Genomic DNA, 72,089 nt, shown 5'->3' with positions numbered 1-72,089 from the left:
CTGAGCATCTGCCTGGAAGAAGACCCAGCAGAACTTGTGATAACAGAGCTTTTGGCAGTATGCATGCCAGTAATTAGGTAAAATTATTTTCTGCTTCTAAACCATGATGTTTGTGGCAATGAAGTCTTCCCAGAAGGTTTGGAAGTATTTGGAGCATGGGGGAAGAAGTTAGAGAACTTCTGAGAAATGTGATACTTTTGGGATAACATGCTAAACATGTCCAATGGAGATGCATCCTCAGTAGCTACATTTCCAGGTTTATCCTGTCCAGAGCTTGTTGTCACAAAGTTTGACGTTCCACTGTAATGACAAAAAAGTGGTACACACCCTCATGGAGCCTTGCTCATCCACAGTTTGCAGACTCACCCCACTGATGATTTTTGACCTTCAGAAAAAATCCTGAAGGTAAACCGCAGGAGCCCAAACAAAAAATTCTGCTTGCTGGGCTAATAGCATTTTGCTATCAAGACTGATGTTCCACCAGAACAAATCTGAGTTTATGGAGCCCTTTTCATAAGACATTTTAATTCCACAAAAGTGGCAAAGATTCAGGGTGAATCTTTTAACTGGGAAGAACTGCAAACTCTTGTAAAGCTTCTCACTGTCATCAGTCAGCCTCAAAGGGTACGTATGACCCGGTCTTTCATAGTTGTTGACCGATATAAATCAAAAGCATGCATTTGAACTTGCTCTAGGACGTGATGAAACTGTATTCCATTCACCTACAGCCTCAAAGGGTACATATGACCCAGTCTTTCATAGTTGTTGACCAATATGAATCAAAAGCTTGCATTTGAACTTGCTCTAGGATTTGATCAAACTGTGTTGCATTCACTTACACTGGATTTTTATTTGATATATTTCTCTCTGGAAAAGGTTTTGAATTTATAAATCTTTATCCCTTTAAACATTTTAAATAATTTTAATGTCCTTAAATCCATATCATCTTTTTCTTTTGATATATTGGTTTGGCATTTTTAAAAAGAAGCATTTCTTAACTCTGGTAGAATTTCAGATGTTCATGTTTCACATACACATTTCCCTTGCGACCATGTAGCTTTTGCTAAGCTTCCAAGATTAGAACGTTTAAATTTATCTGAGCTCAGCCACATCCCACAGACAAATAAAAGTCTCCATTTCCAACAGTTTTAACAATCTGGTTTTCTACAACATAGTTCAGAGTGAAGTGTTGAGGTCCTTTCCAGAAATTTCACAATCATTTTATATTGCCAAACCAGGGTTTTGAACTATCTGTAATGCAATGACAAAGAGATAATAACTTCAGAAACATTCACTGGATTGAATACTTTTCTGAAAAAAAACATACTACAAAAACATCACAAATATAGACTATGGGGCCGATTCTGATCTGGGTCGGAAGGGCACCGAACATGATCCGGCCTGAAAAAATACGAGCCGTACGCGTGTTTTCCGGTCGACTCGTACAGCTGTACGAGCGAGCAAGTACAATGCAAGCTACATGAAATTCACCGACCGAGTCGTTTCCGGGTCCGAACCCCTCCGTACGTCTCGGTCGTAAGCTAACCGTGGCGTGCAATGGATGCGATTCTTGACCGAGCCAGTACGATGCAGGCATCGGACAGCCTGTGTGAGCCGAAGTGTCCAACTCACAAATTGTCCGGGTGGGTGCATATGGGGGTCCGCGTCGGACCCCTGTCACCCGCAGCACTACGACTCGGACACAGGGGGAGACCCATGGGTCTCCCCAACTTAGGCATGTACAGTGTGGATGGCACCGATGTGTACCCACTGTAGGGGGCGCACTTGTCCGCGACATAACCATTCAGTCAATGGGAGCCCATGTATGCGTCGTATGACCGGCTCCCATTGACTTCTATGGGAGTCCGACCGAAACGAGTCCGGCAGCATACGGCCGCATCGTACTCGCTCGATCGGACTGCAGGACTCCGGCTCGGTCGGAAAATAGTCAGGATTCGGCTTGGTGGGAGTGCGTTCCGACCCGGATCGGAATCGGCCCCTATGTTGTTGGATAGGCAGCAGAAAAATCTTGTATTAAAGCTACATGCAAGTTACCATGGTTAGGGAACTATCTGTCATTTCACTATATCAGGTATATATTCCCATAGGATGTATGACGATACAACGCGATCATTTAGATCGCCGTACATTACATTGCTGTTTTTACAACTCAAGATGTTACAACGACTTGCGCTGGAGGGCGCTGGACCTAGGAATAGTATGATTTACTATTCCAGCTCCAGCCTACGTAACAGTAGGGAAGGTGTTGGAATAGTAAATCACACTATTCCTTAGTCTAGAGTGCCATCCAGAGCAAGTTGTTGTAACGACTTGCGTTGTAAAAACAGCGATGTAAATGTATTGCGGTGTTTTGACCGTGTTGTAAAGGTCGTTTTCCATTCCCATAGGGTCGAGTTCAGAAAGAACAAGAATTTTGGTACACAAACATATTTCTAAGCCTGAGTGTAAATCTCTGCCTAAGTTCAATTCACTAACTTTAGTCAGATATTGTCAACTAATATATTACATGCTTCCTTCCCCTTAAACGAGGGTTTCAGACACATAAAATTCAAATTATTCTGTTAAATTACTGTTAATAACTTATTTGGGAGCATTTTAGGCTACATTTAGTTCCACATACAATGGGTGAAGATCTCTGCTTAAGGAAATCTCTGTGGAATGTAAAACTATGAATTGTCAAGTATTGCAAAGCAGGCATAGCCCAAGGAAGATAAAACACACTCGATAAACATCATTCCTGGGAGCACATAGATACAGCCCATACACTGGTAGTTACCCTCTTCCCCATGTGCTGCAAGATGTTGTGGAGACAGACAGTTACAACTTTTTTGCCTGTCGTTCTTTGTATGTATGTCTTTGACATGCAATATGTGAACAATTAATCTATGCATGTACAGTAGAGTAAGACAGAAATGTCAGGTGATTTCTTTCGAATTCATTAATAATTTACATATTTGCTATATTTTGTGTATGTGCATCTGTTATGTTTACATGTTTATAATGTGATTGGTATATGTGTTTGCAATTACAACGTCTATATAACAGTGTTTTACAATATCTTTATTTTCCTCGTAAATATATATATTGTGTTACATTTGGACAATGTGATGCAACGTTTAAAATTATATGGCCATCTTTTCTTTTTTTAGTATTTGCCCTCGGTTGTTAGTGATGTTCGTCACCAATATTGATTTCTGTATGATTCCCTTGCAGTACCTGTAAGAGGTCATGCGTGGTAGATTACTTACTCTACAGCTTTCCTAGAGTAGGTATTGGGCTGTAGTACTACTGGGTTAGATGTGGGTATAGCTTTAATGAAATGCAAGTAAATTATCTTTTGGTTAGTGTGTTTTTGCATTTGCACATATCTCCTTGTACCCCTCCTTCTTTTTAAATTTTTTCCTCACAATTTGTAGAGATATTCTCTACCTTCAAGCCAGTACCACTTGCCACTCCCATATATACACTTAAAAAGTAGGACATCATTTGATATACATGGGAGACATCCTTTACAACGCAGGCATTACAACACAATGCATTTACAATGCAACTATTACATATTAATATTTATTTATAAAAGATAATTTATTTATAGTTTATTATTTTTAGGTATTTATATTGTTATTACAGAGTCAATATGTTAGTTAAAAATAATAAATATGTTATGCAATAGTTATACATTTTACGTAAATTAATACTCAGGTATGAATTAATACTATTGTTTAAAATATTATGGAAACATTTATAGAAGATATATTTTCAATTTTAAGGTAAGGTGTTAGTAAATATTTAATCTTGATGATAACAATTATTCACTTTATTTTATGGTTTAGGTTAGATTTGGTGTAAATTAATACTCAGGTATTAATAATGTTTATATGTATCTATTTGTGATGTTAAAAGTTATGGAAATATTATTATAAATAATTAAATATTTATAAATATGTAATATAAAAAAATATATTGATAAAAAGATATGTAATGTTATGTTTAGATATTATTATTGTTAAGAATAAATGGTGAGCAATAATATATATATTTGAATGTAAAGTATATGTCAATTATTATAAATACATGTTAAAAACATAGTACATATATAGATTTTAATGTGTAAATTAAAACATAACTAATTTGCATTTTTAAATTTTAATAAACATAAAGAAATATGGATAAAGAAATACAAAACAGGTAATGTATTTTTAATAATTTTATTGATATTTTTACATATTTAGAATTATTGCAATGAATTCAGAAAAAAAATATAATAAATAGAGTATACATTAACATATTTTATACAATATTATTGTATTTTAATATATAGAGTAACATTTTATAATACATTTTTTAATAAGTTTCTCACGCTTTTTCATTGTTTACAATGTGAGAAAATGTCCTTTTTTCATTTTTACTAAAACATATGACGTTGCCGCGTAGACTTAAGTTTCATCATCACAGAGATCGTCGCTGGAGAGAACAGAAGCAAGGGAGAACTGCATTAAGGTAAGATAAATGTACGTTATTAAAATACATAGGGGTGTATTCACAAGAACGTGTGATAACTACTGCAAGAGTAGCCTAACACAACTCTCAACACCGCAGCCTATCGTGGGAAAATTTTGCCATGCCAACCAAGGGGCCGATTAGGATGGCGGACGGACTTTGGTCCGCCTGCCACCCTAGTGGTGCCGGAACCGGTCGTCAGTGGTGCAGCAGTCTTGCACTTACAATTAGGATGCCACTGCCACCGTGGAAGTGGCATCCTCTATTCCCAGCATTGTGGTGGGTGGGGCTCCCAGCACCGCCCGCCACAATGCTGGGAATGCAAGTAGTGCATTGTCATGAACAAGGTGGCAGGCACCGTCTGGTGCCTGCCACCTTGTCCATGACAATGTAGGGGGGTACCATGGGTACCCCCAATGTGCACTCCCCACCCCCGGCTCCCAAAACCGAAATCCGCCTGGCTTTCAATGGCGGCGTCTCCACCATGCAAAGCCCTGAACCGCTGCTCATTCTAATATGGAGGGCGGTGTCTAGCAGTCACCGCCACCATATCCAAACCCGTTTCAGCCCGGTCAATTGGTCGACCGTCAGAAAACCAGCAGACGGTCTTTCCATCCGCCGGGGTCCCCCCGCCATGCTAATATGGTGGGGGAAATGGGTGGTGGGCGGAGGGAAATGTCGGGCGGATCACCACTGCCATGCAGGTGGTGGCGATCTGCCCGACATCATAATCAGCCCCCAAGTATTCACAACACGGCTGTAGCATGCCATCGTCACCAGATAAAGCGTCAAATGTCAGCGTAAAAATCAACGCCACGCGGAAAAAATGTGAAACGCGAACGCAAAAAATCATGCGATGAGGTCAATCGTGGTACAAAAAGTAGCGAAAACCTGCCACTGGCTTGCAAATCCCACGTGTCTGGCGGGAGAATGCAGCATATAAACCACAGAAACAACACACCAGAAACAAGCCAAAGCATGTAGCAACATGGATGCACCCTGACCCAGCGCACAGGCCAACGCGAACCCCACAACCCCCACAGACCACCAGCAGAGAAGAGGGAGAGGAAGACGGGGTGCAGTCTGCAGCAAAACCAGATCAGCGTCACGGAGGTGACAGAATACTCTCAGCAACTGACCCACAAGTCGACCACCTGGAATGCAGTCGGAGTGCCAAGGAGGCCAATCGAGGAGGCTAAGAGGCGCTGGCATGATGTGACAACCTAAACCAGGCACAAACCCGCTGCCAACAGGAAGGCTGCAACAGCAACAGGAGGTGGCAGTCCTGCACCACAGGAGGAGCTGGAGGAAACAGAGGCCACAGTCATCAGTGTGGAGACAGTGCAAGGAGTTTGGAGTACGCACACAGCTCAAGAGGACCTGACACAACATCAACAGGGTGAGTAACGACCTGGGACTGGGGGGACAGGGGGAGATGGGCACAATGGCACACATGAAAAATGAGGTGTAGCACACTGCACACCCACAATTACCCTGGATCATGTCCCTCATCCCTTTGGCACACTGCTGCACACACACATAGCAAGAACAGCACACCCACATTGACGACAACATGGTACAGTGCGCAAAGCCGACACTGCAGAACAGACGACACAACTGGCTCCGCATATGCACAGAAACGTGCCTACTACATCTGACAGAGCAGGAAACCGTGAAATGGAAATGTACGCGTACGACCTCACATCTGTCATGTAGTCCAAATGTACAGTGTTCCGCAGCAGCAGTCAGCACCTCCGAAACAGTCCCAATGTACATTGTCATACAGTCTGCATGTAGCCCAGAACAATGCGCCAACATACAGGTCAACACAATGTCAACGTGCATCTCCCCTTCACATTGCAGAGGAGCACACAACACCTCCAGCAGAGCAAAGAAGACAACATATCTGTGATGCCAGAGAGGACGACCACACCTTCGACACCGACACCCTACAACAGCCCATGGACATCCCACGCAACCCACGACCAGGACCCGGGCAGCCAAACTACTTAGAGGAGAACACAGAGCCTGCAACAGACCACACAGCAGGAAGCACCCACAAGCACAGCTGGGTTACGACACTTCACCCACCCACACATGGCACCCCAATGCCATGTGTTAGCACGCCAAAAGGAGGTGGCCCAACAGGTGTGGGTGGGGTCCGAACCCATGGAAGGTGAACTAGATCACATACGTTGATGTCAATTACCCTACAGGGCCACCTACACCCCACAAAGGTGACCCACACTGCCATAGAGACAACTGCAGATGCACATTCATAGTACACAACCACGCCCAGGGGCATGCACATATCAGTCACACACCCACGTTGGCCCTCTGTATGACAGCCCAGGCCACTCCCCTTACGAATTGAGTGGGTAACAACAAAGCTACATGTTCAATGTCAAACCAGATGCCTGCGGTGACATGCCTGCATCCGCTGTTCACAGTACACGGTAATGTCACAGGGCCCTGGGCCCCCATGCATACAAGCAGACCACAGGGACACACGCAGGCATGATGTTGAACTGGCTATGGAAACGTGCGCCCAGCCCCTTTATTGGCAGAGCCACATGTACATTGACGCCTGTGCTGGATGTGTGTGGGGTGGGTGCAAGCCATCCCTCAGGGAGTTGTTGGTGCTGGCAACAAATACAACAGTTAACACAATGAATACGGAAACAGACAACACCAGCATCACAGGGACAACTGCAGAGCATCATGGAGGTAGCCTGAGCAAGTCCAGAGGGCACACAATGAGCAAACAGAAGTGTCCGAAAGTTGCAGCGCACTGAGGTCTGGACACTACAGTTGAGCGCGCCCATGTGAAGAAAAAGTCTCGGATTGTGTTCCTTCAAGATATTCCTGATGCAGATGCAGTGGGGTGTGTTACACCTGTATCATCTTCCTCATCAATGTCCCAGGACTCCCACACTGCCTGTGGTGACAGAGCTGCGCAACCTCTCCACAGCACAAAACTCAATCAGTAACGGACAATGGCTTGCGGTGCACTGAGTCAGTGGCACCTGGAGTGTCGAACAGGTTATCAGTCTGATGATGGCATCCACCACAGGTTTGAGCAACTCCGTAAGTCTGTCAGGACCACCGTTTCGACTCTGGCAGATGGCGGTTGGAAATGGTCCTGCCGGTGGTGGCGTGTGCCTCTTGCGGTGAAGCGACGTCTGGGCCGGTCTGGACTCGATTTGGTGTGTGAGTCCTGGTGGACCGCAGTTGAGGCCGGAGGCAGCGGACAGTGCAGGGCCACAGACACATGGCGTTGATGACCCTAAGGCCATCGCCTCAGAGGCCATCCAATATCTCAGAAGGAGGGGTCCTGCACCTGACCAGCACAGAGTTAGTGGCCCCAGATGCACAGCAGCTGGCACAGGCACCCTGCCATGGGACGGCGACTTCCGGTGCACTGAGGTAGGTCCACCAGCAGTGAGCGGCTCCTTATCAATGTCGAAGGTGAATGTGGCGGAGTCTTGCAGTGGACAGAGGGAGGTGTTCTCCAGGGCATGATGCGGAAGGTCTGATGTTATCCGGAAGCAGCAAATCGTGGAGTGGAATGCGACAGCCTAGTTTTCACCACCAATTCGGTATCAGCTACATGAGGATGAGAACTAGCCCCTAGTCCATAGACTCAGACACCACAAATGTATGACCAGAGAGTGTCCATGAATGTCGGGGCACGGACTTAGTGGAGGGTATGCAGTCTGCGATGATGCCGGTACACTGAGATGAGCTCTGCCATCGCTAAATCAAGACTCTGTGACCTACTGGACCGCAGTGTAGGCCGGAGGCAGCGGTCAGAAGTGGCCCACACCCACCTGTCTTTAGCTCATGATGCACAGAGTTGGTGACACCAGGGCAGTTGTCAGTAGTGTTCGATCACCTCCCTAACAATGATCCTACTCCCTCCAGACTGCAACGCGTCATCCACTTATGCCTCGCCTTGCGTGCGCTGATATGTTTCTGCCTTTGAATAATCGATGTTCATTTCCAATTCTGTGGCCTACTCTTGCGCAGCATTGGCTGAGGGCAGTAGTCGGCGTAGACCCACAGACACCTGTGGTTGTAATGCTATGCACAGACTTGGCACCACTTCGAAGGGATAATAGTGAAATGAACTCTGCCTTAAATAATTTTCACTGCCATGGTGTAATGAAGACAAATGTGTGACCTACTTGACCGTTGTGTAGGCCGGAGGTGGCAGTAGAGTACGTCAATGAGAAAGGTCTAAAGCGGGCCTGTGATTCGCGGAGGCTGTGATGGTCTGAGAGGCTGCCAAGGTCACGGCCCTCAGGCTTGGAGCTTGCACAGGCACGTGGTGGGCCATCCTTGACAAACACCTGTGTCGGAAGGTGATCATTGTGGCCTGGCTGTGCAGGGGCGGGCCTGACGGGTTCGGGGTCCAGCGGGCTGGGGTATGGCAGGCGCACAGGATCGCAGGCAACTCTGTTCACGAGGACGGCGTCGGCCTCGTGGCGTGGTGAGAGGCACTGCCCTGGCAGAGACATTGGGCTTTCTGGAAGAGGACCACGCCCAGGGCTATGTGCTTTTATTTCACATCCCTATGCTGGCCTGGCGTACGCCGGGCCATCCCACTCCGCTCATGCTTACGGGGGGGGAAATAACAGGCAACATTTCCACGAACTCCCCCACTGGCCAGGGTGACACGATTGCGTCCACTGTCCACTACACTCCATACACCAGAGGTATATGTCACCATGGATATGTGTGTTTTCGGCATACTGTCCAGCACATCTCTGCCACTCTTGGCATTGTGTGCTTTCCCAGTCATGGTTCTCCTGCATCCTTTACACATGCCTGGTTGCCACCTCTCCCCACATTCCACTACTGTGTGGCTGAGGTGCCATGCTGTCGAGGGCTCATGTCACTGCTTACCCAAGTTACCATTGTGAGTTGTTCTGTCGTGTCTGGTGGGTGGGCATGTTGTTGGGCATGTTGATTTTGATTTTGTGATTTGTGCATTGCCAGAGTTGTGAGTTGCATGGTTGTGGAGTTGAGGTGAGTGGGGTGTTCATTTGGAACTTGCCAAGGGGCTGTGCATTTCCCTTGGTGCCATCCTGGGGATGCTGGTTGCTGTTGGACAGTTGGAGGATGTATGAATCGTGCACAGTGGCTGGGTATTTGGAGGCAACATTGGTGGAGGTTCCACGGTGTTTGGTTGTTGCCTGCACATTGATGTGAGATGTGTGCTTTCTGTTGCGGTTATTGTGTGCTGTGTCGGTACGGGGCACAAGTATGACATGGGTGCTGTGGATTGCGTCTGACATGTGCGTGCATCCAGCTATGGCGTGTGGGCCTTGCTTGGTGTCCAGTGGATCCTCCGCATTGTGTTGGGCGTATAGGGACTGGGTTACCAGGCTGATGGTGATTTCCAGGTCAGGTGTGAGGGACTGGGATGTGGCTGGCTGTGTGTCTCCTCCTATGGCAAGTGTTGGTTGAGAGGTACCAGGGGCCAACAGGTGCCGCACGGCAAGCAGCTTTGTGTGGGGCGGGATGTTGGTTGTCTGCTGTGTTAGTGCCATAGGCCTGTTGGGCGTTGTTGGTCAGGATGCGTAGGATGGTTGTCCTTTTGAGCCTGTAGTGGGCAATGACATTGTCATGTGTTGGGTCAGTGTGGCTGATACGTGTCCTGGGGTTTTGCTGTCTTTGTCTGCGCTGACTGTGTGTTTTGGGTGGGGGTGTTCCAGGGGTGCTGTTGTGGTCCTGGGGTGGTGGTGTGAGTGTTGTGGCCCTCTTTGGTGTCCGGCCCACATGACCATTGGCTCTAGGGCTTCCGATGTGGCTGTGGGCTGTGCTCCCTTTTGTGGTGTAGGCTGTGGTCCGACTTTGCACCATGTCAGAGCAGGTGTTTTTTTCCTGCTGCTAACGCGCCTTATCGCCTGTTTTGTGTTCTTATCACAGTTCTGGCTGGTCGTTGTGAATGTTGTGGAGTGGTGTTGTAGCGGCTTTGGGCACGAGAACGCCTACTCTGCATCTCATTAGCGATAGTTGCGGGGGTCTTCTGTGGCGATGTTGTTTGCGGCTGCTATTGCGGGTAAACTGGTGCTGTGGGCTGTTAACACCAGCTTGTGAATGGGGCAACTTTGGCTGCAATAAAGTGCCGTTAACTCACTGTTAGCTCCTTGTGAATATCCCCCATAGTGTAGTGGTAATGTTTATTGTAAGGAGAGATGAGAGAGGTATATCGATTTGGTAAATGAGTTTTACGTATCTTTGATGTGTTTTTATCAACTCATTTCCGCTATTACATGTTGCAGTTGTAGTCCCACGTTGAGGCTCTTTTTTTTCACAAACTACTTTTGGTTTGTTAAGTGGTTAATGGTATATATATTAAACACTTAATTAAACAAAAGAGTTTGGAAAGGTGTACTTTTTTGGTTTAGCGGTACGTTGTGTAATAAATAAAAAAAATAAAAAATCTTCGCTGTAAGATGTTTTTAAACTTTGTTTAAACAGTAATACACTTAGGATGTGGTAATTATAATTTTTTTTACAGGATTTTGGGCCTATATGGATTGAATCTTTGAAATTTGTTGAGTTTTTTCTAGGTAAAAAAAACTTACATTTTCTGGATTTTTTTTTCTTGGGTTTCCTCATTTTGCATTTCGAGCCATTTCTAAATGATGTTGTTTTTCAATCTGAATTGGATTGCAACTTTGGAAGTGGTTTCGTTTTTTTCTCCATTTATTTTATTTTTTCGGGATTTTTTTATTGGGTGTGTATTTTGACATATGCACTGTTTTTAGTGTGCATATTAATATCTTTTTCATCAGGTGATGGATTTTTCAAATGGATTCTATGTTATTTACTATGTATTTTTTTAAAAAGGACTCTTGGTGAAGTAATGGATGGAATGTAAGTCCAAGAGTTGAAGAAAGAAAACTTCTGAAGGGAAGAAGACCCGACTTTTATTATTAATTTAATTATTTTTTTAAAATGATCAATTGAATTAGTAGGAGTTGTTTTAGAGTAAAACAGACAAGTAAAAAAATGTGTTTTAAAAGTGTATAATGTGTGCAAGATTATCAAGGTAGTCTGAAGCCACTGTCAACGAAAATTGTTGAATTACACCCAATGGTCTTACTGACATTTCCTTAATTCTGATAGAAATACGTGGGGTCAGACTACCTGTTAATGATTGTGCCATTCTCATTTCTTGGAAACTTTGCTCCTTCTTCTAAATTTCCCAAAAATGATAGAAATTAGGATGAGGTTTGCCAATTGATTTGTTGAAGGAGTTGTGCCATCCCTCTATGGCATTGTTTGTTTTTGCTCCTCCTTCTAAGCAGGTCGAGTAACAGTTCCACCAGTCCACATGGAAACGCTGTCTCCTTCTGTGATCAAACCTGCTTAGATGGCCAATCCATGTGTCTTCAAAATAATTTAGTATAGGTGCCAAGTTATCTTTATTTGCTGTAAAATATTCTGATTCAGTAATTGAAGTGTAGTATTTGTCTACACTGTCAGGAGGAACAAAGCAAAGGGCAGTTCGTTTTTTTAGTTCAAACTGTAGTTTGCTGTCTGATATATAATCCTCAATTAAGGATGTTTTTTGAAGTTTTCGCCAATATGTCTGAGAAAAGTGAAAGAAACATCCTTGAATTTGGGTTTCTGGATACGTTTTTGTTATTGTATTAATCATAGTTAATTCAAAGTCAATTATTACTTTTCTCGAACTTTTGTTGGATGTGTTAGATTTTATCACTGATAAAAATTCAGTGTATGTTGAGGCTTGTTTATCAGGGAGTAAACTGTATACTAAGGAAACTACTGTATTGATAATGTGTGCGTGAATAGTGTATATTTGGGTGAATGGATGGGGTGTGCTTTTAAACGTTCCATCCATCATCAAAATAATATTGTTTTCTAACCTTATTAGATTATGGGGTGTGCTGAAGATAAGGATTCTCTTTTGAGGGTTTTTGTTATCATGTAATAGGAAAGGTTCATTAGCAGTAGTAACAGAGAGTTCAGGTGGAATTATTATGTCAGAGTATGTTTGGGGTGTTACTCTTTGTGGGTTACTTGTCTGTTTTTGATATTGGATAATTCTTCTCAAATTAGGTATTGTGGGCATACTACTTGCAACATGTGGGGGAATTTGTTGTGATACCTCCCTTAAAAGTGAACCATAGGGTTCATTGGAGGTGGATGCAATATCTTTGATTTCATTTATTTTTTCACAAACTTTAATCTCCATTGCAGAGGCACAGGTTATGATCTGTGGTTCTTAAAACAGGGTCACCAAGAGTAACCACTCTGCCTGTGCAATGGGTTGAGTAATATTGTACACATCTCCAATGACACCTGGATTCAGAGAGTCTCCCCATACAATAAACATACCCACTATGGTTTAGCAGTCTGTTCCCTCTTTTGGATTGGATGTACTTTCATTCTTTGGATGGTGTTGACATTTTTTTTCTGAAAAGAGAAGAAATACATTTGAAAAAAACATATTTGAAATGTAATGATATATAACTGTTTAGAGGGAAGATGACAGTATGTTTCATATAAGTATTTTCACAATTTACAGTGTATGCATTTTTAACATCTGCTTATTGTTTTCATTTTGATGTATCTCTATTTTTGTTGTATTTCACCATAAGCAATCATGTTTTATTTTGAGGAAAACGTATTTATTAGTTGTATAGAAAAAAGAAATCAGTTTGTCTTACCTTTGAATTAGATGTTGCAATGTTCTTTTGGATTGGAAAATGTATTGTAGTTTTCTGTGTTTCTGAAAGTAAAAATATGTTTTGAGTTTTATTAGATATATATAGTTTATTGGTGAAGCTTCCTAGGGAGAGAAATATAGTTATTTATTTTGGTTTGTTTTTGATTTTGGAATCTTACCTTTATAAAATTGTATAGGTAGTTTCTTCTTTTTATTTATGATTTTTAGTTGTTTTGCTGTCTGAAAAAGATTAAAGAACATTATTGTTAGTATATTAATAATATCTTACATAATTTCTCTGAAATATAATAGCATACTTTTGGTTAAGGAACAATACATTAATGTTTTATAATTCTATACAATTTATTTTTGTAATTCCTACAGATACATTTGTGTTTATTTCTTAACATTTATTATTCAAGTATAAGCAATTTATTTACCTGTTATATGTCTTTTTCTGTGGGAGAAAAAAAATTGAGAATAATTTAATTACAATTTAAAATGTAAAAAATTATTGATGTGGAAATTACCTTGCTTTTGTTTGTTTTTTTCTGATTGTTTGAAGGTTTGAAATCTGAAAGAAAAAAAATTGAGCATTGTTAATAATTTGTATTGATGATGTTTATAATATTGTGTCTTTTGTGTTTGTATGTCTTCTCATTTATGTGCTTGTTTTTGGTATTTAAGAGAATTACCTTGGTATATGATTTTGCTGATGTCAAGTGGATCTTGAGATTTCGTTATCTAAATGTTGTTTCTTTTTGATGTTGTATTTTGTAGTAATCTGTGGATAAAAAAAAAAATAGAGTAGGAATAGCAATTTGAACGTTTTACTATTATGCACGTTTATTGAAAGAAGCAACTTTTGGAGTATGAATATTTATTTTAATCCCATCACTATCTAGCATTTTCTCTGAGGTAAGCACATTTTGGAGTAGGAATAGTAATTTTAACATACTACTATCCTGCATATTGTCAGAATAAAGCACCTTTTGGAGTTGGAATGGTTATTCTAAGCTAAACACTATCTAGCATGTTCTGTGAGGCAAACAACCTTTGGAGTAGGAATAGTAATTTTAACATACTACTATCCTGCACATTTTCTGAATCAAGCACCTGTTGGATTTCGACTAGTTATTTTATCCATTCACTATCCAGCATTTTCTTTTAGAGTTGGAATAGTAATTTTAACCTAAACACTATCCAGCAGTTTCTCTCAGGTAACCATCTTTTGGAGTTGGAATAGTTATTTTAACCTAAACACTATCCAGCATGTTCTCAGAGGCCAGCACATTTTGGAGTAGGAATAGTAATTTTAACATACTACTATTCTGCACACTTACAAAATCAATCAAATTTTGGAGTTGGAATAGGAATTGTAACCTAAATACTAATCAGCATTTATTCTCAGGCCAGCATCTTTTGGAGTTGGAATAGTTATTTTAACTTAAACACTATCCAGTGTTTTCTCTGAGGCAATCGTCCTTTGGAGTAGGAATAGTAATTTTAACAAATTAGTATTCTGCACATGTAGAAAATCAACCACCTTTTGGAGTTGGAAATGTAATTTTAAGCTAAACAGTATCCAGCATTTTCTTTGAGGCAAGCATGTTTTAGAGTTGGAATAGTACTTTTAATCTAAGCACTATCCAGCATCTTTTGTCAAGTAAGCATATTTTGAATTTAGAATAGTCATTTTAACATAAAAACGATCCCGCATTTTCTCAGAGGAGGCACCTTTTGGAGTCTGAAGAGAAATTTTTAAATATCGCTATATTGGGGGAACGCTAGGTGGCGCACTGGTGAATGGCGGCTGCCGAGTAGGGCTCCCGCTGAACGGCGCCAATTATCCGCCTATTTATCCTTAATTGTGTCGCCCGGGGGTCGCAACTCAGCGAGGGGCAGCAGCGAGGTGTCCATTGAATGCTGGCCAAGTTTGACGATAAACGGACAGCAGGCGCCGGAGAACGACGCGCCGTTAGCGGAGGCGAGCGGACGGCGTGGCAGAGCTGGGACGCCCTGCCGGATCACGCTGGTAGGCAACGCCGCGGCTGAATTAACGGCTGCAGGCCGTGGACGCTGGGACCGGGCCTGGCCAACTGCGGGACGTGGCGGCTAAGCAAGGGCTGCGGAGCAAGGCAGATTTACCAGCTGAAATCATCGCTGGGGGTGCACTCCCCCCCCCCCTCTGAAGGTTTGGACGAGCGCTGACTTCGGTGTCCCCGGCTGGGGATTGGAGACGAGGCACTGCGAGGGAGCCAAGTGACATCGGGGCTCACTCGGGGTGAGAGGTGGTGGTTCCCCTGCCCCCCCCCCCTCCTGCCCCCTCTGCCTGTGGAATATCGACTGATCTGGAAAGGAGGCACCCCCCCCCGGACACCGCGTATATCCGGACCGGCTTGCGAGTGCAGGAGTGAGGAGGCACTGAGCTGGGACACTGGCACTGGGGGACCTGGATGAGCCGTGAGTACAGCTGTGAACCCAGAAGGAGCTGCGAGGGGCGAACTGCTTCGCCGGGGGCTGAAGAGGAGGTCGAGGGTGTAGCGCTGGACGGAGGCCTAGTCCCCACGTGGCTGGCGGCTCCGGTATGATGCCGGATGGTCGTGACGATTGATAGGAGTGAGAGGCCGGTGTAACGGGTGTCTGCTGGACTGCCATAAGGCGCTTGAATATAAGGTCAGCCTGGCAGCGTGGAGCGCAGGGAGCCAGCAGCTTCTGGGAAGTGCGCAGAGAGTGTGGACGCTGCTGCTGGCCCTAGGGGGTTGTCTGCTGCTGCGGCCAGGTAGGACGGTCCGGAGGCCAGCATGGGCAGGACAGATGCGAAACAGCCCAAACTTTCGTTTGAGGCTAGCAAGAAGCCGCCCAAGGCAGTGGAGGGGACACGTGAACCGCCGGCGACGGCAGGAGGGTCAGCAGATGCGGCGCCCAATCTACACGATGTCTTGCGCGAAATGCGTCAAGGGTTTGCAACGATTGCTGACAAAGTGGACAGAATGTCGTCCCGAATGGATGCGGTGGTACAAAAATTGGACGCCCAAGAAGAACGGATCACGGGGGCGGAACAGCGTATATCGGACACTGAAGATACTGTGACACGGCACACCTCGCAGCTTTCCAGGATGGACAATCTGCTGCGCCTCATTGCCGCTAAGAATGAGGATTTGGAAGCGAGGAGTAGGCGTAACAACGTACGCATTGTAGGTATTCCTGAATCGACGAATGTGGGCAAAATGGAGGAATACGTGGAGAAGATGCTGGTGGCGGCGATCGGTTCGGAGACTTTTTCCCCCCAGTTTATTGTGGAGAGGGCACACCGGGCCCTGGGCCCCAGACCTAAGCCGGGAACGGCGCCCAGGCCGATCATCGCCAGGATACTCAATTATCGCGATCGTGACGCCGCTTTGAGAGCCGCACGCGGCACACGTACATTATCCTACGAGGGCAACTCCTTCACGCTGTACCCGGACTTCACACCAATGGTGCAAGAGGAACGACGAAAATTTGTGGCAGTCAAAGCGAAACTACGAGACTTACAACTGGACTATGCACTGCTTTACCCGGCGCGCCTGCGGATCACATATCAGGGGAGGCAGAAGTTCTTCACAAATCCTCAGATGGTGGAGGATTTCATCAAACAGTACAAGCGTTCCCGCAGGTCGGAGGATGGAGCTGAGAACGCTGAGAACCCTGTGCGCGAGGAGCTGGTGGACGGCGAACCGTGAGTGGGGTGCCTATAGATGGTATATTGGACTACATGTGCGGATGGGGGAGTACCCTGTGAACTGATGCTGGGGTAGCATGCTCTGAGACACTGCGATAGGGGATGGTTGGGCCATATAGATGCAAGCATGGAGGGATGTTGTTGGGGGTGTGGGGCGCTCACACTGCAGGAGACTCCGCCACAGATTACACACGTTGGGACACAGTACTGGCTGCTTTTAAAGGAGGCAGGGGTCAGTTTGTTGTGAGATCCGGGTGACATAAGTACTAGCGCCGGACACCTCCTCGTCTCGTTGTGCTGGACTGCACGTTGTGTGGTCGGGCTGGCGTTTCTGGGGGAGGAACTGGTGGAGCCACCTGGACTTGTTTCCTAACGGGAAATACCCTAGTATATGTTGGGAGTTTGGGGAATGTACTTGCCTTGCTGTTTGGGGCAATTGTGGGTGGGCAGGGGAGGGTACAGGACTGGCAGGTTGGGGTTTGCTTCAGTGGGAGGGGGGTGGGCGAGAGGGGTGTTGCGATGGTTTGTATGTTGGAAGTTCCAAAACGGGTGAGAGCGCGCAGGACCAGGAGAGGGTGGGTGGTGCATGGGGGAGTGAATAGGCTGGTTTCCAATACACTGTGGAACGGGTCACTTTTAAATATTCGACCTGCGGGGGTGGAGAGGGTGCTGACATTGGGTGGCACATACCAGGGGTGTGAATGGTGGAAGGATCCTGAGGATTGCTTTGGTAATTGGGAAATTGACGACGCATGGCGGGTAGGCTGAGTAAGTCACGTGTCACTGTCGCCTCCTGGAATGTTCGGGGGTTAAATGACGCCAGGAAATGTAGGAGGGTGGTGGCTTATTTGGAACAACATAAGGTGCAAATTGCATTACTACAGGAAACGCATCTTAGTCCCCGGGCCACGTACACCTTTGCAGGTAAATGGGCGGCGGTCCGGAGTTTCTCCTCGTATTCAGGATATGCCAGGGGTACGGCGACACTGATCAAGAAGACGGTGCCGTTTGTGCTGCTGGGCGATCTTACGGATAAGGAAGGGAGGTTTGTTTTGGTGTGGGGCAGACTTGGGACGGATACAGTCACAATTGCGAATTGCTATGGGCCGAATGTGGATTCGCCTGCCTTCTTTACCATGCTCTGGGGTAAAATACTGAACATTGGTTCCATGCATGTCATATGGGGGGGGGATTTCAATCTCACAATGTCCTCAGGGCTCGACAGATCGGATGGCAGCCCGCAATACCATAAGGGTGCGAGGGATGTCATGGAAGGTATAGTTGTAGAAGGAGGACTTGTGGACAGTTGGAGGTTTGCGCATCCTGGGGTCCGGGAAGGAACACATTTCACGACATACGCTAACTCTTGGGCCAGGCTGGATTACTGCTTTCTGTCTACAGGCTTGGCGGTTGATTTAGGTCGAGTGGCTCACTTACCACGGACGTACTCGGATCACTGTCCGGTAACTGTGGAGGTGGCGATCCCGGGGTTCAGTGGGTCAGCACCTAGGTGGCGTATGCAACCCACGGCATTATTGGATCCGGTGTTCCAGGCGGAATTAGGAGACGAGATAGCGGAGTATTTTCCCCGCAATAAGGGGTCAGTGGACAGTGTCGAGACCATTTGGGAGTCGTTTAAGGTGACGGTCCGGGGGTACTACATCTCTAAAAGTTTCGGTGTCCTGAAAACACTACGCGGTTCGCTCTCCAAGATAGAGGCTGAACTAGCGGAGCTGGAAGCCAGGATGGCCCAGGAACCAATGGGTCCGGTCCATAAGGAATTCCGAGAACGGCTTACTCAGTACGAGCAGGAAGCGGATAGGGAGTCCAAATTTAGGGGTAAATATTGGCAGGCCCGTTGTTACTGTGAAGGAGAAAGACCAGGGCGTGCCTTAGCGGAAATTACTAGACATGCCCGGGGACCCACGCACGTTTTAGAGATCAGAGGGCAGGGTGGGACCCTACAACAAGATACGAAGGGCATATTAGCTCAATTTACTGCGCATTATGAGGAATTATATGAAGCCCGCAGCGGAGGGGAGGTTGTATTTGGGGACTTTCTGGATGATGTGGCGTTATGTTGGTTAAGTGATGACCATCGGGAATTCCCTGGGGCCCCATTTGAACTTGATGAAATACGGGAAGCGATTATGTCCCTGAGTAATGGTAAGGCGGCGGGGATTGATGGCCTACCGGCGGAATTCTATAAAAGTTATATAGATGTCATGGCGCCGGTGCTGCGGGAGGTGTACGAGGAGTCACTGGAGGTAGGTGTGCTGCCTGGGACAATGCGGGAGGTACTGATCACCTCGCTGTTAAAACCCGGCAAAGACCCGGTAGAGTGTGATTCATATAGGCCGCTATCCCTAATTAATTGTGATGCGAAGATACTGGCAAAGGTACTGGCCACTAGACTTTCCCTGCTTATGACCAAAATTGCACTCCCAGATCAATCTGGGTTTGTCCCGGGTCGCTCAACTGCTTGTAACTTACGTACGCTCTTCTCCTTGATAAACACGATAGCGCCGGAACTACCTGTGGCGGCGGTGTTTCTGGATGCCACCAAGGCATTTGATTCGGTTGAGTGGAATTACTTGTTTGCCATCTTGTACAGGATGGGCTTTCCCAAAATATTCGTCGCCTGGATCAAATTGCTCTATACGGCTCCGAAAGCGAGAGTGCTCATCAATGGTGAAGTGTCCGAGTCGTTTCTGCTCACTAGAGGTACCAGGCAGGGGTGCCCGCTCTCCCCGTTGCTCTTCGCTATCGCGATTGAGCCTCTGGCATGCCGTATCCGGCAATTGCATAAACAAAGTGCTTTCAAATGTTACCAGCGGCAGATAGATGTCTCTCTCTATGCTGACGACTTAACGTTGTACGTGGTAGATCCACAGGTTAACCTTAATCCATTACTCCGAGAATTTTTAGTGTTTGGACGTCTGTCGGGCATTCAAATAAACTGGAAGAAGTCGCAATTTTTTCCCCTGACGCCTGCAGTGGGGCGCTTTCCTCTGGACTACCCGCTGGAATGGTGTGACTCGGATCTTAGATATTTGGGGGTCCAGATCTCCAAGGATCGAGAGGAGACGTTGAGGTTGAATTATGGTACGGCCATGACTCGGCTGACAGAGGATGTGACTCGTTGGGTGTCTCTCCCACTCTCCATGGCGGGCAGGGCTTCGCTTATCAAGATGGTGGTATTACCCCGTTTTTTATATTTTTTCCAGAATATCCCGTATTATCCGGGGGCGTACTTCTTTCGCGCATTGCGTACAGAATTACTGCGGCTGTTCTGGGCTGGTAAGCAGCCTAGATTGGCGTGGTCGGTTATCACTCGGCCATACGAATCTGGAGGGTTTGATGTTCCCGATTTTCTAACGTATTATCTGAGCGCGCAGGCTCAATTTGCATACCATTGGTTTGCACCTGCGCCATTCCTACCACAGCTGGCGGTAGAGGACTGGTTATCACGGCCTCTGCCACTGGCGGGTGTCCTTCAGGGCTCCAGTCGCGCCTTTGATACACTATACACCACGGTGCCGTGCACGGTGGATGCATGGCAGCGTATACTACGTCGCCTGGCGCTCAGTTTCATGTATGCTCCGACGCTGCCACTGGTTTATCACCCGGACTTGTCGTTACTGCAGGAAGGAGGGTTTCAGGGGATGTGTGCCAGAATAAAAATACGGCACTGGGGTGATCTCTTCGCTAATGGACGGCTCAAAACGAAAGAACAATTATTTGGGGGCTATCAGCCTACCCCGTTGGATGTTTTTTACTATATCCGGCTGCGGCGGGGGCTGCGGAAGATACTGCCAGGTTTTCCGGGGGAACCGGAAGTAGTGCGGCCTTTACAATTGCTGCTTACGTCTTCGGATGGTAGGCACTTAGTCTCCCAATTATACGGCAGTATTCGGGCACACAGTGGCAGCACGGATTGTAGGGCACTCCAGCAATGGAGACTTGAGCTAGGCAGAGATATCACAGATAAGCAATGGACGTATTGTTGCGAGCTCACCTCCCAGATCTCCTCCAGTAGCAGACTGCGTATTATCCATTACAAGTTTTTACAACGTATGTATTATACGCCAGCTAAGAAGTTTAAATTTCGTCTATCAGACAGTGACAGATGTGAGAGGTGTCAGGCGGAAGGGGCTGACTTCATGCACTTGGCATGGCTGTGTCCGAGAGTGGCGGATTTCTGGCTGCAGGTACATTCGGCACTGAAGGTCATGTTGGGAGATGTAGTGGAACTAGATCCGCTGGTGATGCTGCTGGGCTACACGGTATCAATACCTAAGTTAACGCGCAAACTGGGGAACGTTGCACTATTGTTAGCGAAGCGGAGAATTGCGTGTCGCTGGGGCAGGGGGAGAGCACCGAAATTCAAGGAATGGATAGGGGATCTTTTACACTGTCAGGAGCAGAGTGCTGTCTACGCTGAGACGCAACCATTAACTAGCAGAGCCAGTGACATTTGGGACCCGTTCAAGGAGTATTTGGCGGCGTATACCGCCTCCACGGAGGGAGAGCACCAGGAATCAGCTGAGGGTGGCCCTGGAGCTGGTGAGTTTACCTAGTAGGGGGCTGCATGATTGTCCTTACTGAATGTCATGCTGGTGGAGTGAGTTGGGGAGTTGTGCTCCGGGACGTCTGCACCTAGGAATTCCAGGTAGCGCACCTAGGAGACACGCCAGAAGGTTGAGTTGCTCCGTAGCTTACCCGGGGTCCATGGTACAGTGTATAACACTACTGATGTATTGGAACAACAGTGATTTGCCGCCGGACCTCCGGGTTGTCGGCCTCAAGGCTGTGTACAGGGTGATGAAACGTAATGAGAAATGTCATCTGGAGCCGGCCCGTGCGGTTGTAGGCGCGTAATGTATACCTGTGTCAAATGCTAATAAAGGTTTTGGAACTTTAAAAAAAAAAATAAAAAAATAAAAAAATAAAAAAATAAAAAAATATCGCTATATTGTATTTTTACTGAAAATATTAACTTTTGGAGGAACAATAGTGATTTAAACGGTAAAAAAATATTTTTTATTTTCTTAGAGGAAAGTAGTCTAATTATTAGTAATAGTTTTTTAAACATACCACTATTCAGAATTTTTTTTAAAAACAAGCAAGCTTTGGAGTTGTAATATTATTTTAAATAAAACGATTATCCAGTATTTGAAAGGATGAGAATACATTTAGGTGTAAGAATAGTAATTTTAATTTTGCACTATCCTGCAGCTTCTTGTGGAAACCATGTTTTTGAATTAATATCTTTTTTTAAAGTTGTACTCTATAAATTTTTTTAGACGGCAACACTATTTTAATTAGGAATATGTTTTGTAAAGTGAATAATAATTATTATTTTTGTTGGTGAAGTCTCGTTTCTTTTAGAATTATTTAGTATGAAACAACTATTATACATTTGTTTTGAAAGTAGAAAAAAATATGTTGTCACTTACTTTAGATATATATTGTCCCAAATAGAGTATTTAGCAAACTTTGTTGGAGGATGTAAAGTTTTGTAATAAACTGTAAAAAATAATAATATGTTTTATTTTAGTTTATTTCCGTCTCTACAAATTATTAAGTAGCTATACATTTCTACAGTTTGTACTTACTTCGAGTTTTAGATGGCTTTCTTCGACGATTAGATTTTGAAGTGCGTGCAGTCTCTAGTTATCAGGTAACTACAGTTTTTAAAATGGTGGACAGCTCTTTTTATATGTTTTCTTGTCTTGAATGATATTTGAAGGTAAAATATGTTTTGTGTTTGATTTTTCTTTGTATTTTTAATGGTGTGTGAGAATGTAAATAATTATTTTGTAATGTTAGCTTTCGTAACTTCTTATTTTTGTATGTTATAGCATCCGTTTTGGTTATTTTCGGGTCAAAGTAAATTCATTGAAAGAGTTGTAGGACTTTTCTTTTCCGGATTTTAAAAACAGAAGTTTTCTTTCTTGTGTTGATATTAGTTGTGTGTTATACTGTTTTTGTTATGTGCAACTTTACGATTTTTAACCCCTTGCATGCCTGCCCCTTTCCCCGCCCAGTGCCGCGCTTTGCATTTGCGGGCGGAGTTCATGACGAGCTGGACTCGTCATGGGCACAGCGCCACCGCAGCCCATGACGAGTCCAGCTCGTCATGGGCACTGAAGGGGTTAATAGTAGTTTAAATTGTGTAAATAAGTGTATTTGTTTTGTGTTTACATAATACATTTTTCAAAATGTTGGTTAAATGTATGTTATGTTAAAATGTCATAAATAAATGAGTTCATTTTAATTTAATTTAAATTTTCAATTTATATGTGTTTTATACATTTTGGTAATGTTTACTACAATTATAAAGAAAAAAAATAATTTCTGAAAAAAGTACTTGAGTATTAATTTTGTTACGCGAGAAGTTTTATTTCCCGTTGGGTACTTTTATTCAATATTGTGTTATAAAATAGTATCTGTTGTAGAAATATTTTTAATACATTTATATATATTTTGTTTTATTAATATTATACAATAATTTTAGCACTCAAGTATTCATTTTAATGCTTATGTATTCATTTTCAATAACCACGTTTTAATACACTTCCCGACCAAAACTCCTATTCTCCCTGCATCCCACTCCAGGGGTTTATTATACAATAAATATATATATATTGTGTTGTAAAAGTGTGCGTTGTTGTAGTATGCGTTGTAATGGATCATTCCATTTATTATACTGCGTTTGCATTGTAATGGTATGCGTTGTAAAAACTTGGGTCTGAATTTGTTTATATTTCAAGAGAAAGTGATGATTTACTTCTGTCGTAGGAATACATTGTTTGAGATCAAGGGGGGGAAAAAATCCTAATTTTAAGACTTTCGGTATTCACAGAAGGCATTTAAGAGTCCTAAAGTTAGGAGTCCTAAACTTAGGACTACTAAATTGAGAAAAATCCTAATTGTAGGACTTTCGGTATTCACAGAAGGCATTTAGGAGTCCTAAAGTTAGGACTCCTAACTTTACAACTACTAAACTGAGAAAAATCCTAATTTTAAGGCTTTCGGTATTCACAGAAGTCATTTAGGAGTCCTAAAGTTAGGAGTCCTAAAGTTAGGAGTCCTAAATTTAGGACTACTAAATTGAGAAAAATCCTAGTTTTAAGACTTTCGGTACTCACAGAAGGCATTTAGGAGTCCTAAAGTTAGGAGTCCTAACTATACTACTACTAAACTGAGAAAAATCCTAATTTTAAGACTTTCGGTATTCACAGAAGGCATTTAAGAGTCCTAAAGTTAGGAGTCCTAAATTTAGGACTACTAAATTGAGAAAAATCCTAATTGTAAGACTTTCGGTATTCACAGAAGGCATTTAGGAGTCCTAAAGTTAGGAGTCCTACCTATACTACTACTAAACTGAGAAAATTCCTAATTTTAAGACTTTCGGTATTCACAGAAGGCATTTAGGAGTCCTAAAGTTAGGACTCCTAACTTCTGTGAATACCAAAATGAGTAAGTGCCTTCTGTGAATACCAAAATGGTAGTAAGTTTAGGATTTTGTCTTAAGTCAGTTCTGTGAATCGGGCCCACAGCCTTTTGGTAAGTTCCAAAAGAACACCCCACTCACCTCAACTCCACAACCATGCAACTCACAACTCTGTCTATGCACATGTCACAAAATCACAACCAACATGCAAAACAACAAGCCCACACACAAGACACGACAGAACTACTCACAATGGTAACCTGGGCAAGCCGGGAACATAAGCCATCAACGGCAAGGCACCTCAGCCACACACTAGCTGAATGTGGGGAGAGGTGGCAACCAGGCATGTGTGAAGGATGCAGGAGAACCATGATTGGGAAAGTACACAATGCCAAGAGTGGCGGAGATGTGCTGGACAGACCGCAGCATGCCGAACACACCCATATCCATGGCGACATACACCGCTGGTGCATGGAGTGTAGTGGACAGTGGACGCAACCATGTCACCCCAGCCAGCCGGGGAGTTCGCAGAAATGTTGCCTGTTATGTCCCCCCCCTAAGCGTTAGCGGAGTGGGATGGCCCGGCATACACCAGGCCAGCATCTCTGCCAAGGCGGCGCCTCTCGCCACGCCATGAGGCCGACGCCATCTTCATGAGCAGAGTTGCCTGCGATCCTGTGTGCCTGCTGTACCCCGACCCGCTGGACCCCAAACTCGAACCTGTGCAGCCAGGCCACACTGATCACCTTCCGACACCGGCGTGTGTCAAGGAGGGCCCACCACGTGCCTGTGTAAGTTCCAAGCCCGTGGGCTGCGAACTTGGCAGCCTCTCAGACCATCACGGCCTCCACGACACAGGCCCACTTTACTCCTTTCTCGTTGACGTATTCTACTGCCCCCTCTGGCCTACACCATGGTCAAGTAGGTCACACATTAGGAACTGAGTCTTGATCATGCATTGTCCGTGTACGCAAAAAAAGGAAGATTCTACTTCACTGTACTCCCTTGGGTCAGGTGGCAGCAACCATGTGCATTGCATCCCAACGACACATGGCTGTGGGCCCTTGCTGAAGGCTGCCCCGGCCTACACTGCGGTCGAATAGGGCACACACAACATTGAATTCAACCTTGGTATAGTTATGGCAGACTTGATGTCATTGTACAGGCCTCATCGCAGACTGCTCCCCTTTCAGCCCCGGTGCCACTATGTCTATTCCCCGAGACCCATGGACACTTTCTGGTTGGTCTTTGTGGCGACTAAGTCCATGGACTTCGGGTTGTCGTTGCCATCATGGTGGTGATACTGACTTTGTGGTTAAAACGAGGCTGTGGCATTCCACCCCTCAATTTGCTGCTTCCGGACAGCTTCCACCCTCTGCATCATGCCCTGGAGGACACCTTCCACTGTCCCCCGCAACCCTCCGCAACATACACCTCGGACATTAATGAGGACCCGCTCAGGTCGCATGGCCCATCTTACTGCACCGCAAGTCACCGTCCCGTGGCTGGGTGCCTGTGCCGACCACAGTGCGTCCGGGGCCACTAACTCTGTGCTGGTCATGTCCGGGACCCCTTCTTCTGAGATATTGGATGGCCTCTGAGGCGATGGCCTTAGGGTCATCAACGCCATGTGTCTGTGGCCCTGCGCTGTCCAATGCCTCCAGCCTCAACTGCGGTCCACCAGGGCTCACACATCAAATCGAGTCCTGACCCGCCCGGATGTCGCATCACCGCAGGAGGCACATGCCACCACCGCCAGGACCACCTCACAACTACCATCTGCCACAGTCGAAACGGTGGTCCTGACAGACTTACAGAGTTGCTCACACCTGTTGTGGATTCCTTCATCAAACTGATACCCTTTTCAGCACTCCAGGTGCCACTGACTCAGTACACCGCAAGCCATCGTCCGTTACTGATTGAGGTTTGTGTTGTGGAGAGTTTGTGCAGCAATGTCTCCTCAAGCAGTGTGGGAGACCTGGGATGTTGATGAGGTAGATGATGCAGGTGTAACACACCCCACTGAATCTGCATCAGGAATATCTTGAAGGGACACAATCCGAGACTTTTTCTTCACATGGGCGCGCTCAGCTGTAGGTCCCCCACCTCAGTGCACTGCAATTCACGTACACTTCTGTTTGCTCATTGTGTGCCCTCTGGATTTGCTCAGGCTACCTCCATGATGCTCCGCAGTTGTCCCTGTGATGCTGGTGTTGTCTGTTTATGTATTCATTGTGTTAACTGTTGTATTTGTTGCCAGCACCAACAATTCCCTGAGGTCTGGCTTGCACCCACCCCACACACATCCAGCACAGGCGTCACTGCACATGTGGCCCTGCTAATAAAGGCAAAAATAACAATTGATGGACAGAATGCAGAACAATGGCATACATCCACCCCAGTACAGAGATCTGGGCCAAAATCCATCATTTTTTTGCTCACCATGCCATTCCAGTTTGGACCCAGGCATATGCAAATCAGTCTTGACCCAGTGCCCCATGGGAACAGTCCAGCCCGAACTGCCAGGCCAGGTCCTCCCTGGACTGGAAACAAGCATCCTAGGACCGGTTTCGGGGTTTCCCCCCTCTTCAGCCAGGATAGCTTGACTCCAGTGGCATGGAGAGCACGGGACTCACGTCTGAGCATACGCGTCCCACTCGGGGTGACAAATGCAAAAACAACAATTGATGGACAGAATGCAGAACAATGTCATACATTCACCCCAGTACAGAGATCTGGGCCTAAATCCATTGTTTTTTGGGGGGGGTTTGTTCACCATGCCATTCCAGTTTGGACCCAGCCATATGCAAATCAGTCTTGACCCTGTGCCCCATGGGAACAGTCCAGCCCGAACTGCCAGGCCAGGTCCTCCCTGGACTGGAAACAAGCATCCTAGGACCGGTTTCGGGGTTTCCCCCCTCTTCAGCCAGGATAGCTTGACTCCAGTGGCATGGAGAGCACGGGACTCACGTCTGAGCATACGCGTCCCACTCGGGGTGACAAATGCAAAAACAACAATTGATGGACAGAATGCAGAACAATGTCATACATTCACCCCAGTACAGAGATCTGGGCCTAAATCCATTGTTTTTTTGGGGGGTTTTGTTCACCATGCCATTCCAGTTTGGACCCAGCCATATGCAAATCAGTCTTGACCCTGTGCCCCATGGGAACAGTCCAGCCCGAACTGCCATGCCAGGTCCTCCCTGGACTGGAAACAAGCATCCTAGGACCGGTTTCAGGGTTTCACTCCTCTTCAGCCAGGATAGCTTGACTCTAGTGGAATGGGGAGCACGGGACTGGGGTGGCATGGTGAGCAAAATAACGATGGATTAAACCCAGATCTGTGACTGGGGGTGAATGTTTTGCCAATGTACAACCTTCCGTCCATCATCTTGTGTGTTTTGCTGTTCGCTGTATGTGGGAAGGGTATGCCCAGATGTGGGTCCCGTGCTCTCTACGCAACTGGAGTCAAGCTACCCTGGCTGAAGAGGGGTGAAACCCCGAAACCGGTCCTAGGATGCTTGATTCCGGTCCAGGGAAGACATGGCTTGGCAGTTCGGGCTGGACTGTTCCCATGAGGCACACGGTCAAGACTGATTTGCATATGGCCATGTCTGAACTGGGGTGGTGTGGTGAGCAAAATAACGATGGATTAAACCCAGATCTGTGACTGGGGGTGAATGTTTTGCCAATGTGCAACATTCCGTCCATCATCTTGTGTGTTTTGCTGTTCGCCCTATGTGGGAAGGGTATGCCCAGACGTGGGTTCCGTGCTCACTATGCCACTGGAGTCAAGCTATCCTGGCTGAAGAGGGGTGAAACCCCGAAACCGGTACTAGGATGCTTGATTCCGGTCCAGGGAAGACATGGCTTGGCAGTTCGGGCTGGACTGTTCCCATGAGTCACAGGGTCAAGGCTGATTTGCATATGGCCATGTCTGAACTGGGGTGGCGTGGTGAGCAAAATAACGATGGATTAAACCCAGATCTGTGACTGGGGGTGAATGTTTTGCCAATGTGCCACATTCCATCCATCATCTTGTGTGTTTTGCTGTTCGCCCTATGTGGGAAGGGTATGCCCAGACGTGGGTCCCGTGCTCACTACGCCACTGGAGTCAAGCTAGCCTGGCTGAAGAGGGGTTAAACCCCGAAACCGGTCCTAGGATGCTTGATTCTGGTCCAGGGAAGACATGGCTTGGCAGTTCGGGCTGGACTGTTCCCATGAGGCACAGGGTCAAGACTGATTTGCATATGGTCATGTCTGAACTGGGGTGGTGTGGTGAACAAAATAATAATGGCTTAAACCCAGATCTGTGACTGGGGGTGAATGTTTTGCCAATGTGCAACATTACGTCCTTCATCTTGTGTGTTTTCCTGCTAATAAAGGGGCCGTAGGCAGTTCAACATAATATCTGTGTGTGTCCCTGTGGTATTGTTGTATGCATGAGGGCCCAGGGCCCTACAACATTACATTGTGCTGTGTACAGCGGATGCAGGCATGTCATCGCAGGCATTGGGTTTGAGCTTGGAGATGTAGCTTTGTCGTCACCCACTCAATTTATAAGGGGTGTGGCATGGGCCATCGTACGCAGGGCCAATGTGGGTGTGTGACTGATATGTGACAGCCCCTGGGCGTGGTTGTGTACTGGGAATGTGCATCTGCATGCGTCTCTATGGCAGTGTGGGCCTCCTTTGTGGTGTATAGGTGGTCCCTGAAGGGTAATATACACCTATGTATGTGATCTAGTTCGCCTTCCATGGGTTCGGACCCCACCCACACCTGTTCAGCCACCTCCTTTTGGCATGCTGACACATGGTATTGGAGTGCCAAGTGTGGGTGGGTGAAGTGTCGTGAGCCAGCTGTGCTTGCGGGCGCTTCCTGCTATGTGGTTTCTTGCAGGCTCTTTGTTCTCCTCTAAGTAGCTTGGCTGCCCGGGTCCTGGTGGTGGGTTGCATGGAATGTCCATGGGCTGTTGTAGGGCATCGGGGTCGAAGGTGTGGTGGTCATCTCCGGCATCGCAGATGTGTTTTCTTCTGTGCTCTGCTGGAGGTGTTGTGTGCCCCTCTGCAATGTGAAGTGGAGATGCATGTTGACATTGTGTTGACATGTATGTTGGCGCATTGTTCTGGTGTACATGCAGACTGTATGACAATGTGTATTGTGACTGTTTGGGTGGTGCTGAATACTGCTGCGGGACAGTGTACATTTGGACTACTTGATGGATGTCAGGTCGTATGCGTACATTTCCATTTCACAGTTTCCTGCACTGTCAGATGTAGTAGGCATGTTTCTGTTCATGTGCGGAACCAGTTGTGTTCTCTGTTCTGAAGTGTCGGCTTTGCGCATTGTACCACGTTGTCGTCCATGTGGGTGTGCTGTTCTTGCTATGTGTGTGTGCTGCAGTGTGCCAAGGAGATGAGGGACATGATCCAGGGTAATTGTGGGTGTGCAGTGTGCTACACCTCATTGTGCATATGTGCCATTGTGCACATCTAACCTCGTCCCCCCAGTCCCTTGTCCTTACTCCCCCTGTTGTTGTTGTGTCAGGTCCACTCGAGCTGTGTCCGTACTCCCTACTCCTTGCACCGTCTCCACACTGATTACTGTGGCCTCGGTTTCCTCCAGATCCTCCTGTGGCACAGGACTGCCACCTCCTGTCGACATTGCAGCCTTCCTGTTAGCAGCTAGTTTGTGCCTGGTTTAGGTTGTCACATCATGCCAGTTCCTCTTGGCGTCCTTGATTGGCTTCCTCGGCCCTCCGACTGCATTCCGGGTGGTCGACTTGTGGGTCAGTTGATGGTAGTGTTCCGTGACGCTGATCTGGTTTTGCTGCGGACTGCACCCCGTCTTCCTCTCCCTCTTCTCCTCGGCCGTCCCCGTCCCTGATGTTCCTTGCTGGTGGTCTGTGGGGGTTGTGTTGTTTGCGCTGGGTCATGGTGCATCCATGTTGCTAAGTGCTTTGGCTTGTTTCTGATGTGTTGTTTCTGTGGTTTTTATGGTGCATTTTCCCACCAGATGCCTGGGACTTGCAGGCCTGTGGTTGGTTTTCGCTACTTTTTGTACCGCGATTGGCCTCATCGCAGGATTTTTTGCATTAGCGTTTCACATTTTTGTGGCGTGGTGTTGATTTTTGCGCACCCATTTGATGTGTTATCTGGTGACTATCGCATGCTACCGCCACGTTGTGAATACTTGGTTGGCACAACGTAATTTTCCCACGAGAAGCTGCGATGTTGAGAGTTGAATTAAGTTACTCCTGCGGTAGTTATCACAAGTTCTTGTGAATATACCCCTATGTATTTAAAAAAGAAATACATCAGCTGTTGTTCATCCTCCAAGAGGGTCTGAATGTTTTGAGAATAGTCATTTCTGTAAATAGGCTTGTTATAGTTTTACCAAAAATTCTTGAATCTCTGGCAGAGAATTTTCATCAAAGTTGTAACTTTTGGTAAAAATTCAACACTAGGGTCTTCATCATGTTATGGCATTGATTTGTATTTAGAAAAAAACTCCATTCAGAGTCAAATACCTCCAATAACATAAAACGAATGTCTCAGTTGCATGGGATTTTTATTTCACAATGGAGATGTTTAAGCATTTTTCATGTTTGTGATTCTCGTGACTTCCAAGACACTCACAAGCAGGTAAAAACATTGTTGGAAGTTCCACCAAATAGGGAGGACCTTCTGATGCTGTTTAGCAAGTGTTCTGTACACTGGAGCTATCATCATCAAAGTATTCCAACTGTGGAGTCAGCTAATACTGTGGGATCATAAACACAGCGATTCCTTCAACTCTAACTTAGGCAGGGTAAGGCAATATGGGCAGAATGTGACTCCAACAATTCGCAGTTTCTGTCCTGTTAAAGCCACCTTTAGAATGACTAGTTATATTTTTGTTAATGCAATTAGGTTTTTTTAATGCAAAAGGGGCAATGGGCTATGTATAACTCAACAGTACACCTTTTGCAGAGTTCCAATCCTAGAGAATGGAGACTTTAATGAGAAGTAGATAATGACAATGGCCTATTTATGAACTTGAAGGCATGCCATTTACCTCAAAATATTAGGCATACTTCCTTCTACAGTTTTATTATCAAAGTTACCAGCAAGGGCCCCTCTGACAGGGCAGCCTTCAAGACCTCCCTCTACCTGCCTGCTGAGGGCAACAAAGAAAATAGCCATTGCTGCACGCATTGTAACCAGCGCCAACAACACCAAGGTACTTTTCAACACTGTCTAACCCGGCTGCCAGTAAAAATAAGATCACATCATCACAGGAGCTGTGCAACAACCTCATACACTTCTTCCATGACAAGATTGGAACCATATACTGAAACTCTGAACCCCAACCCACGCCAACTACCTTTCTCGACAGATACGCCAGCACCGTAAGTGACACAGACCACATACTGACCACCTGAAACATCCTCCCCACCCATGACACCAACTGCACCATAAAATCCATCCACTCAGGAGCTGCCACAGACCCATGTCCGCACCACAGCTTTAACCTCAGAAACAAAAGAATCAGCCAGAAACTCACCACCCTACTCAAAACCTTCATTGCCACGGCAACATATCTCGATGCTTGGAAACACGCCAAAGTCAGACCACTACTCAGAAAACCCTTCGCTGAACACAGAAAATGCAAAAACTACCAGGCAATCTCCTTGCTCCTATTCCCAGTAAAGTTACTGGAAAAGACCATCAACAATCAACTCATGACACACCTGGAGCAGAACCAGCTACTCGAGGCATCCCAATCCGGCTTCCGCAGCAATCACAGTACCAAAGCTGCCCTGATCGCAGCTGCCAACGACATCCGAACCCTTCAAAACCAAGAAGAAACAGCAGCTTTGATCCTCTTCGACCTCTCCGCAGCCTTCAACACCATATCCCACCACACACTGATTGAAATATTCCACCAAATTGGCATCCAAGTGGACACGCACAGATGGATCTCCTCCATCCTCACTGGAAGAACCCAGAGGATCCACCTCCCACCTTTCACCTCCGGACCCAAGGAGATCCCCTGTGATGTCACCAGGGCTTACCCCTCAGCCCCACACACTTCAACGCATATATGACCCCACTGGCCAACATCGTCAGATCCCACGGTCTCAACATAATCTCCTATGCAGATGATACCCAGCTCATCCTCTCCCTCACCGATGACCCTACCACCACCAGAACCAACTTCGACTGATGCATGACAAATGTTGCCGACTGGATGAAGAACAATGGCCTGCAGCTGAATACAGATAAGATGGAAGTACTGAGCTTTGGCAGCAGCAGCAACACATGGAACGACTCTTGGTGGCCATCAGACCTGGGACCTGCACACACTCCCTCCAACCATTCTAGAAACCTCGGAATCATCACTGACAACAAGTTCACCATGAAATCACAGATCAAATCCATCTCCTCCACCTGCTTCCTCGCTCTGTGCATGCTACGTAAGATCTTCAAGTGGCTACCCCCACACATGAGATGCATCGTGACACAAGCCCTCATCACCAGCTGACTGGACTACAGGAATGTCCTCTACTTAGGAATCGTCGCACACCTTCTACAGAGACTTCAGACCATACAGAATGCCACAGCCAAATCCATCCTCGGCCTTCCATGACGAATCTACATCACACCCAACCTCAGGAAACTCCATTGTCTACCAATAAAGAAGAGATGCCAATACAGGCTGCTGACCCATGCACACATGGTTCTACACAACCAAGGACCCACCTACAATAACACTGGCTGAACTTCCCCCAACCATTGAGAACACTATCATCCACCTCCCTTTCACTTGACAATACTCTCTGCATCTACCAAAGCAGAAGAGGAGGACACTCGTTCTCCTACATCAGATCAAAGACCTGGAATAGCCTTCCCACGCATCTCCGGACCATCACCACAATTCCAGAATTCCGGATGGCCCTCAAGACCTGTTTGAAAAAGCCTCCAGAGACCGCAAGCGCCTGGATACCCGATTGGGTGATTAGCCGCACTCTATAAATTCTGATTGATTGATTGATCATGAATGATTCATCAATTGTGTACCTGAGTTTCGCACATGCAGTTTAGTGCTTTTACTTTTAGAATACGGAAGAACTGCAAGCACTAAGATCAAGAAATAGTGGAACAGACATCAGCTAAATTGGTGACATTACCGCTAAAAGCCCCCTCAACGTAAAAACATATGACAAACCATGTAAAACAACACATCATAACTAAGGTAACACAATTAAAGATGGTAACTTTTAAACACATGAAAACACCAATACATATAAATGAATGGAATATCACTAAAAACTGAATCATGTGAACACAAAAAGGCAGCAAGACAATCCACCTATAATAGTGGCATAATATTTACAAACCTAACTGTCTGAGCAGGATAACGCTCAGCCAGCACTGGCGTTTAAAATCAGTCCTCACAAACCTCCAACTGGACACGACTGTCACAGGAAAATTGCTGGCTCTTCACCAGATTTCAGTCCTGCTGCTGGCGGAAGACAACTAGGCTGCACAGTGCCAAAAGGCATTAAAGGTTTCTAGATGGAGAAGAATGGCTCAATTGACTGGACAAGACTCAGCCCATTGAACATCTCAGTGTTTCTGGTCTTGATGACATAATTTCTCGAAATTGAGTAGACAAAGCATGTCATATCTCCACTGAAGATGCAGGGGAGCCAAACATTGGAATAGAGACTGACATATCCCAGTTATCAATTTACTAACAATATTGTATTTTAGGGCAGTAGGCTCAGTTCTGCAAATAGTGAGCAGGGTGCATTCATTAGTGCAGATGATAATTTTCAATGACTGACTCAATCAAGAACGCACTGTGGGCAAGCACATCAAGGACTCGCAGAGATGATTTAACCTTGTGACATAGCACATTTCTCAAAAGTCTTACATTGATTATACATTAACCCTGGGCGCAGTGCTACGCTCCGGCTGCAGAGTATGCGCAGCTTTGCCTACTTCGCGATCCGCGAAGTAGGCGTAGGGCATGCAAGCTACGCACACCCACGGCGGAGCGAGTTGCCCGCCACCCGCCTCCTTCCCGCCTGCTTTTAAAATACATTAAGTATAATGTTAAACTTTAAAGAAACAATGTTTAAGTAAATTAAATAACTTACCTGAGCTGCGGCGTCCTGGGGCTCCCTCTTCCTTCTCTCGCCGATGACTTCCTCACAAATGCGCATGCAAACATTGTTTTTTAAAAGTTTAACATTATAAATAATGTATTTTAAAAGCGGGCGGGAGGGAGGCGGGTGGGGCGTAGTGGGCCTACGCGGAGTGCGCGGGTGGGCGTAGATTTGCCCCCACTCCGTAATGCTCTGCGTAGCCTAACTACGCCCACTATGCCCAGCCTTATTAAACATCACACCAGTAACTCTAAGTGCTGGGCAGGCAGCAAGCGTATCAAACATAACAAAATGCAGGACACTGTCTATGTCGATGTGGTCACTGACTATGCTTCATTTATTGCTCTGCACGATTCCCAGGTTCTAGCCATGACTGCATGACACTGACGCATAGCTGTACAAGGGTCCACATGGAGACACATCATCTGCTCAGTACATGCCTCTTTGTTAAGGATGATTCCGCCTTAAATCGATAAATGTGCATTGTCAGAGCAAATGTTTAATGTGGTGTCACATGACAAATGCATTAACTTTATTGCTGTTGTTCATGTGATCAATGTTTGGTGAAGATCATGCTATCTTGCTAGAGGAATAACAGATCCCACCTATTCAACCAGAGTAATATGTTTTTGAATACTACCAAATATACTTGAACATGCAAATGATTATTGTAGTGACAATGGGCTACACACAGGTCAAGACCCTTCTGACAGCATCAGCTACTGTTGAGAAGCAAGCCTCTAAGTGGTCACACATCAGAACACTCAACACGATAAAATATGGAATTGGACTATTAAATATTGGTTTCCGCTGTCTTGATTGCACGGTTGGAGTGCTGATGTACAAACCAGACATGTTGTATTTCATGGTACTCATTTGCAGCATGACACACAAAGTTGCAGTGAGTATACTAATGCAGTAATGTGAACATACAAAAGATGATAAGAAAGTAGAAGTTGTATTGGCTGAACACCAACATAATGCCAATGCAACTGTCATTAGACACATTATTACAAATATTTTTTTCTGAAAATTTCTAAATACAAAATATTCTCTGGACAGGACAATAAAACAAAGCACAAATCTATGGTTGATTTCAAATGTATTCCAGAAATTGATTGTTGGCCCCCACCCCCGAAAATATGGTGGCCTTTAAAGCTTATCTTCTCCCATCAGACACTGCACACTGAGTGCAATATCCAACCCTGACCCTAACCTCAACATACAGCAGACATCTTGGAGTGAAGATAGAATTTTGAACATTGTTGCAAAGCAATAATGCCCTTCCTTTATCTGGAAGCTATTCTTAGTTTCAAATCACTTATCCTGTTGATGGCATGATATAGGGTTTTGTCTTGGCACCTGTGCCCTACCCTCTGCTACTGTGTTGACTCACAATCCTCTCTAAACACTTTTGGGATATTTTGGGCATATGACCATTGACAAAGGAGAGGTGAGGATGCACATGACCGGGCCACTAGGTACGGCTGCAGTTATTTGAGCAGTGGCGTGTCCACCAATATATGCCTCATTGCAGTTCTAGTGCTTTGTGTCACTTGCAGATGAAAGTGACAATGAGCGAATGGCTTATGTGGTGTCATATTCTGACACATGTACATGACAAATGAGGAATGTTTATGAAGGTACACATATGTCTTTGCTGCTGTACGCTGCCCCCAAACCTTGAGGGACCCCAATATGCTCAGAGAACTCCAGGGAGATCATAACCTCCTCCACCAGTCCTTTGAGCTCCTAGTCACAGCTCTGCATTGTTGCTCTCTTCTCACGGAGGTGGCTGGCATGGTGTGTTGGTTTCAGGTTGTGTAGACCAGATGGTTGAACGGGCTCCAAGTCTACAAAGATAATGTTGGATGGAAATCTGATGCTGGCCTGTGCTGGGAATTAAGTAGCACACTAAAGGGTTTGACCTTCAGTAATGTGAAGAATATGTCAAAGTGGTCTCTATAAGTGATATTTTGCTCTTTATGTTATGTCTACATATGAGTAATGTTGTAATTTGTAAATATACAAATGTCCCATTGGCAAAGGAAAATGCCACATTGGTTTCACAGTACTACTGGAAAACATGTGTGTGCAAAGTGATCATTGCACCCATAAAGCTCTGTGACAGAAACAAACTTTGCAAATTCATAAAGCTGTAGTTTATCATCATAACAAAACACGCCTGAGGTGAAATATCCTCAGTAGAAAATGTTTTGCCTTAGATTTTTTCCTAAAAATATTTTCTGTGAGATAACTTTCCTGCATAATTTTGTATTATTGAAGGTTTTTGACACAAGACCTACTTTTGGCGTGATTCTTTGGAAATGTTTCCCAACTTTTTGAATTGACCATAGTTTAAAAATTCATTACAAAGATGACAAAATCAATTTTTTAGGTCCTATATAATATATGGATACGACATATACATTAGACAAAAATGGCTCATCATTTGTAATAGTTATTTAAAGAGTAAAATGAAATATGGTATTAACTAAAGTAATTACGTAAAGATGCTAAACAGTTTAAGGCAAATACCAATATATAAAAATAACAAATTACGTTGTAAAGAAGCGGGAAGGAGAAGAATGAGTAGAAAGAACATTTTAAAGTAATGGACAATCTTACATATTACATAAGATGCGCAATGCAAAATTACACTATTCTAAAATAGTCAAAAATGCACTTTTTGTAGGGCACATGTTACAACTGTAGTCAAAAGATAAATTAAGACATTAGGTAAAGGTAACCCAAGTTTTTAATTTGTGGTAAAACAAGGTAAATATCTACACTAGGATTAGCACACACCATTCCACAAAAAAACAAAAAACAGTGTCAGAGGCATTGAAAGCAGACAGTATGTTCAAAATATATTTGTGAACGTAAAAGGTGTACATAAACTTTAAATTTCTTAAATGCTATTTTATGGGATAACATAGAGAAGGATTTCTGATACAGATTGAAGAGTCTGTTGAACCAACCCACTGTCATCTTAATAGCCACTGTTTTTACATATATTAGCGAGGTAGGATTTGGCCTCAAGTGTATGTCTAGGGTACTGCTATTCAGTCTTCTGGCTACGAGAAAGTAGAATATTCATTGAGATGGATGGTAGTCAACTACATGTAATAATGCCTTTATTCTTGTTAGGTCCAGTAAAGGTTTCAGAAATGTAAACCTGAGTTCAATTCCTGGTAGCTGTGACACAGAGCAATCAGGTTTACCTTAAGTGCATGTGTATGGCATTTATAAGTTCCAAAACAGGCATAAAGTAAAAAACACCACACAATAAAAATCCCACCCTACTTTATAAACATAGAGAGGATTTTAATGAACAAGATGGCATAAAAACAACAAAAATCTGAACAGGGGAACCAGAAATATGACTTTTTAAACATTTAAATAAAAATAACACCTTAAAGTGCAAAGCGTCAACCATGGTCATCTGGTTCTGATAGACCGGGGAAAGGTCAAAAGATAAGGTCGACCACAGTCAATCACTGGTCTGATACAGGGACTGGGTTTGTCCTGATTGAAAAATTACCTTCATTTCTTACAAACAGTTCTGGATGTTGGTGGGTCAGCGATGGTTTCATCAACGTCGAAGTTGGCTCCTTGCCACTTTTGTGTCTCTGTAGCTTAACAGGAGGTCAGCCAACTTACCCTTGAAGTCCACTTATATGTTCTCGGTAGACGTGAGAGTAGGTCCACCCCTTAAGGTTCTCCTCTTAGGTCTCAACAGCAAGTGCAGTCCTTTAGATATCTTCCAAAGACCCAGTAGTGTTCTGAAGGGGTGCAATTTGTATGCCTGGCACGTGGTTGGAGGTGACTCCTGGCCCCTCCCTAACCAATAGATAAAAGTTTCCAGGGGCACCCGAACCCATTTTTGCGGCAGTGCCTGTTTTCCATACTGCAAACAATCCCAACATGGTAGAACCTTTCTTCCCCTGTGCAGTGCTCCTGTACCCACCCTGGTGGAGTTGCCAGGAAAATTAACAACCCCTCCCCTGTGGTCACTCAAAACCAGTTCTGGGAGCAGCTTGTCTCCCACTGGGATTAGAGCTTGCCTGCCTAGGAAGATAAAAGTAAGGCAGGCCCAGATGTGAGCTGCATCTGCCAATGACAAGGTAGGCGTCCTTTAAATTTAATAAAGTTCCTGAGCAGACAAACATCTCCCCACACCCAAGGCCTTTGACTCAGCTCAGGGAGCCAGCTCACACCTCATCAATGAGCTATTAATCACCTGGGTCATAGTTGGACGCTCATGCCAATCGGCCCCTAGAGGCTTTAGGCTGGAGAAAGGTGACTTTTTAAAATAAGAACGTTTTTTAAAATAGTTATTAAAAATACAGTATTACCAATGAATTGGATTGCTAATAAATATTCAAATATTCAAGAATTACCTTGTTATCCAATTCCTATGAGGAGATAACTTTATTAACTTTGATAATGTATCACCCATACGGCAGCGTGAATGATATTTAAGAGAAGGGCATGCAAACGGTCAATGGTAAGCATGTTCTTACAGTGACAGAGTCCTAAAAACTATTTGAAATGTAGGAGGTTTAACTGTTCCATAGCAAAACATTGGGATACATTATCAAAGTTAATGAAGTTATCTCCTCATAGGAATTGGATAACAAGGTAATTCTTGAATATTTGAATATTTATTAGCAATCCAATTCATTGGTAATACTGTATTTTTAATAACTATTTTACAAAACGTTCTTATTTTAAAAAGTCACCTTTCTCCAGCCTAAAGCCTCTAGGGGCCGATTTGCATGAGCTTCCAACTATGACCCAGGTGATTAATCTAAATATCATCGAAACATAAAAATAGCAAGGAAATCTTTTATTGTAAAACAAATTGATCAAGCCACCAACTCTTCGAAAACTCTATTCAACATAGTCAAAGACTTTGTCTCCCCCCAAGCCCGTAGATTGCCTCAAATGGAGTCACAGGAACACTGCAATTCCCTTGCAACCCACTTTCTGGATAAAATTAATTTGATATATGCTAATTTCCCCTCTCCATTAGCCCAGACCACAACCTCCCTCACGAATCCCGCAGTAACTAACCAGAAGACCCTTGGTAATCTCAAACAATTTGAACCCCTCTCTATAACGGAAGTCAATACTTTGCGCTCCTCGGCTAAATCTGGTTCCCCTACTGACATGTGCCCCCCTAGAACTATGGCCCTCATAGCCTCATGTTGCGCTCCGGAAATTCAAGGGATCTTCAACAGTTCCATCAGTTCGGGCATAATTCCTCCCATCTGGAAGGAAGCGTTTGTCTTCTCCATCCTGAAAAAGCCGACGGCGGACCACCACGTACCCAGTAACTACCGCCCCATATCGCTACTACCCTTGTTGGGCAAATTACTCAAATCAGCCATAAATAGACAGCTGAGTCACTACCTTGAATCCAATAATTTTTTAGACCCTTCGCAATCAGGATTTCGTCCAGGATTCAGTACCGAAACTGCAATCCTGGCAGTAACCGACTCACTGAGGCAAGAAATGGACGCCGGAGGATCAGCTATTCTGGTTCTCCTGGATATTTCCGCAGCATTGCCCACTCTAAGCTGTCGGAGAGATTGCGGTCCTGCGGCATTCAAGATCAAGCCCTAAAATGGTTAAAAAATTTCCTATCTGAAAGAAACCAAACAATTATGCTGGGACCGTATCGCTCACACAAATGCTGTTTGGACAAAGGCGTTCCCCAGGGCTCATGTCTCAGCCCCACCTTGTTTAATCTGTACATGTCCCCTTTAGCTAAAATAGCAGAGTCATGCGGGTTTGAGATAATCTCATACGCGGACGACACCCAGCTTATTTTCAAATTAACCCAAAAGCAACTTCAGAACATCTACGCTTCGCAGCTGGAATGCTTACCATTTCCAATTGGATGACCGAGAATTATCTCCAATTGAACCCAAGTAAAACGGAAATCCTGTTAATTGGGATAGCTCCTCTTTTTTGGTCCGAGGAGTGGTGGCCGCTGGAGCTGGGTACCGCACCAGCTCCTAAACAAGTAGTGAAAAACCTGGGGTTTAAACTTGACCAGGCACTCTCTATGAAGGAACATATAGCAGCAATTTCCAGCTCCTGCTATTTTAGCCTTCGGCTTCTACGGAAGATCCTCCCCTATCTGCCCATCAAGCACCGCAGAATGCTAGTCCAGGCCATGGTGATCTGTCGCCTAGATTACGGCAACGCTCTGCTGGCAGAACTTGGCCCGACGCTGCTAAAGAAGCTACAGGTCATCCAAAATACCGCTGCGCGAATGATCCTAAATCGTCCAGCAGGCTCTCCTTCAGCCCCTCTGCTTCTAGACCTTCATTGGCTCCCGATTGCGAAACGAGCACACTTTAAGACCTGTTGCCTTACTTATAAGGCCTTAAACGGTAAAGGTCCCAAATATCTGGCAAACAAACTCACAAAAATGACCACCACTCTCAACCTAAGGTCTAATTCTCTGGAGCTTCTGAAGACCCCCCGAATCCGCCTCACCCGTTCTGGGGGGAGGGCCTTCTCATATCTTGTGCCACGCTATTGGAACATGCTGCCCATTTCAATACGTACTTGCCCCTCCCTCACTATCTTCAGGAAACAACTGAAAACCTTTTTGTTCTGATCACTTAGGGTTCTATTTCTGCTGCTGTGTCTTTCCTCTCATACTCCTCCTCAGCAGACTACTAGGTATAGCGCCAAGATGCCCCAGGGTGAGTCGTGCGCTTTAGAAGTGTCCCTAACATAACATAACATAACATAACAAGCATTTGCAATGCAAATTGGTCTCGCATTTGTGAGGGTTCGAGGTATTGGCATTGTAATGACAATGTCTTTCACCCTTGTGTTTTCGATTAGAGTGGATGTATGTGGTGTAAAGTGGAATTATGTGGGTTGGATTTGAATTGTTCGTTTTTAAATTGTGTGTGGTGTGAAGTGGATTTGTGTAGTGAAATTATGTGGCATGGTGTGCAGTAGAAATATGTGGATAGTAATTATGCGGTATTGAGAATACTGGAATTATGTCGAGTGGAATTGTGTGTTAGAGAGCGTCATTACTTGGAATGGTATTTTGTGTTGTGGATGTATGCATCTGAAAAACGGGAAAAGTACTAATGTAAGTGCCAGTGTATTAACCGGGTAACAGGTGTGTGGCAAATCAAACTGAATATACCAATGAAACACAAGAATTGTGCCTGAAACAGCAGACGCTGAAGGAACATAATGTACCTTTGGAAAAGAAATGCAGGTGATATAAGTTGACGGGCAATGACTCAAGCGCCGTTTGAACGTGTGCAAAAAATACATGAAAAACAGACTAACGAAACCCATGAGTGCACTTTGTGATAATGATTATGCCAGAGTTCAGGTATTGGAGAGCTTTAAATGATCCGGTTTGCATTACATAGGGACAGATTTGTTTTTTGCCCCATTGCAACACTGAACAATTGAGTGATTTGCACAATCACAAGAAGTTAAGTACACTGATGGGATTCCAACCTCGTTCCTCAGTTTTAAAGTCAGCAGTCCTGTCTGTAACACCACACCCACTCCTCCTTCCTATATAGTGAGGGATAACATAACTTTTAAGTTTAGCAATATTTCTGGGTCCATTTTAGATACTCACGTTGCAATAAGGTGATTTTCTTTTTATTTAACAATATGTCTTTATTAATGTGCTTTTAGTTTGTCATGAAGTAAGCATCTTAAAATACACTGAAAAGCCACACATCAGCAAGCTGAGACTGTAGAAATGGAAACAAAAGCAAACTGAAGCCTTAATAGACTTAATCATGTGAATAATGTGGTTGGGAAATTTGGCATGCTCTCCAGGAAAACACCACCTGTCTGCCATTACAGGACTTGCATAGCAGGCCTGGAAGTGGTAACCCATATGCGCAAACACTGTTACCCGACATTTTTGATGGTGTGGCACTGGAAGATGCTGCCCCGCTCCACTGCAACTGTCCTGAGTATAGCATGCTGCGGACAAATAGCTGTGGGTTCAGGCTAGGTTTCCCTACGGCAGCAACAGAATATGAGGAGCAAGGAGGGGAGCACATTTATAGTCAGTTTCTGAGCCTATTCAGTGAAATACACAAACTAATCAAACAAGCTTATGTGTACGCGTTCCTTTTAATAAAAGGCGCCCCTCTTTTATTCCATGCACCCTAGTGTTAAAAGATAACTTCTCTGCTCTCCGTATCACAGTCAATCCTCCATTTCCCCACTGGCTCCTCCTTCCTCTGTGCTGTTGTTAAGCCCTCTGCTCCCCGTGGCCGCTCAACTCTCGTTGGCTTTTGCAAGACTGTGGGCTTACCAACGACGTCCCCACAGGGGACCCTCATGTTATGTTATGTTATGTTATATGCATTTATTACGCGCACAGCTACTCAAGAGTGTCACGGCGCGAATCAATAGAGGTAGTGTGCTCATCATCAAACAAAAAGAAAGGTTTTCAGTTTTTTCCTAAACACCCCCAAATCCTGGATGGTACACAAACTCAGCGGAAGTGTGTTCTATGCAGTAGCTGCCTTCACTTCATAAGAGGGTGGACCCTTTAGTGCCACAGGATGGCACACTGGACAGCCTAGTATCTGGAGACCCCTTTGGCATCCTGCTCATCACTTCCGGACGAGGTGGGGGAAGGGGAGAGGTATAATTTCCTCCTGGCTGTTGCGGAAGAATGGAGGGCTAGGCAGGGCACCTGGTGGACACAGCAGTGTCCCTGTTTTAATCCGCTTCTATTGGTTCAGCTGGTACAGATGGGGTTTTACATACATTTATCGGCTTCTTAGGGCGGTACTGTTGATTTCTGTTTATTTGGGGTGCGGTTTAGTGGTAATGCCCTCAATTGCTGTAGAACTTGCTTTTGATTTGAATTAAGTCATTGGATATAATGTTAAACATAAACGCAACAGTCTCACCATGTAGAATTGAAGCTTTTTAAATATGCAATGCAACAAAGCCATAATGGTGGCTTGTGTATCTTATGCATCTAACAAGCATTGACAAAGCCAAGAAAAATAATTGCTAGTTGTCGGCGTAGTGTAGTATTTGTAGGATATATCTGGAGGCAATGACAAATGCCGCAAATACCGGCCGGCGGCTCACCAAGCTAAGCACCATAAGGATATGGGAAGGGCTGCTTTAGACCTCAATTTTAACTTCACATACAGCACACTGTCGAGCCTTATGAAGTTTGCCATTTGCCTCCTGCATGAAGAAAGACTGCAGAGCTATTAGGGGTGGCAAGTTTGTAAAACCCTGGTGCACCTCAGTGGGCGAACCGCTGGTTTAGAAGAGCCTAGATGGAGTAAGGGTGAATTCAGGTGTTAAGAGGCAACAGAACCCTACCGGGCACAGGTACTAATACAACCCATGTTCAGTAATAGGAGATTAAGTTGAACTATCAGTTGCACCACATGGGACAACAACCTCACATTGTGTAACAGTTATCTGATGCCCAACCCATGTCAACAGAGGGAACACGGTTAGGGAACATAGTAGTTTCTCAGCGCATGTGTAGCACAGGATGAACGGATACACGTGAACGTAAGGCCTCATTAGTCATTACCACAGAGGGCAAAGACAGGCCTGTAGAATGTCACGTACCATTAAGGGCATGTTATTACTAAATTTGTCCCAAAGATTTGGGGTCAAACTGGGTTGGATCAGTAAGTTAAAGTTAAAGCACAAATAGACAACAATGTGTGAAAGAACATTTGGCATCCCCAGTAGTCAAGAAAGGGCAGGTATTGATACATATTGTTCCACTCCTGTACCCACTGTCTTAGCTGCTACCTGGTATACTAGCAGAAGTTTGGGAGGGCAAGACTTCACCTAGGGTGGTGACCGGCTTAATTCGATTGACAAATCCAAAATGTTTCACATTTACTAACGGGTGAAATTCTCAGCTGCCTGTGCATAAGGTTTTCATATGCACAATATGTTTAAGTTAAATAATCGCTGTTTTGACTGGTGCAACCAGCGGACGTTTACGCACCAGGGCATTTTGCTGCGGTGAATGTTGCTATTCTGTAACGATATAAAGGTTAAATTGGACTTCCAGGTCCTGCTGGGGGTCTGCCAATTGGCCAGTTATGGGTCAAAAGTGAGTTCAAAGGGCACAGGACAGGTCCAACAATGTGAGGTCCAACAATGTGAGGTACGTGGATGACTGTCATGCTTTATCCACGGAGTAGTATACGTGTTATACGATAAGGTTTTGAACCTGCAGGGGGAAGGACTCAATCAACTTTCACCCTCCCAATAGAGTCACAGTGATACACACTTTACAGTCGAACTACACAGGTGCTTGAACTATGTGTATGAACGCAAATAAGATTAGAACACAGGGGCCAGCAGGCGGGGAAGATTTCGGCAATAGGAGGAGCAGTCTTGTTAACCTATACTTTGTTGAATCTGAAGTATTACATGTACTTGAATATGAACTGACGGTTTTAATACTGCCCACATTTACATAAGTTGTATCGTCAGCATTGCCAGTTTCTTATACTCAGGCCCATTGGCACTATGGTGATGCATTATCAATTTGCAAAGATTTTGGGCCTGCATTAGCCACACATACCTCCTCCAGTCTGACCCACACTAAGACCATTCAGCTCTGGCTCCACTTTGGGTCTGGCTGAGACAATAAAGCCTCTAACTTGTTTAACCTCAGTGGACACATGTTGGCACGTTAATGGCCATGTAGGTTGTGTCCTGGCAGGAGGACCTGCGATTGGTTTGGCTGGTTTACTTGAAGGGTCCGGATGTGGGCAGGCAAAATCAACATTCAAAAACTCAACAGCAGGGGTTCTCACGCAGTGGAGGGCCCTTGGCTAGGTGCACTGATAAACTTTTTACCTTAGACAGTATTTATTTAGTGGTTATTCAGGTACTAAGCTGGGGATACCTTTTGCAGTACTTACATGCCGGGAAGTACGTAGTGAGGAAGTAATAGTGCACCAAGTTGCGCAACATGTATATACATTTGTATAGGGTGCTTGTTTAAAGCTTCCTTGGGTCCGAGTGCCAGGAAAACGGGGGCGACTTGTACAAGAGACAAACATGAGTAGTTACTCAACACGGTGTGTTAGACGGGATGTTGCCTAAGCAGAACTCAAACTGGCCTTAAACACATGATGGAGACAATCAGTGACATGCCAAAACCTGTGTTAAAGGGATGTTATGCCAAGACAGATAGCTTACATATTTCACAGAATCCCCTCAATCCAACATGCCTAAAGTAAGCGAGGAATGCCCGAGTGATTGTTTGGACCTGGTATTGGTTTTATTAAACACACCAAGTACTGAGAAGTAGTGACATTTGAACTCATATCAATGGTACTTCCAGGACACATCTCCTTCAGTACACACACCGCCAGAGAGGGCTGCTCTCCCCTGGAGCAAAGGGAAGCTAAACACCATATACGGCAAAACGCCAATGTTGGGAAGCAAGAAAGATGGTGATGGAGTGGGGAGCGATGAATCTTGGTCTGCTCGCACAGGCAGGCGATTTCTGCAGGGGCTTCGCTAAGCTTGCGGCCAGGCAGTGGTCTTGTCCAACTAATGTGATAATGTTAAGGGTTGCAAGCATGCACCAAGAGATGGATCCTCGAGACCATCCAGGACAGACAAAAAGACCCGCCATATAGTCAGGGAGCCAGGCATTTGCGGAAGCTGCCAGCTAACTAGTGGGTTGCGGTGCAATAAGCTGAGGGGAACATGGGGTCAGAACATAATTTGGCTACAATGATTGAAGAAGGATTGTTATTATGTTCCCACTGCTCAAGAAGGGGCAAGTATTCATTCATGTTGTTCCCCCTCTTACACGGCAGGTACACGAGGACACCCGTGCTTAATGTCACATATCCCATGGCAGGATAGTCACCAAGGGGGGGAATGGCCATTGACATGCCTTGCCAGGACAGGGATAGCCACTGACACTAACTGGAGCCTCTAAGGAAGATAAATGGTGGAAACACAGACTGGGGTGTGCTGGGCCCAAAACCCCTCACCAAAGCTGCGGGGGGCATCAGGCTGTCAGGTGTCTCTGAGGGATGGGCAAGGGCATTAAAGGGCCGTAGTGCATGACACAGCATTTGCAGGGATGCAGAAGGGTCCCAGCAGATCCACCAAAGGGACAACAGCAAAACATGTGACACAGAATCTTGTAGTCCGACACCATTAACTGGTGTAAGTATCAAGGGTCGCAGGTGGATAGCAGAGGCCAGGCTTCTGTGACCGGTCGAAGATTCAGCAAGGAGGGTAGGCTGAGTAAGTTGTCACTTAACAAAAGGGTGCAGTGTCTAATAACAGGCACCATACACTTATTCCTTCAAACCTGTTGTGACACCATTACTATGTTCACCAGGGATCAATCGAAAAGAACTATGAAATTGTCTGGTCAATGTGGCGAAGTAATGCACCCTAGAATAAGACCACATGGTGCCTATTAGCAATCAGTTGGGGACAGGTGAACTTTAGTGGTCTGAATTCACCCCGGCTTCCGGGGCATGGAGCTCGGTCGGGGAAGGCGATGGAGCCTGCGCACAAGAGGTTCATCTGCGCTATGCGTAAAATCACCGAGCAGAGGGGATTTGGCTTCATTAGACATGGGTGCTACACGCCAAATTCACAGGGTGCTTTGGAGATGATGGGGCACATCTGTGCAGTATGGGCATGGACCTGTTCTTGCTGGATAGGGGAGAGGCCCTAGAAAAAGCAGGCTGTAAGTAGGAATGCCGGCTTTGGTGGGGGGCCCTGGCTGTGACGGTCGCCACACCCAGGGCTGTGGCGGAGTTACAGGGCGATCCAGAGGCAGAAAGGTACTCAGGGGTACCCTCTTCAGGAGCACAAAGGGTGCTGAGGCCTAATATCCCCAGGAAGTCTTTGTGGTGGACCCTGAGGTGCGGCGGTGCCCCGTCTGTCCTACGGGCGGTTGGAAACCTTTACAACCGGGAGTCGCTTGAACGCTCCGCCCCTCGTAGGGGGGGACGTGATTAAGGAGGTGGACCGACGGTTCACCGGAAGTGGGAGGGGCTATCCCCTCACCACAACCGCTAAGCACCGATTGGCTAAGGTCACGATGCAAGTTTGCCCATCAGGTGGTAGGCCGCGAGGGGCGGCTTGCCTTTGGATCGCCTGTAAGATAACCCACCGTGTTGGCATATTTGGTATGCTAATAAACCTGCAGCAATTTTCTCCACCAAAAAGTTGTCTTGGCTGATTATTCATGTTACCTGTATGTTGCTGCATGAGGACTGGTGAGTGTTACCGATATTGGCACTATGTGGGCTGACCGACGACGTCCCCGCAGGGGACCCTTATAAGAGGGCGGCCCCTTTAGTGCCACAGGATGGCACACTGGACAGCCTAGTGTTTGGAGACCCCTCTGGGGTCCTGCTCGTCACTTCCGGCTGAGGTGGGGGAAGGAGAGAGGTATAAGTTCCTCCCCCACCCACCTGGTGGCCTCTTTGTCCCTCACCCTGACGCTGTTTCCCTCCCTACCGCTTACCCAGCATAATCAGGGTGAGGGGAAGGATTTTCTTCTCTTTTAATTTGTGTTGCAGGCGGAGTTACAGGGCAATGTAGAGGCGGAAAGGTACTCAGGGGTAACCTCTACAGGAGCACAATGGGTGCTGAGGCCTAATATCCCCAGGAAGTTTTTGCGGTGGACCCTGAGGTGCGACGCCGCCCCGTCTGTCCTACTGGCGGCTGGAAACCTGTACAACCGGGGGTCGCTTGAACGCTCCGCCCCTCGTAGGGGGGTGTGAGTAAGGAGGTGGAGCGACGGTTCACCAGAAGTGAGTGGGGCTATCCCCTCACCACAACCGCTAAGCACTGATTGGCTAAGGCCACGATGAAAGTTGGCCCATCAGGTGGTAGGCCATGAGGGGTGGCTTGCCCTTGGATCGCCTGTGAGATAACCCACCATGTTGGCATATTTGTTATGCTAATAAACCTGCAGCAATTTTCTCCACCAAAAAGTTGTCTTGTCTGATTATTCATGTTACCTGTGTGTTGCTGCATGGGGACTGGTGAGTGTTACCGATATTGGCACTATAACTGCTCATAACTCCTTCAGCCTTCCTAGCGCTTTCACTTCTCACATATCCATCCCGAAGGTGATCCTTCACCTCGCAGTAATGCTCATCCATCGGCTACAGTGCTTGCACGTCTGCTGGGCAGCGCTTAGAAACAGAAGTGTGAAGTGCCACATACAAAAGCTATTGTCTAACCTGAATAAACTGCCAGGGCCGCCTTTAGCGCTGTAGGCGCCTGGTGCGAAAATATTTTGGGGGAACCGCTGCGATGACCTTTTCCAGGTGTTACTAAAAAAATAGAAAGCAAGTAGTTAAAGTGTGGTGCTCCTAAGAGCCTAGAAAGCACTGGAAGAGCTCAGTGTGATTTGAAAATAAGTATTTAGCCCTGGCTGCAGTACTTTATAATGCATTTAGAATCGGGTGTGCGTGAGTGGAGGACTCAGTCTCCTCCCAGCTCCGGAGCACAGAGCTAGCCTCTCCTACCTACTGCTCAAGCAAAGGGGGAAGACCTGGGCAAGTGTTAGAATGCGAGGATGTCCAAGCTGCGTTCCAAGAGCCTTGAAAGCAGAGCATGCTGGGCCGGCATTTTGCCTTGTAAATCAAGTAGTTAGAGAGTGGCGCTCGTGAATCAGGCACCTCAAGAGCCTTGAAAGCGCGGCATGCTGGTCCGTCATTTTTCAGGACAAGCAGGCTTCACATATACAGGCACACAAACGTAAAAAATACAGAGACGCACAGATATAAAGACACCCACTGATGCCACACATAACTGCCCCCGCACACAACACAAATGTATGAGCACACACACTGCACAAGTACTTACTGACTCACAAGCACACACATATACCCACAGACTCCAAACATGTACACAGGCCCACTGCACACATACTTGTGCCTCATGTACACAAAGTACAAATACTCGTAAACTACACAGGCACACACTGAGTTTCATACCCACAGATCCGAAACACATTCACAGACATGTCGCACATGTACAGAAACACACGTACACACACACATACATACTCGACAGGCAGATAAATACAACCCCACACGGCACATCAGAAATCCACACGCAGCCTGCAGTGCTCACTGTCCTGCGCCTCCTCTTTGCGGCTGCAGTTGCTGCAAATGTGCTCGATCTCTTTGCCGATGTGACAGTGAATAACAAAGGACACGTTGTTGTTGGTGCTCGGCTCTTTCAGCAGCTTTATCCACGCCAGATAGAAGGCTTTCTTCTGCGCCTTCCCCTGGCTGAATGTCGGGGGCACAGCTCTCCCTGCAGTCTGACGGCGATGGGGAGGCCACGGAGAAGGCAGCAGAGAAGGAAAACCTCCCGGGCTGCCTGGTGTGTGTGTGAAATACGCCATCTGTCCACTCCTGCAGCCTCAGTGACACACCGCATCCACGGGCTCACACATACGCGAAAATTAGGAGAACAAGGGGGTAAAAAGGCACAACAAATTAGTGCTCAAAGTCTAAATAACACATAGCGACTTGAAGTAAAGGGGCCAATAGCCATGGGAGGGTACAGATGACGACATGGCCATAATAAGACGGGTCTAACAAACCTCATTATCAATCAGAGAGCAGCATCTACAAAACACAATGACCCCAGCCAATTAAAAACATGGGCAGAGAGTGGGCGGAGCTTCCACAGAGCTTCCACTCCATACTAGATAACTGCATGCCTCGCAAAGCGAGCAACGCATGCGCACTGCCACTATAGACTCGACCTAAAAATGGCATTGCCCTACAGTACTGTATTGTAATAGGACTATCCTTATGCTTCTAACCACTTAACTACTGAGGATATTTCCCAACAGTGCTCAGCCCTTTTTTGGCTACTTGGATTAGTCTATGCTTAGGACTCCATAAAAGAAGTTATCCATGGCAAATTTGTGACCTTTTTTTCTAACATGCTGGTGATTCTGAAGGTGCCCAGGGTTTGTGGATTCCACTGGAGGGGACAGAGAAAATAGTCAAAATATCTGTATATTTGGGGTTTTTAGAGGAAAATGGGAAAAAGTGCTCAGCAAAAAAGTCGGAATGCAGCGCAATACTCTGGGATTTTTGGAGCTTCTTAATGTTAGACCCAGTAGTTTCAGACTGGCTGGGATACACCAAAGTCAGTCAGAATCTACCATTCCAAATAGGATGAGTATAAAACACTTATCTGATAACCTGTGCTCACCCTCAGGTAGCTTAGTACTGAGCAGTCGGGCTTATCTTCTGGATTTGAGTGTGAAGTATTGGCACAACACCACCCTCACAACACACTACTTCCCCACAAAAAGACTTCACATGGTATGTATAAAACAGTTGTCTTTGTACTACACACACAAATTGAAATAAAAATTTGATACACACTGTATATACATTGTACATGTATTCGCAATTGTCAAACCTCTCAATTGAAATCAAAACAAAACACATATTCTATATACGCTATACAATTATATGCAATTGTCTGTCTTTTCATTAGCAAACAGTCACATGTCTTTGACTACGCCTTGTTACCCAGCCCCTCAGATGTTCAACTCCACCAGCCAACAATACATATTGCCCCGGCTGGTGCCCCATTGACTACAAAGTCAAACCCACTTAATGTGGAAAGAATCAGCTGCTTAGTTTTGTTTATCCGGATTAGACCTCCAGGCAAGAACAGCACCTGCACGGGTGCAGGATCGCGACCCCCCCCTAGTCAAAAGGTTATTACCCAGGAAGCTGTTGCGATTCTAAGCTTAGAAAAATGTTTCACCTCATGCAAAGGTATGACCTGCCATAACCCCAACAGTCAGCTGTAGATGCCCACAAGGCACACAAAACCCCTTGGGCCTCATCATTGTTTTCTCCACAACAAAGCACCCTGTGGCTTGGGTCGAGGGAGAGGGAGCCAACGACCTCGGACAGAGACTGCGATGTCAGGTACTATTGTCCTCCCAATCTGGAGGCCAAAGACTGTCTACCCTCCCAGCTCAGGTTCCCCAACACCCTTGAGGCATCACATGCTCTGGAGTGCAAGCAAGCACATGTCCCCTGGTTGCAAGCATGGGTACCTCGGACTCTGCAAGCTTACCTCACACTCCTCAAACTCTTCACATCCCGGCACCTCAGGTGGCTGCTGATCTTCATACACACACTCCTCTGCACAGTGCGATGATGGTGTATGTCAGGGTGGTCCTTGTCCCAACCAGGATCACTTCCACCTGTCTCTGCCGCACACAGCGCAGCCCTTACGATCTTGTGGAGACACTGAGATATTTTGTGTCCCTAAGATCGCATGGAAAAGGAGGCCAGCTCCCTGGCCCTTGGAGAGTACTTCAAGACCTAGGCCATGACAGTTGGCACTTACCTGCAGGCCAGCAACGTCCCAGCAAAATCCACCAATTGATATTCCCTTTCCTGGAGCACAACAAGCTCCAAGCCACGACAAGTCTGCAGAGTGGACAATTGCAGACCCTCCTGCTCTAATGATTCCTTGTGTTTTTGTACCAGTATTGAACCAGTGAGTTATGGTTCCAAATCTAAAAGCATCTCTACCTGCTGAGGACAGAGTCCTAGTTGCTATACCCACAATGTCCTTTGATTAATTAACAGTTCAAAAGGCCATCTTTGAAATGCACAGGCCCTCTTTAAATGTTGTCCTGTTGCCATCCTACCCTGAGAGGTTGATCACAATGTATAGTGGGGCCAAGACCCTGCACCTTGGAATGCAGGTGCCAATTCCACCCCCCAGTAACCGTCCCTGAAAGACCCCTCAGAGTCAGAGGTCTGCAGTTTCCCTTGGACCCCTAGTTTATGGCCTTCTAGCAGGAATGCACATATGTGGCTGCCCCCCTAGCACCCAGTTGTGAATTAGGAGACAGGCTAACAGGCACAAAGAGAAACAAGCAAATGCCCACTTTCGCAAACTTGACATTTCCACACTCATAGGTGCCGATTACGATCCGGTAAAAAAATTCCCCGTACGACTCGTATCCGGTCTTTTTACCGTACGAATCGTACAAGTGCCGTACAAACTGCCAATTACGATTCGCATGGTAAAAAGTCCATACGAATCGCATTGGGAATTATTCTCCACACGTCCTCGCGTCGGAAAATGTGTCCGACACGTCCACGGACGATTTACCGTACAAATGTGAAAAGTGAAGTCCGACCGCGGAATTACGATCCACCCCGTGCGTCCGATGTTACAACCGTATGGAAAAAACACCGTCCGCACCGAACTCCCATAGCAACCATGGAGACATGTGCCCGCATACGCGCCGACCCCCCCCCAGCCCCCGTACATACGCGCTGTACCCCTCCCAGCCCCCGTACGTTTGAGTCGTACCCCCCCTGCCCCCGTACGTACGTGCCGTACCCCCCCAGCCCCGTACGTACGCGCCGTACCCCCCCCAGCCCCCGTACGTTCGAGTCGTACCCCCACCCGTGTATGTACACCCTTGTACGTGTCGAACCCCCCGTGTATGTACACCCTTGTACGTGTCGAACCCCCCGGTGTATGTACACCCTTGTACGTGTCGAACCCCCGTGTATGTACGCGCTGGGGGTACGCACCGTACATACACGGGTGGGGGTACGACTCGAACGTGCTTTTCCCTAAGTCAAAGCACAGTAGGGAAAATGTTTGCCTTTGGAGGGGTAACATTTACTATTCCCACTCCAGTCGCTGCAACAGTAGGGAAAGTGTTGGATTTCGGAAGGTAACATTTACTATTCTGACTACAATCAGAGAAACAGTAGGGAAAGTGTTAGACTGGAAAGAGGTTAATTTTCCTATTCCTACTGCAGTCTAATCAAGAGTAGGGAAAATACTTCACTTCAAATACATTCCCTATATGAATAACCCCATGAATGTAAAAAAAATTACACTGTTAATTAAAAAAAACAATTCATGTAATATAAAGTTGAATCAAAAAACCTAAAAACTATTAATTATTTGCATAATTACTATTACAATATTTTTGTTATCAATCAATAAATGCTATTAAAATATTGATTAATTAACTTCCCGTCCTGTTCCCCTACAAAGCTAGCTGCCCACATCTAAAATAGAACAAAAAAACCCTGCCTAAACCAAACGCTGCCTACCTGCTGGAGAGCCTTCCTTCGTGTCTTGGGGCTGCTGTCGCTGACGCCACTACCGGGGACTTCCTCGTTTCTCCGTGTGTCTCCCTGCCGCCATCACCAGCTCTCGCGGCCGGAGACCGGAGACCACAGCCCCCAGAGTGCCTTGCGCCCGGAGGCGCATAAAAGCGCGACGCTCGTAAAACAGAGCGGGAACCCTGCCTAAACCAAACGCTGCCTACCTGCTGGAGAGCCTTCCTTCGTGTCTTGGGGCTGCTGTCGCTGACGCCACTACCGGGGACTTCCTCGTTTCTCCGTGTGTCTCCCCGCCGCCATCACCAGCTCTCGCGGCCGGAGACCGGAGACCACAGCCCCCAGAGTGCCTTGCGCCCGGAGGCGCATAAAAGCGCGACGCTCGTAAAACAGAGCGGGAACCCTGCCTAAACCAAACGCTGCCTACCTGCTGGAGAGCCTTCCTTCGTGTCTTGGGGCTGCTGTCGCTGACGCCACTACCGGGGACTTCCTCGTTTCTCCGTGTGTCTCCCCGCCGCCATCACCAGCTCTCGCGGCCGGAGACCGGAGACCACAGCCCCCAGAGTGCCTTGCGCCCGGAGGCGCATAAAAGCGCGACGCTCGTAAAACAGAGCGGGAACCCTGCCTAAACCAAACGCTGCCTACCTGCTGGAGAGCCTTCCTTCGTGTCTTGGGGCTGCTGTCGCTGACGCCACTACCGGGGACTTCCTCGTTTCTCCGTGTGTCTCCCCGCCGCCATCACCAGCTCTCGCGGCCGGAGACCGGAGACCACAGCCCCCAGAGTGCCTTGCGCCCGGAGGCGCATAAAAGCGCGACGCTCGTAAAACAGAGCGGGAACCCTGCCTAAACCAAACGCTGCCTACCTGCTGGAGAGCCTTCCTTCGTGTCTTGGGGCTGCTGTCGCTGACGCCACTACCGGGGACTTCCTCGTTTCTCCGTGTGTCTCCCGCCGCCATCACCAGCTCTCGCGGCCGGAGACCGGAGACCACAGCCCCCAGAGTGCCTTGCGCCCGGAGGCGCATAAAAGCGCGACGCTCGTAAAACAGAGCGGGAACCCTGCCTAAACCAAACGCTGCCTACCTGCTGGAGAGCCTTCCTTCGTGTCTTGGGGCTGCTGTCGCTGACGCCACTACCGGGGACTTCCTCGTTTCTCCGTGTGTCTCCCCGCCGCCATCACCAGCTCTCGCGGCCGGAGACCGGAGACCACAGCCCCCAGAGTGCCTTGCGCCCGGAGGCGCATAAAAGCGCGACGCTCCTCCCGCATCGCGGGACGCGCGCGGGCGGCGCCGGGCGAAGCCCGGGCAAAGGGCGGGCCCTCTGAGGCCCTCAGAGGTCAACAGAGGTCGGGCGGGCCACCCATCTAAGCTGAAGACAGGTGAGAGAAGTGATATGGCTACAAGGGTGAAGCGCTCCGCCATCAAAAGTGGTGGCCCAGATGCGGCACATACGGGTATACCACTAACTTTGGAAAGTATGCTGGACAATGCTTTTAATATGGTTGCCAATGAAATTGCGAGTACAGAGAGACGGATGTCACTGGAACTTTTGCGCGTACACACAGAGTCAAGAGACTCAAGCATAGTTCACACTGTACCGTTATCCCCAACCATTACTGTGTCTAAATCTAATGTGATCAACCCACCATCAATCACATTCGAGGAGGAAAGTGATACTATTATCCTTGAATCCCAGCTTGACACCACCGAATATGTCCCTATCCCTCATATATCTCCAAAGGCCAAACCTGCCGGAGGAAAAAGGAAAAGAGGCCCTCCTAAATCTTTAAATAACAAAAGGAAACCAGTTCCGTATAATAAGGGCCAACCTACACCGCAGAGTATGTGGACCAGAGGGAAGCAAAAAACAATAGGGGTCAGTGGTGCTATGACTGATGAAGTGCAACTGGTTGAAGGACCCTTGGACATTATTCCTCCAAGTAATGGTACAAACTGTACTCACACACAGACGGAGTTAGTTAGTGAAAATATTTCAGCAACGAAATCAAATGCTAACTTTTTGGAAACCATTGTAGATACCGTTTTTAAACAATTAGAATGTCAAATGGTCAAACAGTTTAATAATATTTTTAAAAGACTGGATCGTATCGAAACAATGATTAAAAATGAGGATGCTAAGAGGAAGGGGGCTATCAGTCTTGATCTAATAAGGGGTGAGCGCTTTTTGAAAGACTTAGAAAATGTAAACAAAGATATACTAAGTGATGTGCGAAAATCCCCTAGTAATGTCACCACTGCAAATATTGTAACGAATAGCACTAGTGACGGGAGAAATCATATCTTAAAAAAACCCCAGCACACCAAGGTCACGGCCATAGAACCGATATGCCCCAATACTATTGCCACTAATATGCCTAATATGCCTAAGGATGCTCCCACCGATCACATCACAGGAAGGAAGGCACCAATTAATACTGCACCTGATATGGCCCAAATAACTAACACAAGGCCATCAACACACTCAGGGCCTGTCCTTAATCTGCCCCCCGACGCCTGCCCTTATGTGATAATTCTGGCAGGAGTCCCTCAGTTAAGGGAGGGACAGAGTGAGACATGGATGCAGCTTAACAACAAATGCATAGACTGGCTATTTAAACACAAAGGGGTAGGACCTAATATCACGAGAGAAATTTTGACTACACGACGGGTGAGCTGGGTTGGGCCTCTACCAAAGAACATAGAAGGGGATTGTATCGTCATTAATTTTAGAAATCCTTCTACAGTTAGATTTATTCTTGGTTGTAAGAATAAATGTTTTTCCCCGCCTACTGATATAACCTCCTTACCACTGGGCTACTTTTACAGACCCCATTATAGACCTCACAGTTCCACCTTTTCGCCTTTTCCTTTACACAATAGGTACAGTGCCCTGTCTGATCTGGGCACTCTGGACTGACCATCAACTATTCCGTCAGATTCAGTAGTTAAGAACTATTCTAAAACACCCAGGCCAGCAGGGGATTCTTCCATCGATTTAAATATAGTGATTGCAAACGATGATAAGGTGCCTAAAAATAATAGCTATGTTTCTACTTCGGTATCTTTGACTAATAATTTGGCAATCCTAAATTGGAATATAGCAGGATTAAATGCTAAAGTTACAAATAGCGACTGGGTGGACTGGGTCTCTAAATTCGATATTTTAATGTTTCAAGAAACCTGGTGTACCACTTCTTTACTTTTTGATGGTTTCTGTTGTTTTAATCAAACTGCCTCAATACCTGCTTTAGGTAGACCTAGCGGGGGACTATCAACATGGGTCAAAATGGGTGCCGATGTCACAACTGAACCACTGGAAACAAACAATAGAAACTTCCAAGCATTGCTTTATGTTAGCAGTGTTAGAATATGTTTTGTAAATTTTTATAACAATGATTTTAAAACACATCCCAATATGAATTTTATAGAGCTGTTTAATTTTATTGACGACATTACTGAAAGACAAATGTGTGGTAAACTTGACGGGATATGTGTTGGAGGCGACTTTAATGCACACATCCACCGTCGAACTCCTCCCTGTAAAAGAGGTGAAGAATTATCTAACCTTCTGGCCACGAGGGATTTAATTAATGTAATGGAAAAAGTAAACACCATGGAAAAACTCCGCCCTGTGGCCACCTACATTGGACATGGGAGTGCTTCCACAATAGACTATGTACTTATGAGCCCCATGCTGGTGGACCTTTTATTAGAGGCCTCAGTAGTAAGGTGTATCTATAGCGACCATTACCCCATTTTATCCACCCTCAAACTTCCTCACAAAAGGTTGAAGCGGAAGGAAATAGGGGCAAAAAATGTAGTCGTGTCGACAGATAGGCTTAGGGTGGTCTGGAAGGGGATTAATAATAAGGGGGTACTAGCCCAGGTTATAAAATCCTTTCCTGGTCTAGTCTTCACCTGCCTGTCATCCGACCGCCCTAATTATGCGATAGTGGAAGCATTCACTGAATTGTGCAAGACTATAAAGAAGGAGATATCCAAGCCAGTTGTAATCAATACCAATACCACCCCCAGATGGTTTGACAACTCTTGCTCTAGAGCAAATAGAGATTTGAGAGCTGCTTTAAAGACTGATCCACCAGATCAGCCTTTGGTGAGGACCTTGAGGTCTAATTACAAACGTGCTTTAAAAACACGATCCAATGAGCTTTTAACAACCCATTGGGAATCACTTGTAAGAACTGCAGCAACAAAGGATACTGCCGGGTTTTGGAGAGAGGTCAAGAACTTGAAATCATTTGGCTCTAATATCACTCCTATAACTTGTAGTATACCGGGGGATGTATGGGTGAAACATTTTACAAATATCTACATGGCATCGACCCCACCTATTGAAAATTGTCATCCATTTAAGTTCCCGTATATTTCAATAACGGAAGTAGAGGATGCAATTTCTCAAAGCGCTGGAAACAAAGCGCCAGGGCCTGATGGAGTATCTATTGATTTAATAAAATCAGAGCCCGATCTATGGTCCCCACTTTTGTGTAATGTTTTTAATAATTTATCCATCACTTCACTGCCTGATTCTTGGTCCAATAGCACCATCGTTCCAATTTTCAAAAAAGGGGACAGATCTGACCCTGGGAGTTATCGCCCGATATCATTAATCGATAATACATTGAAGATTCTGGGCAGGGTTATTTTTAATAAGATCAATATCTGGTCCGAAGAAAACAAAATCCTACACCCATGCCAGTTAGGCTTTAGAAGCAACGTAGGGACGGTTGAGCAGTGCCTGAACCTAAACTTAGTCTTAGATAAATACATTATAGCAAAAAAATCCCCACTTTATTTAGGTTTCATGGATTTAAGCTCCGCCTTTGATTTTGTCAACCGATCACGCCTATGGACAACCTTGCTGAGGTATGGCTTGGACGAATCTCTGGTCCACTTTTTGGCTTACTTACACAGTGATTTAAAAGCTTGTGTTCGTATTAACAATGATGGTGAAGTTTCGGGCGAGATTTTAATTGGCAGGGGTGTTAGACAAGGCTGTGTCCTGGCTCCCCTGCTTTTTATTTTATATATAAATGAACTAAGTACATCCTTGGATAAATTAACTTTAGATGTTCCGCTCGTTAACGGCAAACCTCTCCCCGTTTTGCTTTATGCTGACGATGCGGTACTCTTAGGTCGTACACCTAATGCACTTCGCACTTTAATATCAGGCTTCGTTTCTTATATGGCCGATCTTGACTTATGCACAAATTTTAAAAAATCTTATATAATGTCTTGTGGGCCTAAGAAACATAAAATCAATCATATTACGTCAGGGAATAATGTTCTAAACAGCACTTGCACTTTCCCTTACTTAGGTTTGCTGTTTTCCGATTTCGGATCCTGGCAACCTCATGTTGCCAGAGGGAGGAATAAACTGGGTAAAGCCATTAATTCTATAATTACCTTACGCCAACCAAAGCACACCGAAGTCATTCTGTCACTTCTACAAATTTACAAAACCCAGTGCGTCCCTGCAGGAACTTATGGTGCAGAGGTATGGGGATACTCGAGCTGTACGAACATTCAGATTGAAGAAAATAAGTTCTGCAGGAGGGTACTGGGGGGTGTTATCTCGGCACCATCATACGTGTGCCACAGAGAACTGAACCTCCCATATATAGAGGACTTTATAAAATCTAGACCTGCCCTGTTTTGGCTAAAAATTTGGCGTAACCCAGCAGCCTCGCTGACTCGTGATATAATTTTAGATTGTCTAAAAAGTGAGCGGGCAAAATACATTCCCTGGCTCAATGCGGTACAGATGAGCCTTCTAAGCGTAGACATGGGGCATCTTTTCTCAGCACCTGAAATAATCGATACATCACATAGGACCATAGTGAAAAGGGCCTTATTTGATTTGTATCGAGTGAATAGAGAAAAAACTGAATTTACAAAGCCAGTAATTATTGGGTACATACCTCTACAAATAGCATGTACCGAGCCATTTAACATGCCCCAAGGCTATCTACGCAAGAAATTGGGCAGATGGAACCGGAGTTTGCTGTTTAGATTTAGGGATGGGAGTGTGGTAAATTTACTCTGCTTCCCCTTGGGTTACACTCATAACTTGGGGAGTCTATCCTGCCCATGTAACCAGGGTGGAAAGCAAAGTTTGTTGCATTTCACACTGTTCTGTGGTTTTTATGCAAAATATACCAAACACTTTCTAATCCCTTATTTGCGAGCTAATGCCCTGACGGATTTTAATGAGGCTTTTAGAGTTTTACGGATGTTAAGTTCTGACGATGTAATTTACAGAGTCAACCACTTTCTTCAAACCGCTGTCCGCTCTCGTGCCTCAATGATTATGACTTGAAGTGTGTTGATTATTCTGCCAAGTTAATCTATTGTGTTTCATATATTGGTTGTCTACTCACTTCATTGAACATAGTATGGAAGCCTGTCTATTATCTTATCTATCGCACTTTTGTTCATTGGGTGTACCTTCAGATATGCTGTTTTTAAGATTAGTTTTTAACAATGATCTAGGTTGTTTTATCGTTTGCACATTGCATATTTGCACATTGATGTACCTTAGATACGCTGTTCTTTTTAAATATGTTTTATTATTCATTGGGATGGTTTTTAATGCTTTTAATAGATGAATTTTCTGGAAGTCTCTGATATGTTTGATATAGAACTATTTTTACAGTATTTGAGTTTTAAATCTGCACTTATTTGACTGTGTTTAAGAATGTTTGTTGTATTTTGTATGTACTTTTATGGATGTTTGTTTATATCCGAATAAAGACCATTTGAATTGAATTGAATTGAGAACAAAAAAATCTATTCCTTCAATTAGATATTTAAATTATATTATATAACTAATCAGCAATAATTAGATGTTAATTAATAATTATTTAATTAACTTCCAATCCTAGACTCCTGGAATCCTGCAACTGAATTAAAATGAAATTACATACGTTTTCCACAATTTATGTTTTTAAAATACAATCAAATAATGAATTTACAAATAATAATTATTAGTTAATTAATCATTTCTTAATTACCTTCCCACCCTATACCCCTACAAGCCCAGCATTCCACATCTAAAATAAAAGTAAAATAAATTATTATTCCATATTTTACATGAATAAAAATCTGTTAAATAATTAATTAACCAAGAATAGTTAATTGTCAATTAATCATTCATTACTTAATTAAATTCTTACCATATGCCCCTACAATCCAAACAGCCCACAACTACAATAAAATTTAATTAATTGAGTATTCCATTAATTACAATAATTAAGATCAATGGCATAATTAACAATTATTAATTAATTGCAAATTATTTATTACTTAATTCATTTCCCACCCAATACCCCTACAAACCTAGCAGCCCGCAAATAATATATAATAAACATAAATCAGTGTTTATAGACAATAAAATAAATGAAAAGCACCTCAAGCTAAACAAATCTGAGCACTCAAAAAAACGATGCAAGGATGAGCCAGCCGGAAAGAAGGGAACACCAGGTTCCCCAGGAGACAAAGGTGGTGCAGAACTCGGACGGTCCAGGTGGCCCCTCAGGTCCTTGCACTCATACGAATGTAGGAAGCATTCAAGCTACAGTTTCTCAAGCAGCCTCCCACCAGTTCATGATTCCAGTGAGAGAACAGATGGGCCTGCTCCTACTTGGACTCTAGACCAAAAGTGGGCCTAAAACTGGATCATCTGATGAGTGACCCACTGGCGAAAGAAGCCCAGGGAGGCAACAATTTTTTTTTTACCTGGCTTCTCCTCGACCTATTGTATGCCAAGGTACCGCCAGGCAGGTGCTCGGCAACAAACCAACATCAAATTGCTGCTTACTCCGGCATATATTATATACAAGGTCCCCACAACTTCTTGAATAAGCAAAATGGTTTATGTCTAATCAAGGCCATCCTGGAACTCAGCTATCTGGAATCAAAGGATATTGTTTTAATTGAGTTATGTTATGTTATGTTATTTCCACTTATAACGCGCTCGGCTACTCATAAGTGTCCCGGCGCGAAACCCAAGGGGAGAGGAGAGCCAATCACGCGAAAAGATGTGTTTGAGCTTCCTTTTGAATGCTGCAAGCTTGTGAGTGTGGCGAAGATCTTGGGGAAGTGCATTCCAGGCCTTGCTGGCTTTAACCACCAGAGAACAGCCCCCGGCCCTCTGGAGTTTAAAGCGCGGAACCGAGGCTAGGCATAGGGACAACGAGCGCAAGGCCCGCGCGGGGACATAAAAGGAAAAGCCCCTCTGGAGATAGAGGGGGCCCTGACTGTGGAGAGCACAATGGGCCATGACCAAGAATTTAAACTTGATCCTGGCCGCCACGGGTAGCCAATAAAGAGAGTGCAGGTGAGAAGTGACACTCTTCCTTGACGAAATACCCAGAAGCAATCTGGCCGCCGTGTTCTGGACCACATGCAGTTTTTTAATCATGTACCCAGGGGTCCCCACATATAAAGAATTGGAGTAATCCAACCTAGAGAGAGAGAATTAAAGCACAGGTGATTGTTTCTCTGGCTGCCTGCGGAAGAAGAGGAAACAAATTCCTAAGTGTTTTAATAAGGCCAAAGCAGCAGCCAGCAGTGTTCCTAATATGAGTGGAAAAAGAAAGATTCTCCTCGAACCAGACACCCAAGTTCTTAGCGGGCTGTCCCTCAGATAGGGGAAGAGGAAACTCCTGTGGCCACAGCTGTTCACGAAAATCGGTAGGAAAAGTGCCAAAAAGCAGGATCTGGCCACAAGGGAAGCACAACTCTCTGATCATAGACTGGTGACATTTGCCGCAGCAGGACACATGCAAAAGATCTTGTCCAAAGAGAAGGTATTCAACTAGTGGGGCACTAAACTTAGTGACTTGAAAGAAACAGGCTTTCTGGTGGTTCTTACAAAACTGCAGATTGTTCCAGTCGCGCCGAAGCAAGAGACAGACTCCTACTTAGAAAATGCATTAGGTCACACCTTTTTAGCTCCCAGTGACCAACAGATGGAGACATGCAACCTTCAAGGGCTGAATGGAGCTGGTTGCCCTCAGTTCAAGTTCGTAGGCGCTCCGACTGAATTAAGAAAAACGCCCATTCAGCCCTAAATGAGCCTTTGCTGTTTTCCCTATGTTCTTGCAATATTTGTGGCCTTGCCCAGAAACAGCAGTGTATAGATCTTGGATTTGGGGGCGAATTCAAAATCATCAGCCTACAAGAAACCTGGTCCATCATTGATCGCCCATTCACTAGTTTCCTTGAGTTCAGCAAATCAGCCTCCATAGAGCACAAAATTGTAGACCTAAAGGAGGCCTCTCACTGTATATCTCCACGAAGCTTCAGGTGATGACTGAACCCATAGTAATGCAAGAGACCTGTCTACAAGCAGTCAAACTGCTCACCTGGAGACCATATCGCTGGCTTTTGTTATCAACATTTACATCAATCCTTGTTCATGTGAAAAAAAGCTCCTATTTGAACCATCTTACATCGACTATATGTGGTCTGGGCAGGGATCATCCCACATCGAATTGTACTAAAACAGGGGACATCAATGTGAACCTTTTTCAAGATAATTAAAAGGAAACCCCAGAGTTGGCCCTTGAATGTGTGTGGAACATCACAGAACAAATAATGCCTAAGGGAAGCTGAGGGAACATATGGCCGTGCACATCAAACAACCTTGGCTTCAAAGTCCTAAATGGAAGGTCTCCGCAGGATGTCCTGCCCAACTGGACAAGAGCAAGTGAAAAACACAGTCTTACCTCGATTACATCATATGCAATGAGGAAATGATGAATTTAGTTGAAAGCTACTGCTTAGCACCCCGCCCTGAGAATGATCCTCACCCCAAGTTATAAGAATAAACATCAACTTGGCACAACACGCTCTAGCCTGTGTCACTAGCGAAGGAGCCTTCACTGACAACCTCAAGCGACTGAAAATAGACTCAACCTCAAGCAATTCCCCACACTATATCGGATTTGTACCCTGCACATGCCCGGTGGCTTTCTTTGGGATTACTTTAATCCAAAATACATTCAAATTCTTCCATCAAGTCAGACATCTATTTCTGTAAATATTGCAGGCTTGAAAAAGTTGCATATAGACGAAACAAGTGTTGGCTGCCAGCTTATATGTTTGAGTTCTCAATTAATACTTGTGTGACCAGTTGGGACAGAATAACAATAAATCACCGAACATCTGGAACCAATTTGAAATGACTAATTGAAATCACTTGTACTGAGTACACATAGTGTATCATTCTGTTGTGATATGTTATTACAAGCTCTTTACGTTCATAATTAATATACACCACAGTGGTAGGTAGCAGGGTGCGGATACCCTAAGAGCATCTATTTCAATCGTAGTTTTTGCATCTAAGTAACTTGGTCACATTTATGCCTAGATGTGCAATTTCGAAACTAATACTACCAAAAGGTTTTGAATTTAACCATAGCCGTGTTTATTTTGGGAAAGACCTCCTGGGCATGCTACTGGCTACTTGGGGGTACAAAAGGGGGTGGTGATGGACGGAGCATCAGAACCAATCAAACACTCACACCCAGTCAACAGATCTGGGTTTGATCCATCACCGTTCTTTAGCCCACTCTGCCACCCCAGTTCAAACATGGCCATATGCAAATCAGTCTAACCCTGTGCCTCATGGGTACAGTCCAGCCCGAACTGCCAAGCCATGCCTTCCCTGGACTGGAAACAAGATTCCTAGAACCGGTTTCTGGCATTTCAGCCGTCTTCAGCCAGGCTTGCTTGATTCCAGTGGCAAAGTGAGCAAGGGACTGAGCATACCCTGCCAACTTATGGCGAACAAAGCGGTACAAAAGGGGGTGGTGATGGACAGAGCATCAGAACAAATCAAACACTCACACCCAGTCAACAGATCTGCCTTTGATCCATCACCGTTCTTTAGCCCACTCTGCCACCCCCGTTCAGACATGGCCATATGCAAATCAGTTTGACCCTGTGCCTCATGGGTACAGTCCAGCCCGAACTGCCAAGCCATGCCTTCCCTGGACTGGAAACAAGATTCCTAGGACCGGTTTCTGGCATTTCAGCCGTCTTCAGCCAGGCTTGCTTGATTCCAGTGGCAAAGTGAGCAAGGGACTCACATCTGAGCATACCCTGCCAACTTATGGCGAACAAAGCGGTACAAAAGGGGGCGGTGATGGACAGAGCATCAGAACCAATCAAACACTCACACCCAGTCAACAGATCTGGGTTTGATCCATCACTGTTATTTAGCCCACTCTGCCACCCCAGTTCAGACATGCCCATATGCAAATCAGTCTGACCCTGTGCCTCATGGGTACAGTCAAGCCCGAACTGCCAAGCCATGCCTTCCCTGGACCAGAAACAAGATTCCTAGGACCGGTTTCTGGCATTTCAGCCGTCTTCAGCCAGGCTTGCTTGATTCCAGTGGCAAAGTGAGCAAGGGACTCACGTCTGAGCATACCCTGCCAACTTATGGCGAACAAAGCGGTACAAAAGGGGGTGGTGATGGGCGGAGCATCAGAACCAATCAAACACTCACACCCAGTCAACAGATCTGGGTTTGATCCATCACCGTTCTTTAGCCCACTCTGCCACCCCCGTTCAGACAGGGCCATATGCAAATCAGTCTGACCCTGTGCCTCATGGGTACAGTCCAGCCTGAACTGCCAAGCCATGCCTTCCCTGGACCGGAAACAAGATTCCTAGGACCGGTTTCTGGCACTTCAGCCGTCTTCAGCCAGGCTTGCTTGATTCCAGTGGCAAAGTGAGCAAGGGACTCACGTCTGAGCATACCCTGCCAACTTATGGCGAACAAAGCAGGACAAAAGGGGGTGGTGATGGACGGAGCATCAGAACCAATCAAACACTCACACCCAGTCAACAGATCTGGGTTTGATCCATCACCGGTCTTTAGCCCACTCTGCCACCCCCGTTCAGACATGACCATATGCAAATCAGTCTGACCCGGTGCCTCATGGGTACAGTCCAGCCTGAACTGCCAAGCCATGCCTTCCCTGGACCGGAAACAAGATTTCTAGGACCGGTTTCTGGCATTTCAGCCGTCTTCAGCCAGGCTTGCTTGATTCCAGTGGCAAAGTGAGCAAGGGACTCACGTCTGAGCATACCCTGCCAACTTATGGCGAACAAAGCAGTACAAAAGGGGGTGGTGATGGACAGAGCATCAGAACCAATCAAACACTCACACCCAGTCAACAGATCTGGGTTTGATCCATCACTGTTCTTTAGCCCACTCTGCCACCCCAGTTCAGACATGACCATATGCAAATCAGTCTGACCCTGTGCCTCATGGGTCCAGTCCAGCCCGAACTTCCAAGCCATGCCTTCCCTGGACCGGAAACAAGATTCCTCGGACCGGTTTCTGGCATTTCAGCCGTCTTCAGCCAGGCTTGCTTGATTCCAGTGGCAAAGTGAGCAAGGGACTACTCTAAAAATACTTGGGCGAGTTATTTACAACAGGGTGGTAGAGTGGGCTGAAGATTCTGACCTATTGGATCCATGTCAGATGGGATTCAGGAGCGGGGTGGGCACGGTCGAGCAATGCTTGAATTTAAAATTAATAATTGATAAGTATACCGTCGCCCGATCTTCTCCTATATACCTCGCTTTCATGGATCTCTCATCCGCATTTGATTTGGTAAACAGATCAAAATTGTGGTCAATGCTTCTCAGTTATGGACTGGACGAGCCCTTAGTACACTTCTTGGCACATCTCCATACCGATCTCAGGGCACAAGTCAGGATTGGGTCGGGAGGAGAAGTTTCTGGTGCTATAAAAATTGGCAGGGGGGTCAGACAGGGGTGCGTTTTAGCACCCCTGTTGTTCATCATTTATATTAATGGCATAGCAAAGGCTTTAAAACAAGTAACTAGAGATGTCCCAACTATCCAGGGGCACCCCTTGCCAGCTCTATTATACGCAGATGATGCGGTCCTTATGGGCCGCACCCCTAATGCCCTCCGTGTGCTTGTGGAAAATTTTGTACATCATATGGAGGGCCTAGACCTGCGCGTGAACTTTAAAAAATCCTTTATTATGTCATGCGGACCTGGTAAACGGAAACTTAACACCATCCATATCGGGTCTGACAAACTTGACTCTGTAAATTCTTTTATATATTTAGGGGTGGCCTTCGCTGCGAACAACTCGTGGAGTGGGCATTCTGCCCACGCCACGAGCAAGTTCTCGAAGGCCATCAATTCAATACTGAGTCTCCCACGCCCTAAGAAATTAGGTGCAACCAGTGCTATTTTAAAATTTTTTAAATTACAGTGTGTTCCTGTTGCCACCTATGGGGCCGAAGTTTGGGCTACTGCTAAAAATCCCGGCATCCAACGAGAAGAGACACGTTTTTGCAGAAAAGTTTTGGGTGCCCCAATTTCGTCCTCGGAATTTATCTGCCACAAAGAGCTAAACCTCCCTTATGTCTGTGATTTCATTAGAAGCAGACCAGTCTTATTCTGGTTGAGAATTTGGAGGAATAACGAAGCCTCCCTAACACAAGATATAATTAAAGACTGTCTTAAATGTGATCACGGACTTTTAATTCCATGGTTAGCTGGAGTTTTAAAATCATTAAACGCCGTGAATAAAGGTGATCTCTTTGTAGATCCCTCCAGTATTGGTTGTCAAGATAAGGTAGAGGTCAAACAAGCACTATATGCACTTTATGAGGCAGAACGGTTGGAAAGGGAAACATTGAAAGCCACGGTTATTAGATATATTGAGAATGACCTGCCCAGGCAACCTCTCCCACTTTATCTTACTTTTCCTATGACTAGTTGGGAGAGGTCTTTGTTATTTCGACTAAGGGCAGGTTCCATAAAATTCATGCTGGGTTTCCCTTTGGGTTACAATTCTATTATTGACCGCAACCCTTGCCCCTGTGATGGCACCAGTAAGCAGAATGAGTTACACTTTTTATTCTTTTGTAAATTTTATCTAAAATATATTAACTGGTTTTTAACACCCTATTTTAGAAAACACAGACCCCTCTCTCTTATGGAGTCTCGTCAAATGTTACTCTCCCTGGACTCTGAGGAACTGATTTTTCGCACTAGCACCTTTTTAAGATTAATAATCCGTGTACGCAATATGATGGAAAATCCCTGAAAGACTGTTGTTTTAGTTCCTTATAACTTTTAGAGATATTGTGTTGTGTATATTGTAATGATGAATTGTTTTTATGTCTGTACGTTTATGAATTCAAGTAATTCGAATAAAGGTCTTTTGATTGATTGATTGATTGAGCAAGGGACTCACGTCTGAGCATATCCTGCCAACTTATGGCGAACAAAGCGGTACAAAAGGGGGGGGTGATGGACGGAGCATCAGAACCAATCAAACACTCACACCCAGTCAACAGATCTGGGTTTGATCCATCACCGTTCTTTAGCCCACTCTGCCACCCCAGTTCAGACATGGCCATATGCAAATCAGTCTGACCCTGTGCCTCATGGATACAGTCCAGCCCGAACTGCTAAGCCATGCCTTCCCTGGCCCGGAAACAAGATTCCTAGGACCGGTTTCTGGAATTTCAGCCGTCTTCAGCCAGGCTTGCTTGATTCCAGTGGCTACTTGGGGGCAGACTGGTACATACAGTAATAACATGGTGGGGCAACAGTTCTGGTCAGCGCGGGGCAGCTTCCAGGATGGGAACGGTGTAACGCTTAGGGAGGGTGCTCATATGGTTGGACTGGGCCAATGAGGGCTGCAATTGGGCAGATCCTTGCACTATTTACAATCTGCATTCAACACGTGGCTTTTTCTGTCGGAGATAGCTGAATATGAAGCATTTTTTTTTACAGTGGGTTTTGTATGTGTAACTACGATGCATATTTCACCTGTCAATAGCTCTTTGCAATTGTAAAGAAAAAGAGGGAACCCATGTGATGGATCATACCTAATGCTACTGGCATACTAAAAACACTCATTGGCCAAGCCATAGCACCCGCTCTTGGCAAGGATGTATTGTTTGCAAATTTGCACAAGCAGTAAGCATTAAAAGTTTAACAATAAACAATGACACCAAAAGGTGGCACGTCTATGTTTGCAAAAGAAATTAGGGAAAATAATGCATTGCAAAAATAAATAATAAATAGAAAAGGAAGTGAAGGCCTCAGAGTTTGCCAGTCCCCCTTGTCTCTGACGAAGAATACGGGGCATATTATCAAGCCTCTATCGCCACCACAACATCACTTTTTGTGAAGTTGTGGTGGTGATAAGGTCAGCTCCCTATTATCAAGGCAGCGTTAAGCCACTTAACCTGGCTTAAAGCCACATCAAGTGGCTTAACGCTGCCTTGATAATAGTGCCCCTTTCACGCTTAATTTAGCGTGAATGGGGTGTGCAGTAGGTGTTGCGGTGGGCGTTCCATCGCAACGCCTATTGATTTCGACGCTGCCACTTATTATCAAGGGTGGCGATAATAGGTGGCAGCGCCAAACTTAAGACCAGGAAAATCCTGGTCTTAAGATGGCGAAAAGTGGAGAAATGCTTTATTTCTCCACTTTTTTGCTTTTTCCAAGTGTGCTGCCTTGTGCAGCACACATGGAAAAAACTAAATTCCATGGTTTGTTTATGTACAGGAAGGTGTTCCTTCCTGTACATAAACATACCTTTTTTAACATGCCATTTTGTAACTTACATGTGTGCTGCATGAAGCAACACACACGTAAATTGCAAACTGGCATTTTAGGTTTGTTTAGGTGCAGGAAGGGACACCTTCCTGTACATAAACAAACCTCCCTGCTCGCAAACACCCTTGCACTTGGATGCAAGGGTGCCTGCGTTGGCGCTAAGTTGTAAAACATTGAAGGGGAAACGCGAGGCTGTACCATATCCTTTTTTTTTTTATACATTTTTTATTGAGCAGAGCATTAGGTTTATGAAATACATAGTATACTTAAAATCATTATTAAAACTAGTTTATACAAAAACCAAAATGACAGCTTCTCAGTACATAATGAAAACAAGCTATAGCTTTAGCAGCTAGTTATATACTCATTCGCAAATTAGCAATGTGCAATTGTATCTTGTAAAAAGCAGCAGCAATGAAGAAAGTTACTAATGCATCTAGAGTGCAATACCAATAAAGTGCTATTGCCTTCTGATCACCTAAAGCCATCAAACAACAACATCTTATTAAAATAAGATTATGGCTGTAACGGCTAATAAATCGTTGACCAATAATACAGAATACAGAATACATCATTCTATAAAGTACGACAACTAAAAAGGTGCTGGTGCTTCTAAAGTGCCATGAAAAAAGTGCAAGTGCCTAATAATGAGAGCTGCTCAATTTACCAACAGGAGTGTTAAGATCCCTCTTTGGACTTTTCTAATTCATTAAAAAACTTCCAATTTTTTTCAAATTTCCTAATAGCCCGCACCCGTCTAGCATAGGCTTTTTCGAATTTTCGGGTCCTTTTCATTTTATTAAACCATTTCAAATGAAGGGGAGCTTCACTAGATTTCCAATTTTGCAGAATTAGAGAGAGAGCTGTCGCACAAGAAATAAATACGAAGGCTTTTTCGGCCTCGGATAGCATTGTTCCATCTATGCAAAGTCCAAAAAAAGCGGCTTCGGCCTCGAGCAAAACACTCTTTCCGATTGCTTGCTCGATATCAGAAAAAACTACCTCCCAAAAAGGCCTCAGCCCTGGACATGCATAAAAAGTACGGTGCCATCCACCTTCCCCATCTATCTGGCAGCGAAAGCACTTGTTCTCTACTCCCGGGAATCTTTTTTTTAAGGCGGCCGGAGTTAAATAAGAAAGCCATCGTGATAGGAAGGCCATCCTTTTTAAATTTGCGGCACGCAGTGATTTACTTCCTAGATAACAGATGGCCTCCCACTCCTTTAAAGCCAGCCTACATCCTGTCTCCCGAGCTATTTTATCCAAGTGGCTTTCTATCTCGGGAGCTTGACCCTGTTTATGTAGCAGCCTATACCAGTTTCCCACACCTTTAACATTAGCCCCGTAAAGGGCTACCACAAGTTAGTTAGGGGCATCCAATATACCACTGGTATTTTTTAACAGATGAACAACTCGTAAATATTCAAAGAAGGCCGGTTTCCGGTGGCTCTCCGCCCTTGCCATTACTTCTTGCCAGGAAATCAGCCTATTTGAAATTATAAAATGTGTTAGCTCGGATAATCCGCAGCCTTCCCAGATGTTAATATGTCTTAATTGCAGCAGGAGACCGAGACTAGTACATTCTCTCAATTTTAGATACTAGAGACCCGAATAGCCTGTCTTTTTAAAAAAGTACTGAAGTCTAAAAAACTAATCTTTTAAAGTCTTGTATCATGTTTTTTTGGGGAGTTTGGAAGTTTTTAAAAGCACTCGAGTTTGTGAACCAATTTCTTACATCATTTTATCTATAAAGAAGCTGTCTCTGGTACATTTAGATCCCATCAAGCTGGACACTAAGTCTAAAAAAGTGGCCTCATAGTATGTTCTCAAATGCGGCAACGCTAAACCCCCTTGTACTATAGGTAATTGCACCACAGTCAATTTGACCCTTGGAGCTTTCTTGCCCCAAACAAATTCTCTAAGTAGGGTTTCAATTTCCCTAAAATAAGACTGATTTATCTTGATCAGGACGTTAGTGAACAGAAAAATAAGCAACGGAAGTATGGACATTTTGATCAACGAAACTCTACCCACTATCGATAGAGGGAGTAATATCCATTGTTCCAAAAGCTTCTTAATCTTGTCCTTCATTCTTAACCCCTTCAGCGCTGGGCGAATTCCGCCGCGGTGCTGAAGGGTTCGAGCGCGGGCGGGCTCATGACGGAACGGTTCCGTCATGAGCACAGCTCAACCGTGGCTCATGACGGAACCGTTCCGTCATGAGCATGGAAGGGGTTAAATAGTTCAATTCAAATAGCTGTTGATACTGTCTAGATACAAATATCCCAAGATATCTTATAGGGTCAGACTTAGTTGCTTGTATCTTCAAGCAAGATGGAAAAGAATTCAAATCTGCGTTAAGGGCAAGAACCTCGGTTTTATTGGCATTTATTTTACACCCGCCTATTCGTTCAAAATGTAAAAATTCCCTTAAAACTATTTCAAGATTCTCTTTATCGGGAGTCAGTTATAAATAATGTAATCTGCAAAAAGTTTCAACTAGGCCATGACAGGGATCGGTGGTTGAATAGCAGCATTATTTCGTATTTTAATTACCAAAGGCTCTATAAAAAAGGTAAAAAGCAATGGCGGACAGCCCTGCCTGGTTCCTTGGTTTATTTTTATGGTTCCTGCACAGCTTGAATTTATTACTACCAGAGCCGTGGCCCCCTGGTAGATATTACGTAGCATATTAACTACCTG

The sequence above is a fragment of the Triturus cristatus genome, chromosome 2_2 (assembly GCF_964204655.1).
Source record: "Triturus cristatus chromosome 2_2, aTriCri1.1, whole genome shotgun sequence".
Classification (NCBI taxonomy): Eukaryota; Metazoa; Chordata; class Amphibia; order Caudata; family Salamandridae; genus Triturus; species Triturus cristatus.
The sequence above is the reverse complement of the archived record's forward strand: the minus strand, read 5'-3'. Positions refer to the sequence as shown.